The sequence below is a fragment of the Cannabis sativa genome, chromosome 3 (assembly GCF_029168945.1).
Source record: "Cannabis sativa cultivar Pink pepper isolate KNU-18-1 chromosome 3, ASM2916894v1, whole genome shotgun sequence".
In the NCBI taxonomy this organism is placed as follows: Eukaryota; Viridiplantae; Streptophyta; class Magnoliopsida; order Rosales; family Cannabaceae; genus Cannabis; species Cannabis sativa.
Genome location: NC_083603.1, coordinates 43,057,360 through 43,129,448, shown reverse-complemented (window position 1 = coordinate 43,129,448; position 72,089 = coordinate 43,057,360). Strand labels below are relative to the sequence as shown.

Below are 72,089 nucleotides of genomic sequence, written 5' to 3'. Positions count from 1 at the left end.
GCTTACCTAACCCAGGCTTTAGAGAGAGCGCCTCCGTGTGAGGTTGCTCCCTCTCTCTGGAACAAACTCTGGAATAGTAAGGTCCTTGAGAGACATAAGATGCTTTGGTGGTGTATTCTGTCTAAAGTCCTTCCTATTCGGGCTGAGATTAATAAAAGATTCCCTATTGAAGATTCTAGTTGTCCTCTATGCGGGAGAGGGGTAGAATCTTTTGATCACTTATTCCTCTCTTGTGAGGTGGCTTTCCACCTTTGGCGATCTTCCCCCTGGGGTATTTATCCAGTCTGCAATGCTGGTATTCAACCTTGGGACTGGGTAAAATTCATTTGGGACCTTAAGCACAAGAGTGTAAATGCGGATGATGTTTTTCTCTATGCTTCGATTACTGTTGACACCATCTGGAGGATACGTAATGATAATGTACACAATAATATATAGTCCAGTTGATGTTAGCAGATGTATTGATTCTATTTGTCACTATTTTGCAGATATGCATGCTACCATTTTCCCTCCCCCCCAGTCTGTCCCCGCAGCGGGACTGGAGGCCTCCCCCACCGGAGTGGATCAAGCTTAATTGTGATATCAAAGTGGGGATGGATAGTATGTGTTCGGCTGTGGTGGCCAGAGATCATCTTGGCAGGGTTCTTCGAATTACAACAGCCATGCTAGACTTTGTTGATGCGCTGTGCGGTGAAGCGGCAGCCAGCTGCTTGGCGGTTGAAACGGCTTTAGATCTTAAGGCTAATTTTATTATTGTGGAGAATGATTCGAGTGTGGTTATCAATGCTCTTATTGGGAAGGAGTCTCAATGGGCGCTTGAGAATTACATCTCCTTTTGTAATAGATCTTCTCCTTTATTTTCTAGTTGTGTATTTTCTTATGTTAGTCGAACCTGTAATTTTGCGGCCCATAACGTATCCAAGTAGGCGTTCACCCACAAGATATTTGGTGTTATTCCGGTTTCCTCTATACCGGTCGACTTTTTATGTAATGACCGCGAGGTCTAACTATTTTCATCATTAATATATATATTGCTTCACTATTCTTCAAAAAAAAAAAAAAGTATAATACATAAAATGGTGTTATATATTTTTATAGTTCTTAGGGTAATAATAGCACCCAATAGTAACTATACCTAATTATTCTTTCATTTTTACTTGGCACGGTGAGACCATTTATTAATTGCTATTTGGCTCATGACCTACTCAATATCAGAGATGAAGAAATTTATTATTTTTGGTTTCTAATTAAATTCTGAGTACTTATTTCAGGTACTTAATCAGTATTCAGTACTGTGTTTGGAAGCACTGAATTATACAGAACTTTTGTTTATGCACATAAATAGAAAAAACAAAATAAAAATGTCTTTCTCAATTTTATTACTTGTAATAGAATGCAAATTGACCCTTTTCTAAAAAATAATAATAAAAATAGAGATAGTTAATATATTGAATACACTATCTATGAGTGGTAGGTTGGGCCAATTCTTATGTCTCTTGAAATTTTGAGATTGATTTGATTATAGTGGGTCAAATGATCAAGATGAATCAAAGTTAGGCCCCAAAAGCATGATAACATTATTATTTTAATTTACTTATATATATATATATATTTTTAATTTAATTAGTGGAATAAGGTTTCAATCAATAATGTAAAAGTTAAATTTCAGGATAAAAATAATATTAAATGAATTAGTTAACTTCTGTTTGTAGAAAATGGTAACTTTAAAGTCAATAGACTATAGTGTAGTTTTATATAATTTAAACATTGTACACATTAAAAATATAAACTTAGAATGGTATCTTTAATTTGGTGTGAAAGATTAAGATATGTAACCAATAAAGAAAAATTATTATAATAACTATCTTATGCACTAATTATTAAAATATTATATTTGTATCCATAGTAATAATTAATCATAACATTTTATAGAAGAATATGCCATATTTTATTTAACTTTGTTCATTTTAGCTTAATTAATTAATAATTAAAAGAAGAACATTAATAAATGGATAGGAATTAGTAGAATGAATGGATGTAAAAAATTTAGATTAGATGGATGAAATCATGACAATTATAGGTAGGTCATCAACTTGATGTTAAATTAAATATTAATAAAGTTAGATTTGATCAGACGAAGAGGTTAAAAAACATTATAGTTAAACTAATTAATCCCATTTCAATCATAATCAACATGTCTTCTTCAAGTTTGGTCGAATATATATAAATATATATATATATATATATATATATATATATATAGGAATTATCTATAGTAGGGCATACAATTTTTACCCTATGTTATATTGAAGGAAATTTAGTCAATGAATAATTAAAAACAATAGATTGTACAAAAAATTTAGATATGCATTTGCAGGAGATTATTTCATAATTTTTTTTTATGATGATTTATTTTTTTGAAAAACTTGATGAATTTTTTTTATTTTATTCATTTTTATATTGGTCGCTCAAGCTAATTTATTGGTATTTTTTAGCAATTTTAATTAGGAAAATTCTAAAATGCATCCCTCTAAAACTAGTGCAGTGATGCACACTCTTATCTATTCCAATATTCGAGAGATTTTTTTAGTTTAATTTTTTTTATGACCGTGTACATTAAAGTTATTTAAGATATCTTATAAAATTTTAAGAAATTCAAAAAAATATAACACACCGAAAATAAGGTTATAAAATAATTGATAGCAATTTTAATTAGGAAAATTCTAAAATGCATCCCTCTAAAATTGGTCCACTGATGCACTCTTATCTGTTCCGATATTCGAGAAATTTTTTTAGTTTATTTTTTTTTCATGGCCATGTACATTACAGTTATTTAAGACATCTTGTAAAATTTTAAGAAATTCAGAAAAACATAACACGCCGAAAATAAGATTATAAAAAAATTGATAGCAAAATTCGTAAATAAAATTATTTTTTAAAAATAAAAAACTAAAATATTAAATAAAACTAACACTACGTGGCTTGGCACGTAACAATCACCTAGTATATATATACTTATGAAATAATTACAATGCTGAGAAATATATAAATTAAAATCAACTCAACTTATTTAAAAATCTGTATAAATCTACACAAAAATGAGTATGGATTATCATCAATATTAGCCCCTACGACTCAAAAAATTAATATTGAAGTTAGCTAGATTTTTGTAATTAATGGCAAATTAATAATTAGATCCATATGCAACAAAAAAATCCACGAATTAAATAAGTAACAAATTATTTTATTTTTTTAAAATAAATATATAATTATATATTATTATAAAATGTATAAAATTTTAATGTCTATTAAATATTTCAAATTAATTGATTAATACACTTTATATCATTAATTAAGGCACGACATGATCTAAAATCAATGGCCAAAATATAGCTTCCCTACAACTTGTAGGGAACTTATGCTAAGTCCTACCATAGTCTTGCCCTATATATATATAAATATATATTAAAATACCCAATCTAATTGACAAAATGTAATAAATATCCGCACTTCTACAAAATAGATTAAATTGGAAAATCTAAAATTCATATAAATTGACATGTAAAAGTAATTGATCCAATCGAGATCTAATTCACACATAATTATATATATTTAAAAATAAATTATACACGATTAGTATTTTAATGTAAAAAATATAGTAATTTAAAAATTTAATACATATGATACAAATATATTTCAAAAATTAGTAAATCAAATGTGTATATTCTATTCTTAATTATAAGAAAAATATATTTTTTATACATATAATTTCTTTTTTAAAATTTGTGATTGTTATTGTTATTTATTTTAATTTGTTGTTGAAAAAAATAAAACAACAATAACTTGCTTTATATTTTTGTTCGTTATGTGAAAAAAAATATCTTTTAACAAATATTCAAGTAATAAATTCAAAATAATCGATCCAATTTGTAATTTTGCGGTTTGGATTAGATTAGATTTGAATATCATACAGATTGAATTGAATTCAAAATATAAATTAATCTGCACATAATGTAAATTAGATGCATTATAAATAAAATAGTACAGATTGAATTAGATTAAGACTCCTATATAAATATTGAGTACTACATCATATCTATCTCTCGGTATATAGTACAATAGAATATTTATCTAAGAATATTCTATTCAAAATTAAATTTTAATTTATTATAAAAAAAATCAAGTCCTAATTTAGATCAAGTATAAATAAAAAATAATATTTAAATTATAATAAGTTATAAAAAATATACATTTACATAAGAATTATTATACATTGATAAAGTACATACAAGTATAATTATTATATTTAATCAAAATAATTTTATTTTGATATAGTGTTAAGGATTATTTATTGTCAGTAATTTTGATATTTTTTTTATTGTAACTCTATTAAAGTAGAATCTCTCAATTAAAATATAATTTGATTAGTTGGCACGTTTACTACATATTATTCAGAATCAGAATAAAATAATAAAAAAATGTAACGGAATAAATGAAGAATAATCGAAATTAATATTTGTAATATGTTGTTTACTAAAAGTGATTGGAAATAGAATGGTAGTGATTTATCTTATTTATTTTATCAGGAAAGTAATTAGAATACTTAAATTGATTAAATTATCCATTTGAGTTAAATTATAGTATATGGTAGTTATTATATAAGACATGCTTTAAAGGATAAAATTATCATTATAAATTTAATATTAAAAAATAAAATAAAAATAAATAAATTTCATTACCCTTAATGGGTAATGGCATTCCTTAAAAAATTAGTGGGAGAAATTTTCCCTCTCTTTTCTCTCTTATTTAATTAATTTCTTTTTTTTTTAATTTAATAAATTAAATAAACAAATATAAAGAATAATTCTCTTTTCATTGATTCTCATTATTTATTAGTAAATATGTGTATTCATAAAAAGGTTTTACTAAACATTTATTATATCAAAGAGAGAATTTCGTGTTTTCATATGATCATAACTGTACATGGCTTTTATTACATCAATGAATTTTCTTAACTAAAGTTTAGAGAAATATTAAAAGATACTAGTAGTGTCTAGCATTTTTTTGTGTATTAATATTGTTATTGGTCCAACTAAGTATTCGGTCCTATATAATTTAATGTAATAATTTTTAGAGAATATTACTAACTAATCACGATATCATGTCTAAAAATACTAAGTAACACTTATATCTAATAGGAATACTCTAAATTTTATGAGCTAGCTAGATGATTACATTCTTTGACTATTATTTAATAAAGGGTTATTTGCGGTAAAATCCCCTAAAGTAGGGAGGTTTTTACAACTAACCCCCAATTCTAAAATTTTTGCCGCAAAACTCCCTAAACTCAAGTTCTGTTAGCATTTAGCCATTTCCGTCCATTTTTATCTGTTAAATGCCATGGTGGAATGTCCACGTGTACACAGTGTACACGTGGCAAAATTTTATTAGTCCACGCAATAAATATTTAAAAAAATAAAAAAATTAATTATTTAAATATAAAAAAATAAAAATATCTTTAAAAATTAAAAAAAAAAATTAAATTTTATATTCTTTTTCTTTTTCTTTTTCTTTTTCTTTTTTCTTTTCTTTTCTTTCTCTTTTCTTTCTTCTTCTTCTTCTTCTTCTTCTTCTTCTTCTTCTTCTTCTATACCCGCCTCTTTCCTTCTAACCCTATCACAATCACACCCTCAGTCACACCCTCACCCTCCCTTCTCACACCTCCCCACAAACTCATACTTAGTCTCATCCACCTCCAACTTCAATCCTTTCCACTCATACACATCCCCTCACATTTTCAAAACCCCCCAACCCCACAAACTCCAAAACCCCAAACTCCTCTCTCACCCTCTTCAAGATCCTAGACTCGACGCACCCAAGCTTCCCCACCTCGGCAACACGACTGATCCCATCCACCAGAACCGCTTCGGCAAGACGAGAGCTCGGCGGCTACCCCGTCGAAGAAGCAGTTCTCCTGACGGTGAGTGGTGACGAGGAACGGAGTGAGGAGGTCGGTGACTCGGCGGTGAGCGGTGGCGTCTAGAAGTCGAAGCTTGACAGAGAGAGAAGAAGAAGAAGGCGGCAGTTCACAGAGAGAGAACGAGGAGAAGAGTGGGGTTAGGGTTATTAGGGTTTTTTTAATTTTTACTTTTTTAAAATTGTTTTTTTAATTTTTAAGATGATATTTTCTTGCAAGAAGAAGGCTTGTCTGACGATGGAGCTGGAGTCGGATTGAGGATGGGGAAGCTCGGATGTCTTGGGTTTGAGGTCACGAACCACGGCCATGGCGGGAGCCGTCTTACAACGGTGGAGATTGTGGGTTCGTCTGGGTGCAGAGGATGATTGAGGGTGGTCAAGTTGTTGGATTGGTATTCGGAAATCATTGTGAAGAGGGTTTGTTTGGGAGTGTAGCAAAGGCTGAGAGAGATGGGCATCATCATCCTCCATAGACATTGAGGAAAGATTTGAGTTTTGTTGTTAATTTGGGGGAAAAGGAGAGAAGCGAAGAGATGGTTGGAATGGTAGTTGGGTTAATTGTTTAATTTTTTTTTAATTGTTTTTTTAATTTTTTTAATTTTTTAATTTTTAATTTTTTAATTTGTAATGAAAATATTTTTTATTTTTTATTTTTAAAATAATTAATTTTTTTATTTTTTAAAAAATTTATTTACATGGACCAATAAAATTGTGCCACGTGTACAATGTGTACACGTGGACATTCCACCATGGCATTTAACAACTAAAAATGGACGGAAAGGGCTAAGTGCTAACAGAACTTGAGTTTAGGGAGTTTTGCGGCAAAATTTTAGAATTGGGGGTTGGTTGCAAAAACCTCCCTACTTTAGGGGGTTTTACCGCAAATAACCCTTTAATAAAATATATTTTCAAAATACTTTCAACATTTGTTGACCAAAAAAACATGAAAATAAAAAAAGTAGTGGTGAAGGGAGGCTGCCCGCAAATACAGTGTATGGGCATGTAAAAGTTAAGCAAAGACACATAATAATTATAATGGCTAGCTAGAACTAGAGAAACTTTCAATGTATTATGAAATATTAGTATTATGTAATATTATAATTTAGAGAAAGAAAATAGAGAAGAGATGAGAATTTTCTGAGTATTTTATTCCAATAGGTGATCTCCTATTTATACACATACAAGAGTCAAATATTAAGAAACTAAGAGAAAGGGAAACTAAGAAAAAGGGAATGTTGATTACATTAATGGTAATAAATAAAAGATTTGGACATCCACATAATTAATACTATTTATAACACTCCCCCTTGGATGTCCATAATAACTGCCTCATTAAAAACCTTGCCGAGAAAACCCAGTGGGACAAAACTCGGTCAAGGAAAAAAAGAGTGCAGTATGAAATTACTCCCCCTCATTTTGGCATTCATGGAGATCCTTTAATCGACGCATTCCAATCTTGTGAACCATCTTCTCAAAAGTTGATGTTGGTAATGACTTCGTGAATAAGTCTGCAAGATTATCGCTTGATCGAATTTGTTGAACATCGATATCACCATTTTCTTGAAGATTGTGTGTAAAGAAGAATTTTGGTGAAATATGTTTAGTTCTGTCTCCTTTAATGTACCCTCCTTTAAGTTGAGCGATGCAAGCAGCATTATCTTCATAGAGAATTGTTGGTACTTCTTTATTAGATGTTAATCCACATGTTCCTCGAATATGTTGTGTCATTGATCTTAACCAAACACATTCTCGACTTGCCTCGTGAATTGCAAGTATCTCAGCATGATTTGAGGAAGTAGCCACCAGAGTTTGCTTTGTTGATCGCCAGGATATAGCAGTGTCACCGCAAGTAAACAAATAGCCAGTTTGAGATCTGGCTTTATGTGGATTAGATAAATATCCTGCATCAGCGTAGCCAATAAGTTGTGACCCACAATTATTAGAATATAATAATCCTTTATCAATAGTACCCTGGAGATAGCGGAGTATGTGCTTAATCCCTTTCCAATGTCTATATGTTGGAGCAGAACTAAATCTTGCTAATAAATTGACAGAGAAAGCTATATCAGGTCTTGTACAATTAGCAAGATACATCAATGCTCCTATTGCACTAAGATATGGTACTTCTGGACCAAGGAGCTCTTCATGTTCTTCTCTAGGTCGAAAAGGATCTTTTTCTACATCAAGTGACCTAACTACCATTGGGCTACTCAATGGGTGTGATTTATCCATATAAAACCGTCTCAAAATCTTTTCAGTATAAGTTGACTGATGAATGAAAATTCCACATTTTAAATGCTCAATTTGTAGACAAAGAAAAAATTTTGTTTTTCCTAAATCTTTCATTTCGAACTCTTTCTTTAGATATTCCACAGCTTCTGAAAGTTTTTCAGGAGTTCCAATAATATTCAAATCATCAACATATACAGCAATGATAACAAACTCAGGACTTGAACTTTTTATAAAAACACATGGGCAAATAGGATCATTTTTATATCCTTCTTTTAATAAATATTCACTAAGTCGATTGTACCACATGCGTCCTGATTGTTTTAATCCATACAATGATCTTTGTAATTTAATTGAGCACATTTCTCGATTGCTTGAATTATATGCATCAGGCATCTTAAATCCTTCAGGGATCTTCATGTAAATATCACTATCTAGTGATCCATATAAATAAGCTGTGACTACATCCATTAATCGCATATCGAGTTTTTCACTCACAGCCAAGCTAACCAAATATCTTAATGTTATTGCATCCACCACAGGAGAATATGTCTCCTCATAATCAATACCTGGCCTTTGAGAAAAACCTTGAGCTACAAGTCTTGCTTTGTATCTCACAACTTCATTTTTCTCATTTCTTTTACGTAAACATACCCATTTGTATCCAACGGGTTTCGCACCTTCAAATGTTTGGACTATAGGTCCAAATACTTTGCGTTTAGCAAGTGAATTCAATTCTGCTTGAATTGCTTCTTTCCATTTTGGCCAATCTTTTCTATTTTGACATTCTTTGATAGATTTAGGTTCAAGATCCTCGTTTTCATTCATAATTTCTAGCGCTACATTATAAGCAAAAATATTGTCGACAATTACTTCGAGTCGGTTCCATTCTTTTCTTGTATTGACATAATTTATTGAGATCTCATTATTGCTAATATTTTCAGTACTGAATCTCTTCAAGAGATTTGTTTATGTCAACATCTTCCTCGAAATTTTCAGCCTCTTCATTAGGGCCATCTTGATTATTTGCTCCCTTTCTTTTTCGAGGATTTTTATCTTTGGAACCGACTGGTCTACCACGTTTCAAACGTGCTTTAGAATCATTAATTAATTGTCCTTCTGGGACTTCAATTCGAATTGGAGCATTTTCAGCTGGAATATGTGATTTTGTAATTTTCTTTGGGTCAGTGAATGCATTTGGTAATTGATTTGCAATATTTTGCAAATGAATTATTCTTTGAACTTCAAGTTCACATTGATTTGTACGAGGATCAAATTGAGATAAAGATTGTGCATTCCATATAATTTCTTTTTCCAAATTTGTTTCTTTTCCCCTCCCCCTAAAGCTGGGAAACTTGTCTCGTCATAATGACAATCAGCAAAACGTGCTGTACCAGGTTCGAGATATTTAATGATAAATGGAGATTCATACCCAACATATATTCCCAGCTTCCTTTGAGGACACATCTTTGTTCGTTGTGGTGGAGCAATCGGAACATATATTGTACAACCAAAGATTCTTAGATGGGAAATATTTGGCTCCTGACCAAAAGCCAATTGTAGTGGGGAGAATTTGTGATATGATGTTGGCCTAATGCGTACAAGTGCCGCAGCATGTAAAATAGCATGTCCCCAAGCTATAATTGGGAGTTTTGTTCTCATAAGTAATGGTCTTGCGATTAATTGGAGGCGCTTAATAAATGATTCTGCTAGACCATTTTGTGTATGTACATGAGCAACAGGATGTTCTACATTTATCTCTATTGACATACAATAATCATTAAAAGCCTGTGATGTAAATTTACCAGCATCATCAAGGCAGATTGTCTTGATTGCATAGTCTGGGAATTGTGCTCGTAATCGGATTATTTGAGCAAGCAATCTTGCAAATGCTACATTACGAGTAGATAATAAGCAAACATGTGACCATCTAGTTGATGCATCTATCAATACCATAAAATATCTAAATGGTCCACATGGTGGGCAAATAGGCCCACATATGTCGCCCTGAATTCGTTCAAGAAATCCAGGGGATTCAATTCCAACCTTTACCGGTGAGGGCTTAATGATTAACTTTCCTTGAGAACAAGCAGCACATGAGAACTCACTGGATAAAAGAATCTTTTGGTTCTTCAATGGATGACCATGTGAGTTCTCTATTATTCTACGCATCATAATTGAACCGGGATGGCCTAACCGGTCATGCCAAATAACAAATAAATTTTTACGGTTTGCGAACTTCTCGTTCACAATAACATGAGTTTCTATTGTACTTATACGTGTAACGTACAAACCTGAAGACAAACCAGGTAATTTTTCTATCATGCATTTTTTTCTTGAAACAATAGATGTAATGCAAAGATATTCAAAATTATTTTCATCTATTGTCTCAATATGATATCCATTACGACGTATATCTTTGAAACTCAACAGATTCCTTTTTGATTTGGTGGATAATAAGGCATCATCTATAATAATTTTTGTTCCTCTAGGCATCAATATAATGGCTCTTCCGGAGCCTTCAATTAAATTTGCAGTGCCTGATATTGTATTAACATTTGCCTTCATTCTTGATAAATTTGAAAAATATTTATCACTTCTGAGTATTGTATGAGTGGTTGCGCTATCCACCAAACACATATCATCACCATTATTTGTAGAATCATGTATATAATGACAAATGTCCATTACTTCATTAACAAAAAAAACATAATAAGTTCAAAATATAAATGCTTAAATAATAAAAGTTCATTACATAAATATGCCAAATAAAATAAACACCTTAAAGTAAATAAATGATAATAATAAAAAAAACATAACAAAGAAAAGTGACTAATTGTGGACATTCCCATCTCCATTATCGATATTCATGTTGTTATTAATGAGATCTTCATTAAAGAAATCTGCAACATCTAAGTGCGTAATATCCAAAGGCTCTTTAAGAAAACCATCATCTTGATAGGCAAAATTTGCTTCTATTTTCTCCTTTCCTTTCACAGATGCTTGATAAAGATCAGCAAGGTGTTTTGCCGTACGACAAGCACGTGCCCAGTGTCCTTTTATTCCACATCTGGAACATAAATTTTCAGAATTTCTATGATTATTATTTTGAGGACCTTTTCCCTTGTTCTCAGTAGTTGTGCTTTTCATTGGAGTATATGAATTTTTATTGTGACCATTACGATGCCAAACATTGCTTCGACCGCGATCGCGACCACGATCGCGACTTTGATTATGGTCACGACCACGTCTATTACTTCGATTATGATCACGACTACGACTATGATTATGATTGTCAGCAATTGTAGCATTCACTTCAGGGAATGGAGCAGACCCAGTTGGGTGAGATTCATGATTTTTCATCAAAAGTTCATTATTCTGCTCAGCTACTAGAAGACATGAAATCAATTCTGAATATTTTTTAAAATTTCGCTCTCTATATTGTTGCTGCAGGAGCACATTAGAGGCATGAAAAGTAGTATATGTTTTTTCTAACATTTCATAGTCAGTAACTTTTTCTCCACACAACATTAATTTAGAAGTGATATTAAACATTGCAGAGTTATAATCACTTACTGATTTAAAATCTTGCAACCTCAGGTGCAACCAATCATTCTTAGCCTTTGGCAATATAACAGTTTTTTGATGGTCATATCTTTCTTTCAAATTTTGCCAAAGCACAAGAGGATCTTTTACGGTTAAATATTCAGATTTTAACCCCTCATGGAGATGATGGCGAAGGAAAATCATAGCCTTGGCCTTATTTTGTTTTGTTTCAGTATTTTGATCTTTGATGGTGTCTCCAAGACCCATAGCATCTAAATAGATTTCAGCATCAAGAATCCATGACAAATAGTTTTTTCCAGAAATATCAAGTGCCACAAAATCAAGTTTTGCAAGGTTTGCCATGGATAAAACTATATCAATATAAAGTGTAAATTATTAGACATATACATAAACTTTGAAAAAAAAAATACAACAAAATATAGTACAATATAGAATAAGATAATAAGATTAAATAATATAATATGATAAACAAATCAACACACATATATAATATATAAGCATCTATATAGATATATATAAGCATAGACATATATTGTATAAATATTAATTCATTAGAAAAAAAAAATGGCTAACTCGAATGTGTTTCAGTCAGATGAGTATATATATATACATATATATATTTAGTGTATCATGACTTTGAAGCAATTCGAGATCACATAACAAAAACATTGTCATACCTTGGTTAGAGGCTCGTGCTGATAACGTATTATGAAATATTAGTATTATGTAATATTATAATTTAGAGAAAGAAAATAGAGAAGAGATGAGAATTTTCTGAGTATTTTATTCCAATAGGTGATCTCCTATTTATACACATACAAGAGTCAAATATTAAGAAACTAAGAGAAAGGGAAACTAAGAAAAAGGGAATGTTGATTACATTAATGGTAATAAATAAAAGATTTGGACATCCACATAATTAATACTATTTATAACACAATGTTATTTATTTACTTATTGTTTTTTTAAAAAATATTGTTGATTTGCCCTTCTTTTTCTTTTATTGGCATATTCTAATAAATAATGTAATAATTTTTTTATTCTATTTTATATTGTGTTTATGTTATTTTGAACTTTATATTTTGTAAAAAATTATTGATTAGACTCTGTATTTTTTTTTTTTTTAAATAATACAAATTAGATTAAAAACTCAAGTTTTTAATTTTTTTAATAAAACAAATTTGAAATAATTTCCAACACGAATAGATATAGAAAATGTAACCAATTTTGTTATAACACTTTTATATTTGATTATTTTTAGTTTTATTTTGATAAAAAATCAGTTTGAATTATTATTTAGTACTATTTTAAAAAATATAAGGTTTAATTTATAATTTTATAAAATAGAGAGTCCAATTAATTATTTTTACAAAACAAAGAGTCCAAAATATATTTTTTTTTGTCAAAAAGTAAAAATAAAGATAGAGGTGTTGTAAATGTACTGCATGTGAATTTAATTAGATTAATTTTTAATGTATTTTAAGCTAGATCTAATGTAGTTAAATTTTGAATCATTTCAGCGATTTAAGTTCGGTAGTAGCTTGGTCATGTTTATGTAGTTTTTCAACAGTAGTTTTTAGTTAGTACGTACCTTAGTTGTTAGTCTTTGTTAATGTTGGCTTTGTGTTGTTTTTGTGGGATTTATCCTTTTATTTTTGGGTTCTAATTCTCGTACTTTCGCTTTTTTCATAAACGGCGTAATTTGTTATTTGTTGGTCATCTCCTTGTGAGATTTGTTCGATCGCATGACTTTGAATGTACAATTAAGCGACGTGATTTGCCGTTTGTTGGTTATCTCCTTACGAGTTTTGTTCGCAGGGCTTTGAATGTACAAATTAAAATTGTAGGTATTTATCATTACTCGTTTATATACTAATAATGATATACACACTCTATTAGAGAACATAGTCCCACATGGATTAAATGTAAAAGTATTGAGCCATATATAAGAACATGGGCTACTCCACTCATTGCCAATTGGTTTTGAGATGGAATCCCATGATTCTCAACATGGTATCAGAGCCATATCCCTAGCGGGCTTTCGATCCACACCTGTCCAGATGATTAGCTAGCCGCACGAGATCCAGATGGTGCAAAAATAGCCACCATCGTCCCACATGGATTAAATGTAAAAGTATTGAGCCATATATAAGAACATGGACTACTCCACTCATTGCCAATTGGTTTTGAGATAGAACCTATTCTCGACAAACTCTAACACTCATATCCAAATTACACACTACTATATATATAATTATGTTATATTTAATAGTATGATTGAGTTTAGTTACAAATTAATTAATCAAGTGGATAGTGTTGTTGGGATTGTCAGTCTAAAATTTATAGTAGAGATCATTGATAGTTGGATGGAAATTAATTATATTCCAAAACCAAACACCTGAGTTAAAAAAAATGACGTAATAAGTTAAATCTTATGTATGGATTGGAGATTGAAGAAGTTACGTGCAAAAGAGTACTTATGGGAAAAAAGACACACAAGTTAGTTCTATTCCATTTACTCTTCTTTCCTGCCTTTTGTCTTTTACTACTTATTACCTATACAACGAAAACAATACTAAAAGACAAAACACCAATCATTTAATTTTAAACTACAAAAAAATGGCAACAAAAAAGAGATAGAGATCAAATATGAGGGTAAATTGAAAAATACCACTTTTATTAATTAATTAATTAAATTTACTTTTAATTTTATATTTAATTAAAACATACTTATTTTTATATGTATTGTACCCAAAATACCCTGACATAAGAGAATCACATGGAGAGTATCTTGAAATGACAGGGGCAAAATTAGTACAATGTTTAAAAAATGAGGTAAAAATAATAGATTTTAAAGAAAAGGTAAAAATAAAAAAGAACAATATAAAAAAAAAATATAGAGTGTAATTTCCTCTCAAAGACCCTTATTTTAGCAAATTAGATTTACATTTGGGCCTATTGAACCTATTCAATCCAATTGTAACTAAAATATGGGCTACTTTGTAATTTAGTATATTATTTGTTTTAAACTAAAATATTGTTGAATGAAATGTAGGAAAAAGTTTTTGTGATTTGATGAATACAATTGTTACAACTATAATTATGTTTATACAATCAAATTATGCATAAAATAATTAATTATGTTTATCTTAGTGATTGAAACGGTGTGTTTTGGGATCGCTTGGTTCGCCAAGATTGCCTCTCACAAATAATCATAGGGTCCATTTTCTAATAGCATATAGTATGATTTATCTTTGCGGTTTGGATTATTTCGATAATTTGTTATTGATTTTGGTTGAGATTTAAGTTGCTCTGTTTGTTGCTATGAAAGTTTCTATGTGAATTTCTATAAAAATACAAAAAGAAAAAAAAAACTGTTTTGAAGTATAAAAATAAAAAAAAATTTAATAATCAAGTATCTAATGACACTAATCTACAAGTGATCCCCTTTTGGTTAGAAAATGTCAAGAAAGAGAAGTAATCACTTAAAATAAAATATTTTTATATCTAATCCAAAACTATACAAATTAGATTTACACCACATTGTTCTATTTCTTTTTTTTGGTTACTCAAACGCAGACATTTTGTCCACTTTATCATAACTCGTTCCCTATATTTGGGCCTCATCAATATTTTTCAAAGCCCATCCTTTTCTAGTTAAGTTTGGATAAAGAACCCAATGGTTCAATAAATGCTACCAAGTAAGTCCACTCCTGTAAATGAAAGAGAGAAAACTTACAAAAATACTGGAATTTCGATTAGTTTTTATAAAAATACTGCCACACGATTTTTTTTCTTTCAAAAATATTGTATTTTTATAAAATAACAGTAGAATACAAAATAGAACAATTAAAAAAATTAGTCGAACAACTAAAAAATAACCGTAGAACAACAGTGAAAACTTAATATTGTACACAATATAAAACTTAAACAGTATTTTTAAAAAAAAAAATTCTACCCCACAATTAAAAAAAATTAAAAACTTTATGTGGTGTAAATAATCCACGAAAGAAAAAAAATTATACAAAGCCCACAATCATTTTCGACTAAAGGGGCTTACTTCACAAAATATCATTTAGAATTAAAGATTTATACCACATATATGAAGTGATTAATTGGTAAACCCACAAACCATTTACTAGTAAATCATATAAAACTGATATAAATCAATTACAAAAATACATAGTCAATATTAAAAGGCTACATCTAATCAACTCCAAGTAAACTACCTTTTTCAATTTATTTTTTTTAAGCCTAGCTATGTTGCTTTATTTTTGTTTATTTCAAAATTTCAGCATGTTTGTTAGGAATATTTGTTTTAAATGAATATAATGAAAACAAAAGAAGTTATAGAAAGTACCTAAAATGTGTTTAAGAAGCAACTCAATATCTAATATAGTAATTTTCTCTATATTTAATAATTCCAACAGTGTATTATGTATGTCAAAACATACAAGTCAAACATAATTAACTTCCTAATTTATATGGACTTGACTTCTTTTATTTTATTTACTACATTTGGGTTAATTTGACTAGAGTTTCCATTACAGATTACCAAAACAAAAGAAGTTAGAGTAGGTAAGTAAATCCTATCATTTTCCTCAAAATCTAAACAACTATGTTTGGAATGTCATTACATTAGCCATCACCATTCAAAAAAAAAAAATGTTGTAAATACAATCATCCAAACTAATTAAAATTATATTAAGTTTCTAACATGGAACTTAATTAATTGTTCTTCATTTTCGTGTAAGTAAGCAAAAAACAATAGAAGAAATCTCTCTTTCTTTTTTTTCTCACCCTTTAAAGTGGTTCAACTACATAAGCCACCATCTCTAACCAAAATAAAATTAATGTATAGTTTTATCTTGTAGTTACAACCACTAATGTATGACATTATTGTTTTTTTTTTGTAATTATTATAATTATTTTTCATTCAACAAAGCAACATGAGCTAGAAGTTTCATTAACCATATTTTTTCATCTTAAATTTATTTGGGTTATCTTTAATATCTAAGTATAAACCAATGTAACACTTTCTTAGTTTCTTTCACTTACCAATAATAATAATAATAATAATAATAAGACCAATGGCTTCAACAACAACAACATCATCAATCAGTGTTAGATTACAAATTCCAGGGAATTTGTACAAAGCAGAGAAGAAGAACAACAATGTAGGCTTGGCCATATCAAATTGTTATTACCACTCAAGAAATGGTGCATTAATCAAGTTGAAACGACGGCGTTTTAGGGCTATAGCAAGTGCTAGTAAAAGTCCTAAAAGTTTGGATGCAATTAATGGAAAAAATCTAAATGGGACATATGTTGTAGATAAAAAAAGTGAGATTTTGACAGATGTAAGTGTAGATAATTCTCCTCTTCATGCTTATTTACTTGGTAAATTTGTTGAGGACAGGTTTGTTTATAGACAAACTTTCATTATCCGATCATATGAAACTGGTCCTGATAAAACTGCCACTATGGAAACACTCATGAATTTACTTCAGGTTGGTATCTTTTTTATTTTTTCATTTTTTGACACTTATTAGTCAAATTATTAAGTGTTAAATAATAGCAAAATTATGCAGGAGACAGCTCTTAACCATGTCACATGCTCTGGACTTGCTGGAGATGGATTCGGAGCGACCCGCGAAATGAGTATCCGAAAGCTCATTTGGGTTGTCACTCGGATCCACATTCAAGTACAAAGATACAGTTGCTGGTATGTTGATTGAAACTACACTTCCAAAAACTTGACATAAAAATAAATGTTTTGTTATGTAAATTTCCTTTTTTTTTTGGGTAATTTTACTTTTTTGGCAAAGTTTAGTTTATAAAATTTGTTTTTTTCTTGAAAAAAAAAATATTATCTTAGGAGAAAATTTAAAAAAAAAATATAAGAAAACCGGTTCAAGATAATTAGTTACCTTAAGGCAACAAGAAGAGTAACCAGTTACCTCTTCAAGTAACCAATTACCATTTTAAGTAACAAGTTACCGTATACTATTTTTTTTTTCGAGCATTACTATAGTGGTGTCCAGCACCTTCTATAGGTGACTCTCTACGATTAGTTAGCGATATTGCTTAAAAATTATTTTTTAAAATTATATAAGACCCCATACTTAATTACACTAATTGCAGTATGACACCGAAGAGAGTGTTAAACACCAATAATGTCTTTTAGCAATTCTCTTTTTTTTCTCATATATTTTTTAATTTTTCCTTATAAATGAGTTTTTGAAATAAAGAAAGTTATATTTTATAAAAATCATAAAATGTGTAATTGCCTTTTTTCTTTTTTCAATATTTTTGTTTTAAGTACTAATAATGCAAGTGTGGCAGGGGAGATGTGGTTGAGATTGATACTTGGGTGGATGCAGAAGGCAAAAATGGAATGCGTAGGGATTGGATTATTAGAGACTACCATACAAGAGAGATCATAACTAGAGCAACAAGGTACTTTTTTTCTTTTTATGATTAAATCTAAAGTGTTTGATAATTTTTTATTCTCTAAGGAACTAAAACTTAAAAGCATGTGTGATCATTTTCTTTGGTTAGTATTTGGGTGATAATGAATAGAGAAACAAGAAGATTGTGTAAGATTCCTGAACAAGTGAGACATGAAGTTGCACCATTTTACTTCCATAGAGTAGCCATTGCCAAAGAAAAGAATGATAGTGACAAGATTGACAAGCTCATTGATCAAACTGCTCAGACAATCCGAACTGGTTTAGCTGTAAGAATTATAATTTTTTATTTTATTTTTACATTAATATGAGAAGATAATAAAATGTGTTGTGTTGTTAAACTCAGCCAAGGTGGAGTGATATGGATGCCAATCAACATGTAAACAATGTCAAATACATTGGTTGGATTCTAGAGGTACCAAAATTTAAAACTAAAAGACTTTAGTTAATCCAATTTCTTAAGACATTATATGATTAAATTTTTCTTGTGTGAATATGCAGAGTGTGCCAAGAAATGTTTTAGAAGAGTATTACTTAACAAGTATGACTCTGGAGTATAGAAGAGAATGTAGGCAATCAAATTTACTTGAGTCGATGACAAGTCCCACATCGAAAGTGGATGAAGATTCCAAGAGTAATTGTATAAAAAGGATGGCAGATATGAAATATACACACATGCTTAGGATGCAAGATGATAAGGCAGAGATAGTAAGAGCAAGAACACAATGGCATTACAAAGAGAGTCATGATCATCTATCAATATGATCTTTACACGTGGCAATTTTCATCACTATGATTATTTTTTATGAATATGTTTTTTTTTTTGGTTATTTAATGCTTTTGTTTGCTTGTTTGTTTTGTTTCTTGTACTAGTATATTTATTTATATGGCCATGTAAAAATATTCTAACTGCACTTTGTGTGTTTTCACAGTGCATTGATTATAAGGTTCAATAAGGATTAGCTTAATTATTGTCAACTGTTTTAATCAATTTTTTTTTCTTATTAAGAAAGTGAGAGCTGAGAATCATTGTCATTAAAGTACATGATGTGATGGAATTATAATTAAAATATGAGAAATTGTATGGTTTCATTGTTTGAAAACTTCATAAAATGGAAAGCAAGAGGGAAAATGGTACCAATAATTCGATTATTGATTAATACCAATAATTTCAAGTACAAAAATGTGATAATTTTTGTATACTCTCGTTGAATTTTCCGCTCAACTTAAAAAATAGAAAAAAAAAATAAAAAAATAAGAAGACAGATTGAAGATGATTAGTAGTTTGGATTTGTTAATGAAATCCTAGTGTACAAGCTATTGTATTATAACTAGAACTTTATATAGTGTTAGTTCTGTAAGGATTTTGAGAAGGTTTTTGGTTAAGAATCAAAATAAAACTATAGAGACTTTTTACTTGGGAAGTATTCCACATTAGGGAGTCTCCTTCTCCAAAAGATGGAGTGGCAAGATTATTATTGCATTTGAATTGAATTTTGAAGGACTTCTCATTTGGGTAGAGAGCTGCCTGTTCTAGGGAAGAAATTACACTCTATATCTTTTTATATTATCGTCTTTTATTTTTACCCTTTTTTTTAAAGTCTGGTATTTTTATCTTTTTTTTTTAAAATATTATACCAATTTCGCCCCAATCACTTCATGATACTCTCCATGTGACTCTCTTATGTCAGGGTATTTTGGGTACAATACATATAAAAAGAGATTATGTTTCAATTAAATACAAAATTAGAGATAAATTTGAATAATTAATTAATAAAAGTGGTATTTTTTAACTTACGGCCCTGATCTAGGAGTAGAGTGTTGGCCCAAAAAAAGGGCCCACTTGTGAAATGACAGTTTGTCTTAAGAATTTCTCTTTCCTAAATGAGTCTATGATAAAATTACAATTAAATTAATTTACAGTATAAATATTTAAGTTTAATTTTTTACGATAATAATACTTAATTATATTTATAAACTTTTATAAGGATGTTAAGTTTCAAGTTAACGACCACATAACATTCCTAATAGGTTAAGATCATTAAAATTTTATTTGTTATTTAGAAATTAATTTAATATACCATAAAAAATGAAAAATGATACGTAAATAATATGACTTAACACTTAACAGATAAATACTTACGGAAATTCTATATAAATATAATTTAAGTATTATTACCATCAAAAACTAAACTTAAAGTAATTATCTGTAACTAAAAATTAAATTTAAATATTTACGCCGCAAATTATTTCAGAAACAATTTAAATATTTTTGTTTAATTAATTTTAAGAGTTAGGCAGCTATCTATGTGGTAAAACCTCATAATATTAATTTTATTATATAGGATGGTACAATGTAAGAGTTAGGCAGCTTCAATAACTCCAACACTTAGTTAGTGTCGCAACTATAACAATTCAATTCTTTACAAAGTTACTTGTTTTGTTTTTTATTTTTATGATTGGATTTTTACAAAACAAATTAAATTTTAAGAGGGTCAAATCATTAGATTTGTGTACATGGAATATCTAAACAAGAGAATATGAATTGAAAGCGAATGGCAAATGGCAATTTCATGTTTGATAACACAAAAAAGCCATACACAAAGCCTGGACGGTCCAGTTAGAGATATCTAATTATCTAATAATGACAATTAAAGTGACACACTAATCACTATTTTGGTCCCATACATATCAAACAACATTATCCATTGTTGTAACTAATTTATATTAGGTAATTCCATCACTATAGACGTAAAACTTGGTACCCTCCATTGGGTGCCACGTGTGACCGACCTTCTTACACTAAAAAACATGAACACGTGGCTTGTGCATGGGGCAAGGCACCCAAGTTGCCACTAATGTGAAATTCATTAAACTCTAAATTAAGCTCAAGAAAATAGGTAGCCAGCGTAGAAAGCGGTCTGTTGCCTTGCTTTGGGCCTAGATCACTGCCTCTTGGGCGGTGATAATTTAGTTCGACACGCTTAAGGAAGAATCCTATACTCCCTCAGATCTTTGCCACGTGTCATTTCCCCTTCAATATATAAAGTTTGAGTCTTTGTCTTAAGTTCTAATTAAGCTTTGTCTTTTGAGTGTGTTTTTCTCTCTAATCAAAAAAACCCTGTTCTAACTCTAACCCAAATATCACTAAGATGGGAAAATTCAGTACTTTAGTTTCCCAAGCTCATTCACTTGCTGGGTATTACTACTACTACTACTACTCATTAACAAAAACACTACTTTCTATAGTCTTTATATTTTTGTAATTTCTTTTTTGATTAATTGTTTGATATTATCTTTTGCAGGCCAAGTTTGTCATTGATTTATCCCTTGTAAGTTTTCTTATTAAATCATTTTTTTTTCTTTAGTAAATTAATGATTTTGATATATGGGGTTTGTGTTTTGTACTTAAAATTATATAGGTATGCATCGGTTTTAGCATTGGAGAGTACATCAAAACTAGATGATGAACAATGGCTTGCTTATTGGATTTTATACTCTTTTCTCACTCTTGTTGAAATGGTCATGCAACCTGCTTTAGAGTTGTAAGTTTTTTCTTAAAAACAATTCACCATTATATATCTACAAAAAAATATAATATATAATATTGAATATTGAGTTAATTTGTTGTTTTGTAGTATACCTATTTGGTATGATGTGAAGTTGTTATTTGTGGGTTGGTTGGTTCTTCCCCAATTCAAAGGAGCAGCTTTCTTGTATGAGAGATTTGTAAGAGAACAACTCAAGAAGTATAGAGGCACATCATCATCTTCATCATCATCATCACAAACTCACAAGGGTAAAACTGCAAAGTTTGTGGATTTCATAATCCCAAGTAAAGTGAGTTTTTAATTAATTAGTTTTTGTTGATATTTTCAATTTATACATCTTTCTAGGACTTGAGTTAATTATTTATTAATTGTGTTCTTGGACAGGGAGAGCATGAGACTCATTAAAGAAAGGGAAGCAAAAGTGCATATAATCTTGCCATTGAAGTCTTTCATTCCACTACACTTAACTTTACTTTCTTTGTTTTTATTTTTTTTAGGTTTGTGTTAATTAAGTTGTCGGTTGTACTAAATCTTTAATCTTTGTACAAGTTATTACTCCTTATTATAAGGCTTTTGTTTTGTGACCTTTCTTTTGAAAACTTCCCCCATGTAGAAGGGCACAAATTGTCTTATTTTGTTGTAAAATCTTGTGGTTTGTGGTACAATGTATTATTCACTATCTAATTTAACTTTGATATTTCAAAAAAGGGTGTCTAAAAGTGTACAGATTTAATAACTTAGTTCACTTTAATTAATTAACCACCAAATTACCCGAATAAACTTTTGACTAGTTGCACTATTTTATAACTTTGTAGTGATAATCTATATCAGATAAGGGATGATATATAGTTACTTATTTTCTAAACTTACATTTTCTTTTGGACACAACTAAACTCAAAATCTTTCTATTCATAACGTCATTCTATAATATACTGTGTAAGATATCATCACAAAAATAAAATCCAGTAAAAACAGTACATAATAAAAGTTTTACATCCAGTTGATGAGCAAAAATATCAACAGCTTCGCTGATTTCTTCAGATGTGAGACTCAACTGAACCAGTTTTTTAATTCTAGGCACATTTAATAAATTTAATTCTAGGTTAATTACCAGTTTTTCACAAAATTAAATTAATATATTATAATACATAATTTTAAGAAAAACAAATTCTTATTAAAATACTTTGAGGTTTTTTCTTTTAATGAATGCTCCACTATTCTTTCATGATCACATACAATTTTTTTTTTTGGGGAGCCCATGCTCGTTTGAGTTGTTGGGTTTGGACTCTTCATTTTGTAAAAATACCACAATAGTTTATTTTTAAGAGAAACTTACAAAAATATTGAAATTTGAGTTAATTTTTATAAAAATACGGAAATCTTTTCAGAAATACTGTGTTTTTATAAAACACTAATAAAACACAAAACAGATCAACTCAACAATAATAGAACAACTAAAAAACACTAGTAGAACAACAATGAAAACTTAACACATTATAAAACTTATAAAAAAACACAGTAAAAAAATAAAAAATACCGTCTGGCAGTATTTTTATAAAAAAAATGACAAAAGTTAGTATACCATGTAAATGTCCCTTTTTTAAACCCAATATCCTCCATAAATCCCACTTTATAGTCCATGGTTTTGTTTTCTAGTGATTGATTTACATGCATCCCTCTAAACTTCATGTTGAGTAATTTTGTCCTAGATAAGTAGATATTTTAACAAAGATTATAATATTGACAAGATATTGAATAGAAATTGTCAACTAATATTTTGCAGTAATAGAATATTGAGCACTCTCTCCATGGTTGAAGAAAGAGTTGCTCTACCCCTAAATTTTCTCATTAGTAACATTTTAAACCTACCTTGAATTCCCTCAAACTAAAGGCATGGAGATTCAGATACTAACTTTTCTATGACTTTCTGAGTCACTAGCCTACCCAAACTTATAGGGTTGCCAAGATTTGGAAGGTGGCAATTTTTCAAGAAAGGGTTGGTTTAAGCTTATTTTAATTGTTTTCATTGAAGCCCTCAAACTTATTTTGAATTTGCTCAAATTAAACATACATAGACTTAATTAGGCGACTAGAGGATCCAACTCATAATAAGTGATTAGGGATGTCAATTAAGGGTGCATTCATCTTTTTTAAGATCCAACTCTCTGAATTTAAATGCACGTCCAAATAGTCTAAATAATAAGATATTATTTCTGAATTTGAATAATGAAATATTTAGACGGTATTTTTTCTATATGTGAATGTATTTTTTTAATATTTTTAATTATATAATATTAATATATTTATTAAATTATAAATATTAATATATTTATTTTAAAAAAAAATTACTCAAATATTTAAATATAAAATATAATTGATATATTCATTTTAAAAAAAAAATTCTGTTTTAAGTATTCTAAATACGTTTAATTTCATATAAATAGGGCAACGGAATAATTATTTATTAAAAAAATAAATTAATAATAATTAAATTACATATAAATATAAATAAATTGTTAATATTTATTTTTAATATTATACTGACACAATACTAATATAAATAAGGTAAATACTATTTTGGACCTTGTGTTTTGTAAAAGTTACCAATTAGTTTTGTTAAATAACAAAATAGACCTTGTATTTTCTAAAATGGTACAAATAGGACCCTGAATTGATTTTTGTCAAAATAAAATTTAATAATTATTCAATTTAAATCTGTTATAACAAAACTGTTTACATTTTCTGTATTTGTTCGCGTCAGGAATTATCTTCAAGTTGGTTACCTTAAAAAAAAATTATCAAAAATTAAGCTCAGGATCCAATTTTTACTATTTTAGAAAATCAGGGTACATTTAGTCATTTAACAGATGGTCTAATCTATAACTTTTAAAAAACACATGATCCAAAATAGTATTTACTTATATAAATATGGGATATTGGCGGCTAAACCACCTGAACTTTACGGTTTGTAACACTTAACCATAAAAACCGAATTTTTGGCAGCTAAACTACCTAAATCCTGGTTCCGTTTTGCTCTGCACACCTCCGTCCAAAAATCACCGTTAAGTGCCACGGTGGACTGTCCACGTGTACACACTTATACACGTGGTAAATTTTTAGTGGTCCACGTAATATTAATTTTAAAAAATAATTATAAATATTTTAAAAATTATATTTTTTTTTTACTTTTTTTTTTCTTTTTCCTTTTCTTTTCTTTTTTTTTTCTTTTTTTTCTTTTTTTTCTTCTTCTTTCTTCTTCGTTTTCCTACAGAACTCCCAACCCCCCTTAACCCGAACCACTACCCTCCACCTTCAACACCACCACCCTCCACCTTCAGCACCACCATTATCTCCGTTCACCTCGTCAGCACCCAAATTAGTAGCAAACTCGAGAGCCCAACCCATTGCATTAGGCGAACCCTTATATACCCCTCTTACAGACCCATATAACCCAAGAGTAACCCCTCTCATCGCTAGGGTTTCATTTTCTGAAGGAGAAACAGAGACGCGCCGTTTGGGAGCTCGGATCTCAAGGCTGAGCTCGCTCTCCTTCGAGTTGCCAAGGTCACCGGCGGTGCCCCCAACAAGCTTTCCAAGATGTATTTCTACTCACTTCTCTGTTTATGTTTTTGTTTTCTTTTTGATACTTTGAACTTGTGACACTAATTTGGGTGTGATTTGGGTGCTGACGAGGTGAGGGTCGCGTGATGACCAGAGTTTTATTGATCTGGGGCTGGGCAGAGATGGAGGGTCGGGTTAGGGGGGGTCGGAGATGGAGTCCTGTAGAAAAACGAAGAAGAAAGAGGAAGAAAAAAAAAAGAAATAAAAGAAAAGAAAAGGAAAAAGGAAAAAGGAAAAAAAAAATTCTGATTTTTTATTTTTCTTAAAATATTTATAATTATTTTTTAAAATTAATATTACGTGGACCACTAAAAATTTGCTACGTGTACAAGTGTGTACACGTGGACAGTCCACCGTGGCACTTAACGGTGATTTTTGGACGGAGGTGTGTAGAGCAAAACGGAACCAGGGTTTAGGTAGTTTAGCCGCCAAAAATTCGGTTTTTGTGGTTAAGTGTTACAAACCGTAAAGTTCAAGTGGTTTAGTCGCCAATATCCCTATAAATATAATATTATGCACTATTGTATATAATAGTTGGAGAAGCCTTGAGTTGGCTGAAGAGCAGGTTTTTTAAAAATTAATTGTCTAAGGGTGTTACAAACAATAAGCAGTCTTGCAAATATAATTTCTTTGTTTGGAATCGTTATCCGTGATTGTAAGTTTTTGGATCATGATTTGACAAATGTTTTTGTTACATGATTAGCAATTATGGTAGCACATAGTCTTGTTAGAGTTTTTATTTTATATACTGATTGCATTTTTAATTTGGAGAATATCTCAATTGAGTTGCTTCTTTCTTTGGTTAGAGAATTTAATATATAGTTAAATAAAGTTGATTATTTCACTAAAAAAAATGAAAGATTCTATGTCTTAATGAATCATTTATTAAGTGCTAACAAATAGGCTATAATAAAGATTGATGTATGATACCTCTATAAATAATATATTAGATTTGATAAATATTTAATATTAAAATATTTTTTTTGCTGGAGTAAAATATTCTTATTATATCAATAAAATATTATAATAATAAAAAAAATATTTTTTTAGTGTAATTTTTAGTATTGTGGTTAAAATTAAAAAAAAAAAGAAAGTTAATGTCGAAATAGTATTTTTTTAGCGTAAATTTAACATGAATTTTACCATTCTCATAAGAATGGTGATGGGACAAAAGTAGGGTTTCTTATGTCGACAATTGACAAACAAATACTCTTAAAAAGGAAAGAAAAAAGAAATTGGTTCCTCTTGCCATGATGGGATCCTGCCACGTGCCACGCGTTACTTCTCCTTTAATAAAAGTTGGGTTTGTACCTACCCAAAGGTCGAAGCTTTACCTTGTAAAAAACATGGGGTTCTAAATTCATCTTCTTCACTTCACTACCCACTCTCAATTCATTTTCTCTCTCCTTCTTTTCCATCTCAACAACCCACTAAGAAAGAAGAAGCACAATGGGAAAAATCATTTTTCTTGTTTCCCAACTTCATAAACTTGCTGGGTATACTTCAAAATTCCATCTTTTTCTTCTTAAGATTTATATTTTTTAATTTTGTTTTTGAGTCTTAAACCTGTTTGTTAATATATTTGCAGGCCTTGTTTGACATTACTTTATCCCTTGTAAGTTTTTTGCTCTTTCTCTTAGTTAATGTGACTGAATAATCTCTTTAACTTTCTTAAGTTGTTTGAATATTGATGAGTTTTGATTTATGGGTTTTCTTTTTATTTATAATTATTATTATTAATTCAATATATTAATATAGATATGCATCAGTTCTAGCCATGGAGAGCACAACAAAAAAAGATGATGAACAGTGGCTTTCTTATTGGATTCTATACTCATTTATTACTCTTGTTGAAATGGTTATGCAACCTGCTCTAGAATTGTAAGACTAAGCTTTAATTTCTTCATAGAAAAATGCTATACATTATTAATTGCATAATTGAGTTTGAAGTGTTTTTGTATAGATTTCCTGTTTGGTATGATGTGAAGTTGGTACTTATGGCTTGGTTGGTTCTTCCCAAATTCAAAGGAGCAAAATTCTTGTATAAGAGATTTGTGAGAGAACATATCAAGAAGTACACAGGGAAACATAGTCATTTCAAGGGAAAGCATTAAAAAAGTGAGTACTGATATTTCAATGGAAAGATTTTGATACATTTGTAGACTTGAATTTACTTGTTCTGATTTGTGTTAATTTTTGTTCTTTGAAGAGGGAGAGCTTCATTAAATATATAATGTGAAGAAGTGGTTGTATTGGTAAGGCTTTTTGTAAAGTGATCACCCTTAATCTGAGGCTGGCTTCATGTATGAATCATGTACTTAAAAGGGCACAAATATTGCCTTGTTTTGTTTAAGTGTCTTTTTTAGATTGTGGTGATTTATTAGTTAGGAGTAGGACTGTGATAATGGTACATTACCATGTATGTATTTGCCATCTAATTCTTACTAATGTTTACTTTGTTCCTACGAAAAAGGGTAACTCAAAAATATTAATAAATATCAAAGAGGAGCTTGTGTATGGATTACTTGGGAAAAATGAAGGTGGTGGTGGTAATGGTGGGGCAAGATTAATAATTGCTGTGTATGTAATTTGTTTGTTCTTTCTGAAGTGACATTTTAAATTTTAATTTACACACAAATATATTATAAAATAAATTAATTATAAACTGACTTTAATCATTTTCTTAAATTTTATTGCAAAACTAAGATTAGTTATTTTTCAATCTCAAAGGAAATTGAGAATTTTAGCTGATTTAATTTTATTAAAGTAAAAAGACAAACACAAGAAGAAAAATGAAGCAACCAAAGGACGAAGGGAAGTAAAGGGTCTTTGGTGGGTGGGGAGTTATGGTTCAATGTGAGTTTATGTAGTAGTGTTAGAATTTAAGGGTAAGATGAATGAAATTTTATTTTAAAAGCAATTGGTAATAGGGGAGTATTTCATTTATTTTATATATTTTATTATTTTTGTACACATTAACGATGTGAGACTATCTAACAGTCAAATAAGTTCTTAACAATGCGTGTGTGTGCAAAGGTTATTGTTGTTTCGTTTTCATATGCTCACCAAGATTGCCTCAGGTGACCTCACAAAAAGTTGACCCTCCCTCAGTTACCTTACCATTATTTAGTTTTACACTTTCAAGAACCATTGTGAACTACACACATTGGTGATGCCCTTAATGAACATTTGAGGTATTTTCAAAAAAAAAAATAAAATAAAAACTTGTGAAAGAATCGAGAGTTGGTTAGTTGGGAATCGGGATGCAAATATGCCCACACTTTATTGCAAAGATATTGAAGATAAAGAACATAATGTTGGTAAAACAAAAGTATATTATTGATTTTGTGTGTTCTATTATTATTATTATTATTATTATTATTATTAAATGTATAAATTTCTTATCAAAAATGCCTTAAATGATGTTCAATTAATTAGACTACAACACTTTGTTTTCTGTTTTGAAGATTGATAGTTTATGTGAAAAAAAAACCTAAAAGATTGACGGTTGAATTTAATTTTTTGTGCTTTGTACGAGATTATTTATTTGTTTTGAATTTATTAAGATCTTTGTTAGAGATTTTTACTAGTTTACTTAGTCCTTAATTTATGTTCTTATTTATAAATTAGCAGTGCATGTAATCAGGGTGGATAGTAAACTAATTTAGATGAATTCTCCATTTTTTTTCATGATGTATTACTCTCTTATAATTTTTTAATAAAATGGTTGTTCATCGTTAAAAGATAATTAGACTAAAGCACTCTTATAGCATATTTATTAGAGAATTATAAATAGATAATAAATATATGATAGTATAGAAGATGAAATCCCCTACTCAAATATACCAATCAATATATGATAGTATTGGGCATTAGTGGTTGTTAACTTGGTTAGGCACACGAACACATTTTGTGACATACTTTTGACACTTTATTAGATAATAAATTGAAATTATTAATTCGAACTATAAAAATAATATATTTTAGTGATGATTGAAAAAGTAGCCCAATAATACATGTAATAGATAATATTGTTAATGAATTGATGAGTTATTATGTTTGTTGGACAAGTGAAGCATTGGATATGACCTGCTGCACCACTTTTGTTTTTCGTATGGTATTTTCCATGTATTATTGGATAAGGTTTATTTGGGTTGTATTGGAAAATGCTACTTTATTTTAGTATCATTCTCATATTTTTGGTAATTTATTATAACTATAATTGTTATATTATTTATATTAAATAAGTGACAAATAACATACATGTTTATAAATGTTGAATGATGATCTAAAAGAAGATATAAATCATTTACATTGATGCTCATAAAAAGTTGTAACTCGTCTCCCACTACAATAAATTTAAGTTTTAGAGGCGAAAAATTTAGAGGCGGCATAAAGTCGATTCTAATAATAAGGGTATTAGGAGTGATAATACAACATCGCCCCTACAAGAATTTGATAATTTTTTTTTTAATTCGTACATAGTTAAGTCGCCTCTAATAATTTTAGGGACAATCTTTTAATTAATAGAGGCGACATTGTCACCCCTAATAAAATTAAAATTTAAACGTTGTGCTTTGGCAGGATTTTCCCGCTATTAAAATTAGGTGTTGCCCCTAAAAGTGTGATCTAACAAGAGATGTTTATTAGGGGCGACTTTTCGAGGCGAGAAAGTCACCCCCTAAAAGTCTGCTATAATTATAAAACCCTACTATCCCCTTTGACCTACATTATTCTCCTCTTTCCTTCTTTCTTTGTTTCAACCATCTATTTCACACCAAGAAAAAAAAATTGAAGAACCACGACCGACGGCCCCCCCATTCTGATCGGTCGTCATCCAACCCCACTCACAATTGTCCCATCCCCACCGGCCGAGCCCCATCCCCATCCTCTGTCGTCCTCTTTATTTTTTACACCCCAACCCCCTTTCTGGTGTTTATACAACCTCTCCAACCTGATCTCATTTTCAGACATTGTTCCTCTCCACCCCCTCTAAAATTTACAAGAACGTGTCTTCTTTTAGTGAGATTTATATATTTAAAAAAATAATTTGTGTATTTTTTTTTAATAAAAAAATCTTATTTGTTTTGTATTTTAACTATAGAATATTATTTGGTTTAAATTTTGAACAACATAAATGTATTTTTTTTTTCTTTTTGTAGAATAATTATTTTTGTGTTGTATATATTGAAATTTGTTTTGAAATAAAAGTGCATAGATAAAAAATTAAACTTCACGGTCATTACAAAAGATGTAAGCCGGGAAAGAAGAAACAAGCAAACAACCATACCGCTTGTGGGTACAGGCCTACTTTACCACATTATGGACTACAAAATTACAGGTTCTACTAACATAAGTAAAATTACAACTAACAAAATAAAGAGAGTGTCTATTACAAAAAAAAAAAAAGAAAAGCAGTTCACAAGCTCCTAATGAGAATCCTTTCCATTGAGCGTATTGATAACCACCCTTGAATCACTCTCCACAATAATAAAGTTGCAACCTTTGCCTTTAGCCACTTCCAAAGCCAAGCAGCAGGCAGACGCTTCCTCGCACAGAGCATCAGAAAACTCCAACCTTGCCGCGTGCACCCAAGTCACCTCACCATGGTGGTTTCTAGTCACAACTGCAATACACATACTTTCTATTCCTACTTTAATATCACAGTTTAGCTTAAACTAATCTTGAGGGGGTGGCCGCCAACTATCCAACAAGATTGGAGTAGGAGTAAGGAATAGATAAGCTTTATAATCTGTATTAGAGTAATGAATAGAGTCAATGTAATGTTTCACATTATTTAGAATATTATTGTGTACCTTGTCATTCCGAACCTGCCATATAATATCGACTGTTGGTTTTATGGTATTAAATCAGGTACACAACGAAAAAAGTCGTATTATTTGATTATCATTGTACCATATCCCAATAGAACTCTAAATGTGTGTACATTAAATCAAAATAATAAAATAGTAAGTTTAGAGTATATCTCTCGAAGCCTATGAGGGTATCCTCGAAACTTCTCGCAAATTGTATCATTAACCCAGTTGATAAGAAAATTACAATTGGACTCACACTAGTGTCTTCCAAATCGATTCACTACATACAAAAAATAGTGTGGGCTATTAGGATAAAATGTATAATGATGTTCTTGTTGAGTTCTCAATACATGAGCAAGACAGTTGAGAGAATTTTCTCTCCCTATTTTGAAAATAGTAACATAAAAGAGTGAATTTAATTTCTCAAATTATGCTCATATTTATAGTAGTTAAATTCTTTTATTTAAATAATATTTAATTTTTCAAATAAATAAATATCTATAACTGAATTCAGTTATTGATATTTATGAGAAAATTTCTTAACTACTGAGAGAATATCTCAACAACCTTGAAATATCTATAACCACTTTTCAAATTAGATATTTACCCCATTGAATTAATTAAATAATTAATTAACCAAAAAAGATAAACTCCATAGGGATAGGATATGCCATAGGCACCTACCATGTCTATTTAGGACAAGGTTGGTATTTTTTGTCCTAACAATTTCTGTCCTGACAAATCTTGTCTCGACAAATTTTGTCTTAACAATTTTTTATCTTTTTTTCCTATTTAATTAATTTGAAAAAATTATTTATTTATTACAAAAATAAATAATTACTATTTTTTCAATTCAAAATAAATTTTTCTAAACATCATTATACTACTCTTTATCTCGACCCTTGACAGTGTTTTAAGATGGCGATTCGGGGACCATGGACCTATAATTCTAAGCTCCAATAAACTAAATTATTTATTGAGTCTTGTTGACCGAGATTTTCGGCAACCAATAAAATATTATATGATTATAGAGCTGTAAGAAAATTAGAGAAGGATTTTTACGTGGTTGGGGCGTTAATGAGCCTTAGTCCACGAGTCTATCTTATTTATGGATGTATTTAATACAGAGAATGTATTTGGTGAGTGTTTCACTCTTATAAATACAGAGAATGTTCTTGGTGAGTATTTACTCTTCTTGCTCTTATTCAGCCCAAGATTCTCGACCCCATTTAATGAGTTTTGAAGGGTTATTTATAGTGTTTTTGGTGGGGTGATCCCCAGAACTTTTGTACAAGTATATCTGTAAGTATCCATAAAGTTGAGCATTCCCAATGAATATACCATGAGTAATGCATGGTCAAATCCCTAGGTGCTGTAGGGCTTTTATGTGGAATGTCCTTATTGTCTTTTGACTGATGTGACTCTTCACAGTGTAGCCGTCGATAGACTTAAATGATCATTACTTCGTAGCTGCAGGTTGGAGGTTGTGCCGTCAGACTTTATTGCGTGTAGCAGTCCCAACACGCTTCCTCCCATGCGGCATTAAATGCGACTTGATTGCTCAGGGGAAGCCTGACACCTCGCGGAGATGCCTTAGCGTTACTTGGGCTTCCGGGAGCATATGGGGTTCCATATGTCTACTCCGGGAGGCATGTCCCGGATGCTGCCTTATTACACAAAAACTTAGCAAATAGTTTGAATGATAAATTGTTTGATCCACGTGTCCTTGTTTAGTTGGTCCACGTATATTGGGCAAAATAAGGGGCAACAAGTCTCATCAACTAAATAATTCTTTGTTTATTAATTCCATGATTACTCCACTATAAATATGGAATCAAACTCTTAGTAATTATAGAATTATATTTATTGAGTTTGACTGCAATATCTATTAATATAATCAATTTCAGTGACTAGCCATCTATGTGTTGGTCCAAAATTAGTTTTGGTCAAATTGTCATTTTACCCTTCTAATTACTTCTTTATCCTTTAGTTCCATTAATTCACTAGTGGAAGTATAATTCAAGATCCTATCTAAATTTGCGTGCAACTTTTCAGTACCAGAATTAACACATAAAGGGAACCAACATTCGATCCGTTAGAAAAGTCAAGATTCTATAATTGTACATCATGTTTCTAGTCATTCACATTATTAGATTCCCAAAATAGAAGTTGTAAGAATCATCTTCTCTGTGAAACTTTAACGAGTGACTCAAATAAACTAATAACATGAACAAGAGTTCATGATAACTCAGGATTTAGACCGATCTACTATTGATCATCGTTATGATGTGAATTAGATCTTTATGATAAACGACGTGTTAATAAAGACAACTTTATTCATATTGATCCTTGTCATATATAATCTCTATTATATACAACACATTTGCTTTGATGTCTCATAACATCTGTAATCTGAACTGAGATTACTTGCACTAAAGAACGGGCATTAGTGAACTGTACTAGCAACCCTTGATTAAAGATATCATAACTTTAATATGAATTTGACTGTTTTATTTATAGCTAAGTGGTTTTAGTTCTCTGTACAACTACAAGCACAACCTTATATATGAATAATGAATTTTTTAATATTTAATATAAATGATTCAATAATAATATTAATAATTTAATATTCAATGTATATGTCAAAATATTCAACTCTTTATTAATAATTAAAAATATCTTATAAATTTTTCAGGACATAAACTCCAATATCGACAATAATCAATGCATAAAGAAAAACTTCATTTGCATCCCCAGATGAATTTAATCTAGTCCCACATGCGAATGACTGACCCAACGATAGGAAAGATACCCCACGGGAACGACCGCCACAAATGAAAAGCCAAATTACACAAGAGATGAAAAGATACTCCATAGATTCTTCCTCACCCCCACAAATAGGGGAAATCACATCATTAATATGGAATCTCTTATTAAGCACAACTTGAATTGGGAGGGCATTAGAAAGGATGCACCACCAAATGATCTTATGACGCTCTAAGATTTTTACTATTCCAAAGCTTGTTCTAGAGGGAGGGGGCGACCTTACAGTGAGGAGCCCATTACAAAGCTTGGATAAGATATGCAGATTTGCACGAGAAGCGTCCATTACTTTCCTTGGTCCAAATCCACTTATCCTTACCCTGACTAGAAGGTCTTCCCCTTTTAAAAATGGCAATAATAGCTTCATTGTCAAATTCAACTTCTTAGTATCACAATCACCATAATATGTCAGAAGATCAGCCACTTTGTCAAACCCAAAAGCATTAGATTTATTAAACTTTGGATAAAACTCTTTACTATGAGAAACCCAAGGATCATCCCAGATACTAGTATCCTTACCATTTACCACTACTATTTTACCATCACCTTTTTTTAAGATGGCTTTGGCTTTCACCATATTTTTTAAAACTAAAAATCTGAGTCTTTGTACTTGCAGTTAAAGAAATCCTTTCCTTTCAAGTACTTAGCTTCCAAGATTCGATAACAAAGAGGCTGGCTACCAATCAACAAGTTCCACCTCCACTATTAGCAAATAATAATAATAATCAAATTGGGTTGTTGTGTTTGTATCTTTGTAATTGTTTGGATGTGTATCTCTATTTTTTCTTTTCACCTATTTCTAATAAATGTTATTCTTTTTTTTTTCTTTTTTGCAGCGGCCTCAATGATGCATTTTGCATTAGTAATCCAGACAAACAAAAATCAAGAGATGAAGATTATTGTAAATTATTTGAAGAACAAGCTGCTTTCTAAATTGATGACACATTAAAATTTCTGATTATGATATAACACTGTATATTTTCTCTTTTTTGATTGAGAATTAGTCTATAAGTGAGAGAGTTTTGTAAATCTTTGAATTGAATTGGTTCTCAATAGAATATATATTTGGAATAAATGTGATAGTGCGTTTTGTAAATCTAACATTTCAATTTTCATATCAACATTATCACATCTATATTATGTTTCATATAAATAATTATATTATTGTACTAATTTAATTATATTTAAATATTTATGATATAATAATAATTTTATTTTTAAAAAAGTTAATTATTATGTTGGCCCTAAAAGTCAAAATAGATTCTGATAAATACTTGTAGGGGCGACATAATTATTTAATTTAATAATAAGTATTTAATTGTACACTAATTAATTGTAAAACAAAATTTATTCACATTAACACAATAATGGCATGTCTAAATGAAATCATGTAATTAATAACCAAATCATATTTTTTTTTCAATTTTAATTCATACCAAATAACATATAAATTCCAAATATATATTTTAAATAAAAATAAAAAATTAACTAAATAAATAAAAATAAAAAATTTAATTAATATTCCAATAAATAAAAAATTATAAACAAAATTTCGAAAATTTCTTTTTTTTTTCTTTTGAAAAATTGCCTACTAAAAACGACATGTTTTCTTCTTAAAGAAAAAAAATGATTTGTCGTTTGAGTAAGATTTCGAAAAGCAACATGTAGGAAATAACGCGCAGGGCCGGCCCTGAAATTTAGTGGACCATAGGAAAAAAAATATTTTTAGGCCCTCATTTAGAAAAAAATGTGGTATTTTTCAAAATTGATAAAAAAAAAATGTGTAATTTTAAAAAGGGATAAATTTTTTTGGGCCCCTGAACTAGGTGGGCCCTAGGCACAGGCCTAGTCCGCCTATGCTCAGGGCCGGCCCTGATGACGCGTTATTTTTTTTCTTCTATACGAAGAAAACAACTTGGAAGCCCGAGCTCACTACTCTTTTTGTGAAAAGATAGAAAATCTATCTAAAAAGAGTACAGAGAGTTTAGAAGTCTGATTACCCAACACTAATCAGTTTCCTTTTTCTTCTGCATATCCAAAGCTCGTGTGGGATTGAAACTCAAAGAATCAATAGCTGGAGGTATTTCGATCTTTTGTTCATAATGCATATATGTTCAATTTATTCTACATTTCATACATGATCATATATGTTTCATATCATTTGAAAGTTCTTGTACTAGTAATGTCTAAGATCGATTCACTTATTACCAATTTTGAGATTAATCCGTTATCAACTTCACTTTACCATAGAAATTTAAAAGCAAAAGCAGAAAAAAATTAACAACACCAATTTACAAGCTTCCTCGGACATTGAAAACAAATTCCAACTGATATTACTTGGGTTCCTTTGAACCAGGGTAATAATTCCACTATTTCCAATTGTAAATTTACAATCAGTTTGTACAATCTTACAATTCTAATATTAAATTAAGTGATTACCCAAAATAGCTAAATCCCTTAGCCTTACAAGCAAGATCCCCTTGCCTTATACATTGAATCCCTTCAATGTTCAATTCAATATGAAATCCTTCAGATCTAATGAAGAAGTTGCCTCTAAGATCCCCTCAGTCCAAGCTCATCTTCATCTAACCAAGAACACCTACCATGGATCATCAATCTTGATGAACTTGCAAAAACAAAGATAGAGAGAAAAATACAACGATGATAACAATATCAAAAAACTTTTTCGATCTAAGATGTTAGTTCTCTCTAGAGATGAGAGACAAGACCAAAAATTAACGACAGTTGTAACTAAAAATACCTACAACTTAACTAACGTGAACTAAGTACATACTTAAAATTCTAATTATACACACACTCTAGACAAGATTGAAACTAATTTGTCAAAAAAGAAAAAAAAAACAAAGATCTTACATCATTCATATAAATTTTTAACATTACTATAACTTGTTGCGTGCTTGTTTTTTATATTGTTAACTCTTATTTTAGTACTGTAAATCATTTAATTATTTTAAAAAATTAATTAATGTATGCTATAATTATAATATAAACTATCATATAAATAAAATTTAATTTATAATTATTTAAATGTTAGAAGTATAAGTAGGTGTACCAATATTTTTTTTAACAAACTAAAATAACAATTATAAAGTCGAGTTTAACAATTAGCCTTATACGGCCAAAGAGAAGCAAGACTGGAAAAGAAGTCATGTACTCTCATAATTAGCCAAATTTTCAAGATCTTGTGAAAAATGATGATTTTTATAAAGAAGTTTAGATTAGAATATCTAAAGAATAGTAATGAAGATATTATTGGAGTTTTTTGATGGAGATTGCTTCGAAAGGAGCACATTTTGGACTTGTTTGAAAAAGTAAAGTATGAAAGCTACATATGATCAACACATAATGATGTGCTTGTGATAAAAATATATATAGAATAAATAAATAAACAAAAATCATTGGCTCACTAATTTTACGGGTGAACAATATTCAATCCAATTAAATTCAACCGAAGCGATTCAGTTTAATTCAATTATAAAAAATTAGATATCCAATTACAATTAAAGTAGATTGGATGATAAAAGTTGGATTTTAATTAAATTGGATCACTTATTAGATGTTAATTTCAAAATCTATTTAAAAAATGATCAAATCCAGTTATATTTATATACATTAAAAAAAAATATTTATATTGATTTTATATAATAAAAAATTGATAAATATCCAATTACATTTATATATATTAAAAAATATTTATATTGATTTATATAATAAAAAAGTAATAAAAAAATAAAAATATATATTAATTATATTTTTAATGGCTTTTTATTTTTCTTGAATTTGTAAAACTTGGTTGTTCTATGTATTTATTTTCATGATGTTTTGTTCTATTTTATTACTTGGTAATGTTGTTGTTTTAGTTATTTCAAATTTTTAGTTACATTACACTTGTAACAATGATATTTTTATGAAATATTAAACTTAAATAAAAGGTGATATTTAGTTTTTAATTATTTTTCTCTTCATATTTTTAAGTTATATAATATTAAAAATTAGGTATGCAATTGGATATTCAATTGAAAAATCGATTTAATCCAATTAGTAATTGGATCGGATTGGATTGGATTTTGAGGTCTAATTGGATTGGATCGAATGATAATTTTTCAAATCTAATTACTAATTAGATTGGATCGGATAAGTAAAAAAAAGATAGATTTGATCAGATGTCCAGCCCTACTCAGTATTGATGGATGGATCATAGTGTCATACGAACTTGTACATAAGAGCATCTTTGGTCCCATACATTAAATTTGGTGTCACAATATAACCAAATTTGATGTCAAAAACTATTTTCACTCCAACCACAATACCAAAAATTACACTAAAAAAATAGACTAATTAAAAAAAAATTCCTAAACTTTGACATGTACAAAATCATATCCCCTGAATTTTTTTGACTGTTAAAATTCTCTTGGAATTATTGAGATCGTTGGATTTAAAGACTTTTGTTCGATTTCATGTAATTTTACTAATTCAGTGATTGTTTATGTACTAAATCATGCTCCCCAGACTTTGATATCTACTAAATCATACCTCTCGAACTTTGACAAGTACCAAATTATGCCCCATAAACTTTCATCCATAATAGACTTTTCTTACTAAAATTGGACAAAAGTCCTTAAATTCAACAATCTCAATAGTTCAGGGAGGATTTTTAACGACCTTAAAAGTTCATGGGACATGATTTGATACATTTTAAAATTTAGGAAGCAAAAATCATAATTAGCCAAAAAAAAAATATTCTTTATTATTATATTATTTTTTTAATGTAATAAAAAAGAGTCACGCATGCAACTGACAATTTGAACTTTATATTTTGTGTGTTAAATTTTTCTAAATTTCTCAAAATTTACAGGATGTCTTAAATAATTATAATGTACACGACCATAAAATTAGACTAATTTTTTTTTCGAGATATTGAAATAGACTAAAAAAAAATAAGACAACACACAATAAATTAAATGTCAATTTTATAAGAGAAATTTGACAATTCATGATTAAAAATTGCGCATGGTCTTTTAGTATGCCACATTAAAATACATAGAAATTTAATACTCTAAAGTTAATTAAATCTCAAAATACCCTCCTCATACCTTCCCTTTTTCTCTCAGCCCTCTTTTCCTCTCTCTGTAACTCTCACCAAACCCAACTGATACCCACAACCACAGAACAAGATTGAACCAGACCCAGACCAAACCCACGACCACCGCACCGCCTCTGGCGAAACCCACTCCGAAGACAAAACGTAGGACAAAATCAAAGAGGATATCGCAAAACCACAAAGAGAAACCGTGAAACCCAAAGCCCTAAAATCTCAACCACCCCGAAATCCCTACCCATCATTGGAATTCTCAACTCGATTATTTTCTATATTTTTTTTAGGTTTTTGACGATGTCGTGAAACATCACTAAATGTCACTATATCGCGAAACATCGCTAAATGTCTCTATATCGCGAAACATCACTAAATGTCGTGAAATTATACTCAAATTTTCACGATGATTAGCGATGTGCTGTGCATTTTTTAGTCTCATATTACAAATACTTCGCTAATATCATCGCTAAATACACAAAACATTGCCAAATATCGCTAAACTTCATCCCTAACATCAGATTTGTTCTATCATTACAAATACATCGCTAAATATCGCAAAATATTGCAAAAAACTAGAAAACTAGAAGAAAGAAACGCAAAAAATGAGAGAGGCCGTGAGAGAAGATGACGGCGAGGCCTTACGACGGGGGTTCTGGGTCTGTGTGTTCGACGGTAGGGGTTCTGGGTCGGGGTTAGTGCTATAGAGTAAGATAGTTAGAGAGAGAAGTTTTTTTTGAAATGGAAGGATATTTTTAGGAGGAAAAAATTATTAAAAGTATATATATATACTATTTCTAATTGGGTGGTATATTAAAACAACATGTTTTACATTTAAACATATTAGAAAAATGAATGTCGTTGCTACAGTGCCACGACATGTATGTCGTGCTGTGCACTGTAGTCACACAACATATTTGATGAGGTAATTGAAATCTCCTTGGAGACAAATCCAACTTCAAACCACCTAATTGCAATCTCCTTGGAGCTACTCTAAGTGCATGTCGGTCTGATCCAACTTGCATTTTGAAAAATTCATAAAAATATGTATCATGTTGTATCAGATAATAAAAAAATATATGTCGCAACAATTTATAGTTGGCCGGCCCGACACAGTTTTATCATTTTTCTTAAACACACCGATTCATTTTTTATACGGGCTAGAATTCGTATTCTATATTTTTATTATATTTAATAAGCGAATTACTAAACTATATGTATCTTTATTTCATAAATAATTTTAATTATTTTATACAAATTTTCAACCATAATTATAATCGTATAAAAAAATAATTATACTTATTAATCTATATATTTACTATCAATTTAATTGATTTATAATTAATAAAAAATATTTATAATTATCAGATTTTTTCATGGGCCATGCTTTCGGGTTAGTGTATTCATGCTTACTTGTTATGCTTTCGGGCTTATCGTGCCGTGTTGTACTTAAATTCATATTTTCGTGTCGTATCCTGTCAATTCTTATTATCATGTCAAAATATATATTTTTTCATGTTGCATCGCATTCATACCTTCCAAATTTATGCCAATTTATGTTGTGTCAAAAAGCTCAATCTGTATTTACAATTCTACTCGTGACTAATGATATACTGTAAAATTAAATCACTCGAAAATTATTTTTTTTTTCTTTGAAAGGTAAAAATAAATCTATCAAGATAAATAAATAGGAGTAAATATGTAATATCTCAAAAACTTAATTATAAAAAATTAGGGTTTATTATATATTATGGATAATTAGAGAGTACAAATGGGATTATGATGCTACTAGTCTAATTCAGCGTGAATTATGAATTTTGTCATAAGTGGATAAATAAGTGTAATTTATTAATTATAGAGATTTATTTAGAATATGTGGGTATAATGTGAGTTATTTGTGTAATTAAAATATTTTTCAAGTTTGGCGACTTTGGAGACCCGATTGGAGGCCAATAATGTCACAACAGGTTTTGTTGGCAGTTTTAATTGTTATTGAGGTAAGTTGGTTTTGGATTAACGGGGTATTTCAGGGTACTCGGGGTTGACCAAATACCCTAGGGATAAAAATTTCTTAGTAGCTAAAAATGGTAAAATATCTTTTGTTAAATTCTTTTATTATTATTATTATTATTATTATTATTATTATTATTATTATTATTATTATTATTATTAATTTTTTTAAAAGTTGATGATATATATAAGATAAGTATTAATCAAGAGAAAGAAAAATAAACCATGATCACTCTTCTCTCGAGCTAGCCAAAACCAAGCAAGAAGGGACCAATTTCTTTGATTCTCCTCTATCCAAATCTATCCCTCAACCCATTAGTAGCAACTAGAGATAAGCCACTTGAAGAGAAAGCTTGAGGTAAGAGTTTAGTTCATTTTCTTTCTTGGAAAGCTTAGGTTCTAAGGTTGAATTTCGGTTCTATTATTACTGGGATATGGATTAGCATTTGGTTTTGTTTCTGGGAAGTTTTGGGACTGGTTTCGAGGCTCCTTTGAAGGTTTTAATGTTGTAGAGAGGTGATAGCCAAGTTTTAGTTTTTAAGCTCAAAGCTTGAGCTCTCATGGCAACTTTTGTGTTTAAGGATGATTTTGATTTCTATCATGTAGAAAATGTTATATTGATGTCATAGAACTGTTCTGTGAAGTTTAGAAAAAATTGGTTAAGTTTTGAGACTTTGAAAACTTGAAATTTTTGAGTCCTTGCGGTTATAAACCAGAATTCCAGATGGTACAGCCCTGTACCAACCAAAATTTCGTTTGGCAGTAATCAAGAAATATCGATTTTTGTATTTTGGTCATAACTTTTCACTCAGGTGTCTATTTTAGCGTTCTATGTACCGTTTTGAAGCTTGTGAAGAGCTCTACAGTGTGAAGCATAAATTAGAGTTGAAATATGTATTTTATTTTAGGGTTTTCTTACCACGAGGTTTGGTAGAATACCCTAGATTATTTTATGCGAGTATTATGGAGTGTAATAGAATAAACACTAACTAATTTATTGTTGTTGTGACATAGGGTCAGGATTGTTGGGTGTCTCTCCACTTGGGTTGGCTGACATGCATGAATCTGGATTAAAGGTAAGAAAAATATATTTGTACAACATAGCATGTCAAGTTACGATTATTATCGTTATGACTCAATTATGATCAAGGCAATGGAACAGTGATTTCCGTTCAGTGATTGAAATCACGACGTCAAGTGAAATTTTTTTTAGGTTTCCTACTTGTTGATTGTCTTATTAGACGATCACAGAAATAGATCGATACCAGGTTAGGGCATCGAGTTGCCTTATTAGGCAATGTAATATATGGATGTTAGGTTAGGGCACCGACTTGCCTTATTAGGCAATGAGATATATGAATAACGGAGAAATGATATTTGAGTTTTCTGTTTGACAACGACAGTAACATTTGAATATCAGTTTTCAGTATGAGGGTTATTTTATTAAACAACGATAAAGACATTTGTATGTCAAGTGAGGCCTCAAAATTGTTTTGCTAGAAAAGTAGTGATAATTGTTACTTTATGAAGGAACAACTATATTTATTATTATTGGACTGGTAATTGTGGATAACTGTATTTCTTTATATTGACATTCATTGTGTTTGAATATGTATGCTGACCCAGATTTAAGTATACAAGTAATATACGATTGTTTGATTCTGATGATGTGAATTTACTTGTTGATATTTTTGTGATGAATTATATGATTGTTATTGTTTTTCTTACTGAGTCTTTGTGGCTCACAAATTCTTTGTGGTGCAGGTAAGGGCAAGGAATGACTAGGACAGCCATGAGATGACAATCTTTTCCGGTAAATGTACATATCGACTTATCCAGCTTGTATGGTCAAGTTGTTAGGAGTTGTTTTGGGTTGTACCTGATGTATATTTTGACTTACTGTTATATATAGCCCTTTTTGTAAAACTTTTGTAACAAGGGATTCTCGAAATAAATATTTTTAGCGATGTTATTTTGTTCATTGTTGTGATTTAATTTTAGTGAAGTTTTTAATATTATCATAGATTTAATCAAATAGTTAATCTATTAATACTAAACTATGTTCTAAAAGTATACACGTGGCATCTTTAGGAGTTAGGGCGTTACAAAGCACCTCTTTGACCATCTCTTCGACTCGCCACAAGAAGGTTCCTCAATTGTTGTTGCCTCCGTCAAGGTTCGTTAAGGTAACACCGATGATGCTTTGGACTTATCCTTAGATTGTTGCGGTTTGGGCAATTGCTAGAAATGAAAAAGGAGAAGCATTTGCATTTGCCTCTTGGTTCTTTGAAGGAGGCTTTTTGCCATAAATGGTTGAAGCTTTGGCTCTTAGATTTGCTTGCAATTAATGCCTTTTACTTGGTTTTTCAAATTTTATTTTTGAGTCTGATTGTCTTAGTTTGGTATCTAAATTTAATAATCATATTTTGTTGTAGTCTTATAGGATTGGTTTTGAATGATTTTGGTTCATCTTTCAAACTATTTAAATATGTAAAAATGATACAAATTTGTTAATATGACGGCTCACACTTTAGCTAAGTATGCTTTGTCGACTACTGTTAATAAAGTTTGGTGGCCCGACCATCCTATTTGTATTCAGTCTTTTATTTTATATAATGCAACTAATGAATGAATACAAGCTTGTCCCCTCCCCTTGGTGTAGAGTTTTTTTTCTTCCAAGGTGGAGTTTTCTTGGGACCTTTTTATCTGAAAAAAATAATAAAATTAATAGGAGTAACATATTTTTTACATATCTAAAATGTAAAATTACTTATTTAACCTCTATAATTAGTGCCTAGCCAATATATAAGAGGAGTGTTACCGTCAACCTCCTATTAAAATCTCTTAGTCAATCTTCATACCCGAAAACATATGTGGAATACTTTTTATTTATTTATTTTTTTCATGGCAGTGTTCGTTATACTTACAACATCACCCCTATAAATTTTTTAAAAATTTCGAATAGTTTACAGTGCCAAAAATACGTTTGAAGTTTTCTAAACACACGTGGTAAACTGGGATATCAGGAACTCTGTTATCGACATTGTAAGCTATTCAGAATTTTTCAAAGATTTACAGAAATGATACTGTAACTATAACGAATACCGTTGTAAAAAAAAATTAGAAAAAATATTTTTACATATAATTTTAGGTATGGAAACTGACTAAAAAATTATAATAGAAAATTGTAATTAGCACTCAATATATAATACAAGAATAGCTTTTATATTTTTCTATTAAATTATAATTTGGAGGTAAAATGAATCAAATTGATACTGAATTGACGTCAAACGATTTTTGAATTTGATGACTAAAATAGATAAGTCATCACTGTTAAAAACTTCAATTTGTTAACAAATTAATTAAAAATTGGTATTTTCTTGACAGAAAAATGGTATTGTAGTGAACATTCTTTGTCCTTAGGTCATCAAATTATTATTTAAATTTGTATTAATCAATACCCAAAAGAACAAAGATGATGTTCTTGTTGCTGCAAAGTTTTTCCTTTTTTTGTGAAAGGTGCAATAAAGTCTTACTCTGAGTACTTTCTGCTGAACATAAATAACACAGAAGAAGACAGACTGAATTTATATGGCAGTTTTTTCTTTATTTTATTAATTAATTAATATTGCTATTTATTTAGGAAAATTTACATAATATACTAACTTTTGCTATTTTTTTGCAAAAATACTGTCAGGCGGAATTTTGTACTTTTTTACTGTGTTTTTTATAAGTTTCATACTGCAGTATACTATGTTAAGTTTTCACTGGTGTTCTACTGGTGTTTTACTAGTGTTCTACTGTTGTTTTGAGTTGTTCTGATTTGTGTTTTACTGGTGTTTTATAAAAACACAGTATTTTTGAAAAAAATTCCGTGTGACAGTATTTTTGTAAAAATTAACCCAAATTCCAGTATTTTTTGTAAGTTTCCCTTTATTTAAACTAAGAGCACCTTCAACTCTTTTATGACCTTTTTCATTTAAAGATGCTTCAAAATCATGTAAAGAAAGAATGAAGCTTCATCAAAAATATTTTATTAAAATCTATGTTTTTTTTTATATAAAATAATTAAATTTAATTTGTCACTTCTATTATTTAAAATAATAAAATAGGTTTAAAATATTATATTTAAATAATGTAAAAATAAATAAAAAATCTATAGTGGTGTAATATAACAGTACGAAGTAAAATAGAGAAAGTAGAATTTTGAGAATCTATTTTGAAGAATAGAATAGAAAAACTAATGAGAATGTCCTAAGAGATTTTTTTGATCGGTATCCTGGGTATGTTTGATATTGTTTTTTGTTTTTAAAATTGTGTTTTCAAAAAGAAAAATAAAAAAAAAATTGTAGTTTTTTAAAAAACAAGACCAATTTGGTTAATAATTTTTTTTTTAAAAAAAATGTTTTTAGTTTTTTTAGCCAAAAAAAAATTACTTTAATACTCGACACCTTGATCCAAACCCAGACTCTGGATCCAGTTCTAGAACCGACCCCGACCCCTGGACCAGAACTCAAACCCGACCACAGTCTCAGATCTCGAATCCCAATCTCAAATCTAGCCCGACCTAGACCCTGGATCTTAGCACCGGCACCGACCCCAGCCCCAGCCCCGAAACCTTCCCAGCCCAGCTCGGCCCAAACTCCAGACCCACAATCGTAACAAAATAATAAGAAAAATAGATATTTGTGGCAATATACCCCAACTATACATTTAGTTACACTTAAGCCCAAAACTTATTTTTTATGGTAAAACCCTCTGAACCTCACTTCTATTTTACTCATTACACATCCGTCCAAAAATCCCAGTTAAGTGCCACAGTGGACTATCCATGTGACAGTCAGTAGTCCCGTGATCCGTAAGGGGAAACACCGGGTAAGCTGTGCAATCCCACATCGCTTGGGGAAGGTCAAGTGGGATGATTCTGAGGCTGTGTAGGTATGAGACTACACAGTTGAAGAGAGCTTAAATGGATTGATTGGTACTAACTATATCAACAAGGTGCATCTTGTTTTTCGGTAGCCCATCACGAAAGAACTCCACAGTTAAGTGTGCTTGACATGAGGTAATTTCAGGATGGGTGACCTCCTAGGAAGTTATCCTAGGAAGCGTGCGAGTGAGGACAAAGCACGCTGGAAACACTCGTGTTGGTATATAGGGCCAGTCATTAGTCCATGAAGTAGCCAGAGTGAAGTACTCGTGTATAAGAGCTACGATTCTGTGGGTGTAAGGGCTCAATGGAGGCTTGAAGTGGGGACATTACAAAACGGTATCAGAGCCTTGACCCAGCCGGAAGTGTGGTCGACGAGGACGTCAGACCCCATAAGGGGGGTGATTGTGATTGTGACAGTTAGTAGTCTCGTGATCCGTAAGGGAAAACACCGGGTAAGCTTTGCAATCCCACATCGCTTGGGGATCAAGTGGAATGATTTTGAGACTGTGTAGGTATATGACAGATCAAAGATAGAGAGAGAGAGAGAGAGTAGTCAAACTTGGTGTTCTCGTCACCTGGGGCTCACTGGGGTTGTTGGGTTCATCACGAGGAAGGATTTAGTTCCAGTCACAGGGGAAGAAGAAGAAGGAACTCGCGTGATGGTTCCAGAAGAAAGAAAGAAGAAAAAGAAAACAAGGAAAAAGAAGAATTTTTTTTTTAGAAAAAATAAATTGATTTATTTATTTTTTATAATTTTTAAATTATTTTATAATATTAAATAATTAAAATTATATTGACTGCTAAAATTTTGACACGTATACATTAGGATAGTCGACACTTAACATAAATTTTTGAACGGAAATGATAAATAATTTATAGAAGTGAGGTTTGGATTGTTTTAAAAAAAAAAAAAAAATCAATTTATGTTTTCAAGTATAACTAAATGTGTAATTTAAGTGTCTCCATCATGGCTCCTCTAATTGACTTGGAAAAGGAAGCTGAAATATCAGCCTCAATAAACACAGGCGCATCCAGAAATTTAGAGACCGCCCAAAAGAAAGGATCAACAATCATCAACTTGAAATGTGTGGATGCTCAGGTATTCATATAATATTATATATGTAATATCTGCTGTATTGACTTATTAAATCAACCTCAGTAGTGAACTTGATATCTTCTCTGATTACAAATACAATACTTTATAAATGTTCCTCTTTTGAGAGAGGCCCTTGCCAGTTGCCACGGCAAAAGAACAGATATACAGTAATATATAACCTTTCTATCCAATCAAATAAGCTTTATATAAATAAAATAAAATCAATATATAATACTATATGTTCAATCTCTCTCTATATTACTCTGTGAAAACAAAAGATAGATCAGATCTGAATGATATCTCAGATCCTCTTTTGGATTGGACTGAAAACTCGATTATGAGGTGAGTTTTTTTGTTTTGAATTAAATCTTTCATTCTTTTTAAATATTCATATGAGTTATGAATTTTAGAAATATCTTTTCGAACCCAAAATCTTTTATACCCTAAATTTTCTTGGCCCGTGAGACCCCAATTTCTCCATAGGAGACGGATTTCTAAAACATAGTAACACTATTCCTCTAGTTTATATTATTTCATTTTTCATTTTTGTGCCACAGATTGTATATACATACAGTATGTGGATCTAGATAACACTAGTCCTTTAGTTTTAGATTCATTAAGATTGTTTGTAGTTGGTTTGTTTGAGAATTTATGCTTGGTTCTTTTTGAGTTAGTGAAAGACCTATAGATTTTAGAATTTTTACTTAAATGTTTGCACAGTGTGATAAAGTTTTTGAGTTAAATTTTTTAAATTTAGTTTTGAGCCTGGGAGATCTCGGTCAGTGTCGTGTTGGGTTGAAGGCTGAAATGGTGGATAGTTGATTTCATCTTGTTGTTTGTTATTGATTTTGTTCTTTTTTGGGTGAGCTGATATAATAGGATATAGTGGTAATTTTGTTATAGGTTTGTTTATATTGATTTTGTTCTATTTTGTGCCATTATTTATGGCTTTGGCGCCTTACAAGGCTTTAGCACCTATTATATGGTTGGGCCCCTAATTATTTAGGGTATTTTGTTTAAATTTTCACGAATTCCGGTATTGAATGTATAAGAAAATTTTGACAGAATAATATTTTAAAGTTAAAGTTATGCACTATACAGATTTATTAGTCGGAATAAAAGGATTATTTGGGTTAAGGTATGAATTAAAGAATATTTTAAACTGAAATAAGGTTTAAGAGGGTTTACTTTAAATGCTAATTCCTATTATCTATATTTTGGTTTATATTTTTTTAGGAATTTTCGTGTTTGAAATTTTAGTATTCAGATTTTAATATTATAATTAATTAAATAAATTAAAGAATAAGAATCTTGAGGATCTTGTAATAAAGGGAGGTGGTAATACCAATGGTCTAATGAGAATATATTGCTTCAGATATACTTGGGAAGTCAAATTCTTATGGAATTTTGGTTTGTTATCAATATTATGGGAATGCACCAAAATTATTACATTATTTGTATTTTTAAATAATTTCTGGATGAGTGGTATTAGCTTTTTTTATGGAAGAAATAGAAGTACAAATTTGATGGATGAGCTGCGCCATTATTATGGTTTTGGTGCCTTTCAAGGTTTTCACCCTTGATTTATGGCTGGCCCGTAATTATTTAGGGTAATTTGGTTCAAATTACAAGATATCATTAATTATAAAAATATTATAAAATTTAATAGCTAACAATTATGGTATGTAATTATGAGATTATTGCCTTATTAGCTTATTATGGATAAAATAATATTAATTTTGGCTAGATAAATTATAAATATGAGTTTATTATAGATAACATAATATTATAAATAACATAATATTAATTTTGGTATATAAATTATAAATGTGGGATTTTGTAATTAATTGGAGGTAGGAACATTTATTGTGAATTGAGAATATTTTGTTTTATTTTATTTTTATTTTTGGAAAGATATTGAAATTAATGGAAAGTAAATGCTAATGAAGTATTGAGATTATTGCCTTATTAGTTGTATAGGAAGATACTAATATTAATGGTTTTTATAATAATTTGAATGGTATAATAATTAGGAGGTCATCTTTTTAAATAATAAATAAGGAAGCATTATGTCATAATACCGAATTGGATTAATTAATATTAATTTAATATTATTAATTAAATGTATGATTAAGAGGTATTAGGAAAAAGGTATTTTTGAATGTGAAGAGTACAAACTTAAGTTTTAAGGATATTAATACAATTTTGGTTTAATTTAGGTTGAATAAAGATTATAGATACCATGTTTTACGCTATAAATAAAACAATAAACAATTTGACTTATTAAGAATTTTGACATGTTTTAGTCTAAAAATAAGTAATACTTTTAAGAAATAAATGAAAGAATTAGTATATAATATTTTGAATATTTAAGGAATAATGGGTATTAAAAGGAAAATTTTATTTATGTTTGTTTTTAAAATGATAAAGGTAAGGAATAGGGATCCTAGGAAGGTTATGAAGTAGAATGCTATAATTTAGTTATTACTAGCCAAAGGGTACTCCCTTTGGCTAGTTTTAGTATTTTATAGGGAGATCTAGTTGCTTAGTCTTGGCGGTTAGCTGATTCTATTCAGTTTGAATAATTTTCTAATTAAAGTTTTATTCTATTTTTTTGATATTTTTTCAGGTGGAACTTCAGTTTTTATTGAGTTGAGAGCGTTGTTGGAAGATGTTATAGCTTTATTGTCTAAATTTCCGGGGGCAGTTTTGTCCCATAGGGCTCGCTCTAAGTTTTTAGCGGCCTATGGTTGGCAAAGCATGCTCTGCGGTTAGACGATGAGCTATCCTGGTTCGAGGAGGTTCCAGCGCCGGTGGCAGACGTGGGCGTCGTAAATTCATGAGTGATTTTAATCACTTTGTCAAAAAAAAAAAAAAATAATAATGTGTAATTTAAGTAATTTTGGGTCTATTCCTAATAAAAAAGACATATGAAAGAAATTGTAAGATAAAAAAAAATTAATACTAAAACTGAAGTTATGTACGTAATTCATGAACTTCATTGTAGTAGAAATTAATACTTTCCTAATATACATATATCTCTTACAAAAATGGCAACTTGTGCAGAGAAAAAGACAAAAAGCAACTGAGACAAGTCTACTCTAGCTGGTGAAAGTGTAACTGTGCAAGTCTATTCAATATATACTGACTAGGATAAGGACATGGGCTTTAATATGGATCCAAATTTGAGACTTTTTTTATAATTTTGCACTTATTTAATTTTTTCAATTATTTTTTCGAACTCTTTATTATTTCATTTTAGTCTTGGTGTACATGTCAATTTTCAATGGATCAATAACCACCACAAAATTAAAGCATTTATAGATTAGGTGAGGTTAAATCAATTTGCACTAAATATTTATTGTTTTTGTCATCATGTCTTCAAAATTTTCTTCTTCTCAGTTCTTCATTATTAGTTCCTTTGAAAAAGTTTAACCTAATCACTGTTTAATTTTTAAATACACCTCACCTCAACACACTACACACTTTCTTTTGTTTAAATAATATTGGGTAATTTATTTAAAATCTAAACCAAACTAGTTCCATTTAATAAAATAAAAAAAAACCTAGTCAAAAATTCATGGTTTTTTTTTGGGATGCACATTTATCTTATGGGAATGGTTTCGTAGGGACCCGCCCCTAGTGAGGTGGAGATTCTTCGTCTAAATGGAGAACGCGACGAGGATTGAGATTATGTTTTGTCTCTGAATGTTAAATGGAGCGAGGACGTAGACCACATTTCCTGCCTCGACGGGAACCTATTTAGTATTTTATTTTATATTTCTAATAATATTTTATATTTTATAATTTATGTTTGTATTTTTTAAGTATATTAGTATCTTTTTTGTGACAAATTAGTTTATTAAATAATATTAATGTATAATATTTAATTTTTATGTAGTTTAATATTTTTATATATTTAAATTTTTATTATAAATTTTATTTTTTTATTAAGGGATTTCCCGTCCCATACCTGATAGGAAATAAGCGGAGATAGAAATTAAAATTTCTAATAGGGACGGGGACGGAGAGAGCACTCCTCGCCAATTCTCCGCCCTGTGTACATTCATAATTTTTCTATTGGACAATGTTCTGCTAAAAACAATGTTGGAAAAATTATTATATCCCCTAAAAGGATTATTATGGTATACTCATTAATTATTTGTTTTAGTATTTAGGATAAATTTTTAATTTTTTTTTTTATAATTGTACATGTTAAAATTTGTTATAAAGTTTTTATAACATTTTAAATAATTGATAGTGTTGAAAAATAAAATTCAAATAGTTAAGATAATTAGATGAGTAATAAATTATTAAAATTTTATTTTTGTAAATAGAAATAGTTGTTTGATTATAGTAATTCTTATCACAAAAATAAATCTATTATGTAATTTTTCCAAACAAATATTCATCCTTAAAATATAAAGAGAATATTAATATAGTCTAGTTTCTAAATTTGAACTTTATTATTTGAATACAATCAAAATTAATAATTATAAGTTTTATGAATATTATTATTAGGGTTATACTATATTATTGTGTTGGGCACTGATCAAATGATAAGGATTCAAATATGTTCAATACTTGGGATGTCTGAAGCAGATGATCATAGTATGTATCTTGGCCTTCCTAACACAATTGGTAGGAAAAAGACTACAATACTTGAATTCTTAAAAATAAGGTGGTTAATCAGATTAATAGTTGGAATGGTCGCTTTCTATCCCGTGCTGGCAAGGAGATACTTCTTAAGACGGTCATTCAATCTCTTCCTACCTATGCTATGAGTGTCTTCCTTATTCCTCTCAAAATCTATACTGAGATTGAAAAATTAATGGCTAACTTCTGGTAGAAGACCACACGGCAAAGGCAATGGGATCATTTAGATGTCTTGGGATAGGATGGAGTTCATAAAGATTCTGGGGATATTGGCTTTCGTCGATTACATGATTTTAACCTTACAATGCTTGCCAAGCAAGGCTGGCGGGTTCTTGTCTCGCCAAATTCTCTTGTAAGCCAAATTTACAAAGGAAAGTACTTCCCTCGGTCCGATTTTCTTATTGCTAATTTTGGTAATAATCCAAATTTTGTCTGGCGAAGCATATGGCAAGTAAGAGACATTGTTAAACTTGGTGACAAACGTATCATAGGATCAGGGACCACTACCAGCATACTGTCTCAACCTTGGTTACCTGACCACTCCAATGTGTTTGTCACAACCACTCATCTTGGGCTTCACAACAAGATGGTTAACTCTCTCTTTGAGCACAACAATTTATCATGGGATCGTTAGATTGTTCATGACATGTTTAATGCGCGTGATGCATCTCTGATTCTTGGACTGTCGTTATGTATTTCTGCTGGTGATGATTACTGGTCTTGGATAAGGGAGAGCACTGGTAATTTCTTGGTTTAAAGTGCATACAACTTGCTGCAGAAATCAACAAATCAACATGCTGGTGCGAATAACTCTGGCTTTTGGCACAAACTTTAACAGCTCAAGATCCCCCCAAAGGTCAAGAACTTCATGTGGAGAGCAGTTTCGAATGCCCTCCCCACCTGCTTACAGCTTGTCACTAGGCATGTAAATATCTCTCCAACTTGTCCCATTTTCAAGAGCCAACCAAAATCCATCACTCATGCTCTTATTAGTTGCTCTTTTGCCCAAGCATGTTGGCATCATGCTCAACCTTCTGTCAATGCTACTGCTAACACTACTGTTGGTATGTGGTTAAGCAATGTGTTTACTGCTTCTGATATGGAAACAAACTATCGCACACTCATGCTGTGTTGGGCAATCTAGAAAGCACGAAACAATCTTATTTGGAATAAAAAAAGACCTTCTCCACAGCAGGTTGCTTCATCAGCATTAGTTACTCTTGATCAATGGCGCAAAGCTCGGGATAAACAAAATTTATTATCATTGGCTCTTGGAACCGATGGCTCTAAAGCTGAGCAATGGACTGAACCTGGACCTAATACAATCAAGATTAACATTGATGCCACTTTGTTTGAGAGAGAAGGCTCCTATGGCTTCAAAATTGTTGCTCGAGACTCCTTAGTCACCTTGTTGGATACTTTTGCAGTATGTAACATGGGCTCTTTTGCTGCTGAAGTTGTCGAAGCTATAAGGGTTAAGGAGGCTCTTAGTTGGATCAAAACTAAGGGTTGAGATAAAGTGGAGATTGAAACTAACAACATGCTCACTGTTTAGGCCATTCGTACCTCTCATTGTATGTACTCTGTTTTTAGGTTGGTTGTTAATAATTGTAAACTTCTACTTTCTAATCTCCCACATGTTTCTTTGCATTTTGTTCAACGATCAGCTAATCGAGTTGCCCACTATATGGCTAGGCACTCTCGATTTTTATCTGGTTGTAGCATTCATGTTCAGAATTTACCGCCTGATTCATAAGGTTTTTTGTACTCTGTATGCTAAATTTCAATGAAGTTGCTATTTCATTTCAAAAGAAAAATATTATTGTGTTGGGCGTGCTAGTTATTGTTCTCATAACTGTATTATCTAATTTTTTGGAGGACAGTAATTTGTTAAATAATGGTAATCTTTTATTGTGGCCTTGATATAATTAACACATGCATTTTGATTAGACAATAAGTTATCATGTTTGAAGAGAGTTTAAATTTCGTGAGTTTATTAGTGATTTTAATTATTTTGTGAAAAAATTAATAATTATAAAATATAAATAATTAATGAGTACTAGACTTTGTTATTGCCTTAAATATGATACATATAAGGCTCAAATTCTAAATCATGAGATTTGGACAAAAACATATACTATTAGTCACTTACAAATACTTTTAATAAATTTAAAATTGAATTTGTTTTGACGAAATTGAAAAAAAATATGATAATTTTTACAAATATTAATTACTTATGCCACTAATAAAATTATTAAATTATTGAAATAATTACATAAGACACTATTTTTTGTAAAATATTTACATTTTTACGTTCAAAGAATGTTTTTTTTTACATTTTTACAGTTTTCCAAAAAAATAACACGAAACTACATAAAATCAACAAAAAAATTATATAAAAGTAACATGAAAATAACATCAAAATAACAATAAAAAATAACATACATATTGTAAAAAATCAACAACAAATTAACAAGATTATAACATAAAAGACTGTATTTTCTGTAAATAAAATAAAAAAAATCGTAAAAATATTTAAAATTTCGTGAAACTGTATTTTTGTAATTTTTTTTGTTGTTTTTATGTTTTTGTGAAATAATCCCTAAATTATTTATACTGTATACAAACTCAAAGAAATTTAAGAACTTATGTCTTTATTTACCAAATTTTATTTTTGTTGGAATATAAAAAAATTGGTTCACTTTTGATTTTGCCGTGAGAATTAAAATCTTGGCTCACCTTAGTCCTTACACAAAGTTAGTGAGGTGAGAGTGTCAAACAATTGTTGGAACAATTATTATATTTTTTCATGTTTGGTTTGTTCGTCATGCCACGTGTCAGGACTCACATTCACGTGTCGTTTTATTGATTCATTCATTGGATCCAATCCTATCAACTCATCCGTTTTTCTTCTTCAATAATTCATACCTTTGTAATTTGTTCCTTCTATAAAGTTTCAACCTTTGTCCTCTCTCTCTCTTAACCCTGAAAAATATCTTGCTCACCACCCATTTTTATTTTTATTTTTAATTTCTCTCACTCAAAAAAAAAAAACCCCCACTAAGAAGAAGAAGAAGAAGAAGAAGAAGAAGAAGAAGCAAGATCAGATATGGGGGAAGCAGTTGTTACCATTTTTAGTCAAATTCGTTTAATTGCTGGGTACTAAACTAAAACATATTAAACATTTATCTACTCTCAATCTTTTTTTCCTATGTTGTTTTTTTTTTTTTGAGTTATTTAATGATACAATTAATTTCTTGCAGGCCCATCTTGACATTGCTCTATCCCTTGTAAGTTTACTCATTTTTAATATTTGTAACTCATGAATATTTAACTATATATACATATTTATTTATTTGGGTGTATATATATATTTAGGTATGCATCTATTGTAGCTATGGAGAGCATAACAAAACATGATGATGAACAGTGGCTTGCTTATTGGATTATATACTCATTCCTTGCTCTTATTGAAATCATCATTCAACCAGCTCTAGAGACGTAATATATTTCTTTTTTTATAATTTATAAATAATAATAATTTCATATCATATTTATTGAGTCAAGTAAGTAATTTTGTGTTGTATAGGGTGTCTATTTGGTATGATGTGAAGCTAGTTTTTGTGGGTTGGTTGGTTCTTCCCCAATTTAAAGGTGCAGCAGTTTTGTATAAGAGATTTGTGAGAGAACAAATCAAGAAATATAATAGCCATGGTCATCATCACATTTTTCAGGGAAGGAACAAGTTTCTAGATTTCTTGCGTTACAAAAGTGTGAGTTTTTCCTTACTATATCTAGATCTATAATAATATTTATGAACAGAACATGTTTTTGGGTATTGTTATTATGATTTTTCTTCTTCTAATTTGGGTGACTATTATTAATTAATTATTAATTGTTGTGTTTGGCAGGATGAGCATCATGACCATCATTACTAATTAAAGAAGGCAAATTAAAAAATTGCATGGCTAGTCTTCTTTTAATTATTAGGTTTTTATATGGTATCAACTATCAACATATTGTTGGGTTGTTTTAAATCTCTTCAACCTTGTACAACTTACTCCTTATTGCAAGGCTTTTAAATTTCAGCTGGTTTCTTTTGAATCATCCATATATGTAAAATCATCCGTACATACATATTCATATTAGACTTATTTTGTTTAATCTTGTGAAATGTATTTGTGATGCTTTCTCAGGCCCCATCTCCAATAATTGTCCTTTATTAACCTTTTGTATAAAAAAAAAAATATATGTGAAAAGTGCCTTTCAAAAATAACTTCTTAAGTTCATGAATTTGAAGTAGTGGATTGGATATGTTGAAGGGGATAAAACAAAGTTAAATATATATGCGTTATTGGCTTATTCAGTGGAAACTTTTAATTTCTAATTTTACTATGATCTTAATCGTGTCTATTAATTTGACATGATTGTCCCTGCAAGAATATATATTGAGCTATGTAAAATAAGAAGCTGAGTTTCTTACCATTTAGTTTTGACAAAGAGCTATTTTTCTTGGGGGTAGTCATAATAAAGTGGTATAAAAATGTTTAAAAGTAGTCTTATTTTTTTTTATTTTCTTTTGAAAAATTTATGCCAGCAAGTGTTAAATTTATTTACAGAAATGGCTGACAATATATTTAATGTGGTTTAATACCGTTTATAACTTCAAATTTTGAGTACCACGTATACCATTTTAGCTATATATATAGCATTTTCACTCTAACTCTAAGTCACGTTCGATCATATCAACTGATTTTTTTTCTATTTGTTGATTTCTTTCTCATAATTCATTGACAGTTCATTTTTGGGCAACTGATTTTTTTTCTATTTGTTGATTTCTTTCTCATAATTCATTGACAGTTCATTTTTGGGTCAGTAGAGAAGTGAGTTTCTCTCTATATATATATTTTGCGAGTATTTGCCTCTTCTCTCTCTCTTTTTTTTTTTTTTTTTCATTTTTCATTTAAATCAACTTTCGGAGTGTATATTTTGGGTTAGAGGTAATTTTAGGGTTTGTCATTTGTGACAAGGTGTTGAATGTGTTTCTATGGCAATTAAGCTTGATTTCTCCATCGCCTTCTGGTTTGAAGAGAAAAGGTGGTGGTGGAGAAGAAGAAGAAAATGTGAGGAAAATGTGTTTGGGTGTTAAGAAGAGTGATGATTCCATGGATAGAGCTGTTGTGACTGAAAGGAGAAGTAAGAAGAGCAACGATTTAATGGGTAAGGATGTTGAGAGTGCAAGGAGTTATAAGAAAATGAATGACAAAGGTGTTGATAATGTGAAAAAATGTTCGGTGAGTTTTGTATTGAAGAAAAAAAATTCGTGTTCTTGATGTATCTCCTGATGTCGTAAAGAAGCTAAAGACGAAGAGTTTGATAGAGGACATTTAGAATTCGAGGATGAAAATAAGGTTGTGATGCCTTCTAAGGTTAAGGTCAATGATTTTTTATTTTATTTTTTCATTTTGATTGTCAATATGTGTTGTTGTTTTGATTTTATTTGTTGATAAGTTACTTTTTAGTTATATTTTTTTTTATTATCCTGTGTTTGTGGGTTTTTGATTTGTTTTGATTTGGTTCTTTTTAAGATTCATGACATTTTATTGTTTTAGTTTCTTACCTTGTATTCGAGGTTCATTTTTGTATATTGGTTGTTAGAATGTATTCGCCAAGCATATTGCCATAACTCCCTAGAGAAAAATTCAATTCTTTTAACTCAACAACTTTCTTAGGACCCCAAAACAGTGCAGTAACTCTAGATGCCTGAGTTGAACTCCCAATAACTTCTCTGAATTGTGATATTCCTTACATTTAAGCAATCCTCTTACCAATAAATAAACATAAAACTTGGAAATTTGGAAACTAAAATGAAAGTATAGTACCCTAAATGGATGCAAATATATAAGACACATTATATTATAGGAAATGTAGAGTGAGAGAGCGTACAGAATGAAAAGGGGTTCGGAATTTGCCGAAAAATGGCGAAGGATTGCAGCAGCTCATTGCCACTTCTTGGCCCTCCTCTCACTCTGTGTGTGGTAGACTGGTAGTGGGACTGAATGAGAACTTCGAACCCACAAATACCAGCTTAGCATCACACCAAATAAACATCCTACATGTTTGTTGTTCTTCATGATTCCTATGACCTATATAGTTTTATTGGAAATACCAATACTCGAATCGATTGTGAATAGCTTCCTGAATTTTAGTATTACACGTTTTGGGGTTCAATCATATCGTTGTAAAATACCATGATGTTGTTTCTCTGTTGTTCTATCTTATATGCATTCATATTAGGGTACTGTACTTTCATTTTAGTTTCCAAATTTCCAAGTTTCGTGTTTATTTATTGGTAAGAGGATTACTTAAATGTAGGGGATATCACAATTCAGAGAAGTTATTGGGAGTTCAACTCAAGCAGCTAGAGTTACTGCACTGTTTTAGGGCCCTAAGAAGGTTAATGAGCCAAAAGAATTGAATTTTTCTCCAAAAATTCCTAAAATAATTTTTGCCGAACTTGATCGAAAACACCACAGGTTAACAATATGTCAACCTGGGCGCTTTTCCAACCCTAAGTGTCAACCTGCGGGCTGGGTCCCTATTCTGCCCCTCTAAAAATTCTGTTTGGTCCTTGAAAATAATTGAATCTCAATATTTTCTGAAGACGAAGAAGATGCTCGAAAGAATTCTTGAAAAACTCTACTTTAAATGGTCCAAGTTGACAAAATGTTAACCTGGGCGCAGGGCCAGCCCCAAGTGTCAACTTGGGTGCTAGGCCCTGTTATTTGTACCCAAGAATTGTTGTTTTTCCTCTGAAAGGACCTATTTCTCCGTTTTTGATGAAGATGAAGAAGATGCATAATTATATATCTGATTTGATACTTGGAAGGTGCCTAGATTGACAGATTGTCAACCTGGGCGCTAGGTGTTAGTGGCCCCGCGCCCCTAGTGCTCAAAAGTCAACTTACTCCGATTCTAATTCTGATGCCTCAAATATATTTGTGGTCATGTTTTGACCATTTTTCACCAAGACGGTCTCAGAAACTGAAACCCTAGTTGAGGATGTCAACTTGGGCGTTGAGTGAAACCCTAGGTGCCCATGTTGGCTTTTGGGTTGCAGATTTGTGTAATTTCAGCTCCTGAGGCTTGGATTAGGTTGCTCTATATCTTCATGATTCAAAGTACTAAAAACTAGTGAGCTGAATTCAAGTTATCGAAGTCCGAACTTTCATCCTAGAGATCCTGAAGTCTACTTAGGCGCAAGGTTAGGGTCCCCTCCCAAATCGACTGCTATGACTCGGGTCTAATCAACTCCGTGATATCATCCTTCATGCCACGTGTCAAATATTGATGTCCACGTCACCGAAAAAATTTCCAGGTTAACACTTTCCAAAATATAATAATAATAATAATAATAATAATAATAATAATAATAATAATAATAATAATAATAATAATAATAATAATAATAATAATAATAATTCACAGCTAATTTTTTTTAATTTTTACTTAAAATTAAAGTATTAGAATGAAATAAAATGACCATTTTAATTTTTTTAGCTTATCGATTGTATTTTAATATTGAGAAATGCTAAAAGGCATCAGTGGTACCTAGTACCTTTTTTTTTGAGAAAAAGCGTTTTTTAAATATATAAAGAAGATATTAGACCTCTCGGTCATTACATAAAATGTTCTCTGGGACAGAGTTAACCGGAATAGATCCGTACATGTTGTTGGTAAAAGCCCAAAAAGCCACATTATGGGCCATAAAATTACATGATCTACTAATGTTCGAAAAATTACAACAAATAAAAGAAGGAGAAGACTTAGTGCAAAAGGAGGCATAGTTCTCTAGAGCCCAATGGGAATCCTTCCCATTAAGGGCATCGATCACTAGCCTCGAGTCACTCTCCACTATAATATACTTTTGCTGAAGATCCAATGCAACAGACACCGCCAAGCAGCAGGCCGCAGCTTCTCCACAAAGAGCATCAGAGTAGTCCAGCCGGGATGTGTAAATACTCATCACCCTTCCCAGATGGTTCCTACCAACCGCAGCTATACACATACTCTCTAAACCCACTCGAACATCACAGTTAAATTTGATCCACTCCAGAGGTGGTGGATTCCAGTTGTCCCTCCTCACCGGCGAAGGAGAAGGCAAAAGAGTAGTGTGTAGCTCTGCAAAAGAAGAACAAATAATGTCAATACATTTTAAAACATGAGGGGGGCTATTGTTGTGAACCGCTTCATTTCGCATTCTCCAGATATTGTCAACAACAATGGATGCATAGAGAAAGACATCCTCAACCCTAACACCATTATTATTAAGACTCCAGATAAATTTCACCCAATCCCACACACGAATACCGTTGTCAGTGACTGGAAAAATTCCCCAAGGTGAAGAGCGCCACAAGTGCATCGCCACATCACATGTTAGAAACAAGTGTTCCACAGTTTCCTCTCCCCTTCCACAAAAAGGACAATTAGTATCTTCAATCGGAAATCTCTTACAGATGATTGCTCTAACCGGCAGGGCATTGGAAAGGATGCACCACCAAAGAACCTTTTGGCGCTCCATAATGTTACTATTCCAAAGTTTATTCCAAAGAGCAGGCGCAACATCACAGTGGGGCGCTCTCTCCAAAGCTTGGGAAAGATAAGCTGATTTGCAAGAGAAACGCCCATTACTTTCCAATGTCCACACCCAGCTATCCTTGCCACTGCCTAGGGGGGTTCCATCCTTGAGGATAGCCGAAATGGTCTCCCGGTCAAAAAGGCTATGAAGTTTCCCCATATCCCACCCACCCGTGGGAGTTATGAGCTCAGCAACACACTGGTCATCCTTTACCACACCTTCCTTTGGTTTCGGTACGAAACCTTTTAAGTGGGGGATCCAAGGATCCCACCAGATTCTAGTATCCCTCCCATTGGCCACCCTTTTACAAGCCCCTTTCCGAAGGATTGAGCTTGCTTTAACTACATTTTTCCAAAACCAGGAGTCCGAGCCTTTATAATTGCAGTTGAGAAACTCTTTCCCTCTAAGGTACTTAGACTCCAGAATCTTTGAGCATAACGACTGTTTGCCCGTTAAAAGGTTCCAACCCCACTTAGCCAAAAAAGCTAGGTTCATTTCCTTTGTTTTTCGAAACCCCAGGCCTCCCAATGATTTGGGAAGGCAAAGCTTTTCCCAGGCTCTAAGGTGCAGGCCATGGTTTCCTTTCTCGAATCCCCACCAGAAATCACGAGCTAGACCATCAATCCGATTCACAAGGCGATTAGACAATTTGGTAGTCTGCATAGCATAAATAGGCATAGACAAGCCTACCGACTTAATAAGAGTAGCCCGGCCAGCTTTTGATAAAGTTTTGGCCTTCCAGCCTTGCAACTTGGATGTGAGGTTGTCAAGAATGAAGTGGAAGTCAGCATCTTTCTGTCTGGATCGGAACAGGGGTAACCCCAGGTACTTAGTAACCCCTTCAGGGGAGGCAATACCCAGAGCTTCTTTGATTGCTCTCCTCATACCATCTGGGGTATTCTTGCTGAAAAATATAGAAGTCTTAGTTTTATTGATCTGCTGCCCTGACCACTCACAAAAGTTTTCCAGACAGCTCCAAAAGCCCTTAGCCTCAATTAAGTTGGCACGACCAACCAAAATTAGGTCATCAGCAAAGAAAACATGGGATATCACCGGACCCCCTCTACTTAATTTAATACCATGAATAGATCCTTTTCGTATCTCTTCCTCCAAAAGTCTGGAAAGTACTTCCGCGGCACAGATGAAAAGGTAGGGAGATAACGGGTCTCCCTGACGCAGGCCACAAGAAGGAATAATTCTACCAACAGGACCACCGTTAAGGCATATATTGAGAGAGGAGGTGGAAACACACTGGGAAACCCACCTGCAGAATTGAGGGGGAAATCCGAAATTCCCAAGAACATGATCGATGAACCTCCAACTCAGCCTATCATAAGCTTTAACAAGGTCAATCTTGATCGCAAAGAATCCCTCCTTCCCTTTCTTCCTGTTGAAGGAATGAATAATTTCTTGCACCACTACATTGTTATCTTGGATGTTCCTTCCAGGGACAAACGCAGCTTGGGTAGGGCAGATAAGAGAAGGAAGAATAGGTTTTAATCTATTTGCAATGATCTTCGAAATAACCTTATACATCACATTGCAGAGAGAGATTGGTCTGAAATGGTTCGGCTTTTTCGGGTTCTGCATTTTTGGGATGAGAACAACATTCGTCGAATTTACCCCCTTATGCATTCTTCCATTTACAAAGAAATCTTCAACTGCGTCACAAAAATCATCTCCCACAGACTCCCAGTAATGCTTGAAGAACAGAACAGACATTCCATCAGGGCCAGGGGCCTTATGGTTATTCATGGCAAACAGGGTTCTTCTGATCTCATCACGGGACGGGCAGCTAACAACATCAGCTTGATTTTGAGGAGAAATCTTCTCATTAAATAAATGATCACTATCCACCTGTCGATTATTCTCAGAGCCAGAGAAAATGCTTTTGAAAAAGTCTAGGAATTCCTGGCCTATCAGCACTCGCTCATTAATCCATTCATTGTTTTTATTCAAAATGCATTCAATGGCATTCCTTCTACCTCTTATAGCAGCAGAAAGGAAGAAAAATTTGGAGCATTTATCCCCGTCCTTGAGCCACGATATTCTGGCCCTTTGTTTCCAATAAATCGCTTTTTTGGCTCGGGCTTCATTCAAGCTTCGTCTAATTTCAATCTCCGAGTTCCAGTCTCTGGAGCCTGCTGGCAGTTGTTGCATTTGGTCCAGTTTAATTTCCAGCTCCTGAATGATACAGTCAATCTTACCGAATTGGGTTCTCTTCCATTGCAGTAGCGCTACCCTAGTCGCACCAATCTTCTTAAAAACGCGAGCAGGGGCCCACGGATGGGCCACCGAATCCCAGGCACTGGCTACTACAAGTTTGCTTCTACTATCCCGCGTCCAACTTTCCTCAAATTTGAAACATCTGGAAAATTTAGGACCAATCCCCCCCGTGTCCAAGCACAAAGGTCTATGGTCAGAAGTACTCGTCTGAACGGAGCAGAGAACAGATTTTGGGAACAGTTGCATCCAAGCTCCATTCACTATGCCTTTATCCAGGGCAGATTTCACATGATTATTTCCAGACCGGTGATTATCCCAAGTCATCATATCTCCTTGAATATGCATATTTATTAGGCCACGAGTCTCCACAAGGTGAGAGATGAAAGGGATGAAAGGGTCCCGGCCCCTTGAACCTTCCCGCTCAGAGGAGCTCAGGACAAAATTAGTATCACCAAATATCAGCCAAGGGCCGCCAAATCTATCTCCAAGAGCCATGATCTCTGACCAGAATTGTTTTTTAGCATGGTTATACGGCGGACCATACACACACGAGAGGAGCCACGGGTTGGAAGGGGGGTCCGAATAGACAAGCCCCGAAATATGGTTACGAGAGCAAGAAATACACTCAAAACTAAACCCAGATTTCCAAGCTAATATAATACCTCCCGCAGTGCCAACAGGCGGCACAAAAATATTAAAGTAAAAGTGAGAAGCTTTTAGTATACGTACCAGATGGTTAGGATCCACTTTGAGCTCAGTCAAAAAAACAAAATCAGGAGAGCGCGATCTGAGCAGGGACTTCAGTTCACGAACTGTAGAGGTCTGCCCCAACCCTCTACAGTTCCATGCTACACCTCTCATGGCGCCTGTGGAGGAGATATGACGTTCTCCTCCACAGGGTTGATCGAGTGCACAGAAAGACTGGATCCAGATTCTTCAATTACAAACGAGCCAATCAGATGACTCCTTTTAACACCATTGTTACAGCTCGAAGAGCTCGACCCCTCAGAAGGTTCTTCAGAACGGTCATCAAAATCCACCTTAGACTCGCAGTCCTTTTCCTTTGGGTCCCAAGGAAAGTCCCTAACAACATCCGGATGACGTCTAACAATTTTGTTAGGGCGGGTGCAGAGAGAAGCGGAGCCTTCAAATTTCCTCTTCTTGAACGGGGTGGTACGTTCATTAGTTTCCGACGTAGGCTTCACTCCAATGTCACCACCTATTTTTTTAATTTCATACAAGTCCAAATTACCAAAGTGCTTAAGGTCATAGAGTAGCTCTTCTTGGGCTCTAAAAAAATGAGATAAAGCCCTTTCCTCTTCACCTTGAGGCTCGGCCTCACTAGCATCATTCACATGGGCCATATTTTTCCCCACCATATCACAATCAATTCCACACGGCCCACCAAAAGCCTCCCCCTTCTCTTTGCCCTTTAGATCAACAACCACTTTCGGCCTCTCTAAAGATTTGGGCCCAATAGCCCAACTTTTATCTATTAAATCATCACAACCAGGCCCACCACTCCCAAACATCCCACCTTTTAACCCATCAGGCTCATTACACAAAGAGTTTACACAACCCGGCCCCACCAAATTTTCTAGCCTAGCCTTAACACCATTCGGCCCACCCCCTTTTAAATTATTATTATTTGAAAAACCCATAACCAAACCCGGCCCACTACCCACAAATCCCACATCTCCACCATTTCCTTCCCACTCCTTCGTCCCAGCCCCACCAACAGAACCCACCAAACCCCCAGGCCCACCAGAGGAGACCAAGCCCAAGCCCAAATTCGGCCCAACACCCACTTCTAAGTTCCCACTTCCCAAACCCAACAAAACCACCTGGTTTTCCTTCTCTCTCTCCAGCTGCACACTCCCCACTTTAGGAATTAAATCAGAGATCTTTTCCCAATTATTCAAATTTCCTTCAACCTCATTACCATTAACAGCAAACCTTCTTGCACCCTCGCCTGGCACTTTCTTGGGCATCCACACCTTTTGCCTTCCATGATCTTTCTCATGCATGGCCCGAGAAACAACAGCCTTCGTACGCTTCGAGCCGCGCGCCACAGTTGACGACGACCTAACCACACCGCCGTCCACATCAGCTACGGCAATCGGCCCACCAAGCTGGAGCTTCCCAGACGGCCTTCCAGTCGAAGAACCCACCAGCGGCTTCGAAGTCGCACCAGAAAAGACGTCACGATATAGTGAAGTCGTTGACATCCACGGCCCATACATAGGAAACGGGGTTCCATCTAGATTTGCCACCGTGACCGGAGAAGATAGAGAGCACCCTTTACGTTGGTGACCGACACTTCCACAAAAGTAACAAAAAATGCCTATCTTTTCATATTTGAATTGGATCCAACGTTTAACCCCAGAGGCTAAGTCAAAAAAACAACCTGAACATAGAGGCTTTCCAATGTTTATGTCAATCTGCACCCTTATGAACAGCTTCCAACTCATAGGTTTCTCCTCATCCAACTCCACTCTAACAACCTTCCCAATCATATTTCCTAACAGGGTACCATTTGCTATTGAAAAATACTCATGAGGCAGGTTGTGAACCTGCACCCACAGCCGCATATTATCAATGGTAACCGAACCATGAATATCAGGGGCCCAAGCTCGTAGTACAAAGGTATAACCTTTAAACGACCAGGGGCTGTTATCCAAAGCCCACTCCCTATCCTCTGCACTCTCAAAACCGAGCTTGAACCGGTTGCACTTTGGCTCCGTATCAGGTAGAGAAGACACTGAGACCTTTTTTAGCCATTTTTTTGTCACAGTCTCAGCAATGTCACCAGCATTCACCACCATAGGCGCCACCACCTTACCAAGCAAACACAGAGAAGTGAGTTTTTCCATCGACGAAGCACTCGGGGATAATGAGATGGAAGCTTCCGCACAAGAGACACATTTGCCTTTAAGAGGGGCACCAGCAACTTTGACAATCTCCATAACCGCCGACAGTAAGAGACAAAAGGAATAAATAACTTAAGGCCAACCTACCAACCAAAACCCAATCAATAACACACACACGACAAAGGAAGTGAACCACTTCACAACACTCAAAAGACAGACACACACGCACACGAGAAGAAGTCAAACACAAACACACACAAAGTAGCAAAAGAAGGATTCGAGAGTAACCACTACACCAGAAAGACTACACTCGATCCAACATCAGTGAATAGTAGAAGACTATTCACACCACACACTCTCTCTCTCTCTCTCTCTCTTTTTTTTTTTTTTAAATCTTATTCAAAAAATAAATAAAAATCTTTACTAACCCATTTATTTGTGTATATGATATTATTGGAAAATCTCCAACCTTGTGAAAATTCTCCATCCCATAAGTTTATTCACCCATCCCTACTGCTGTCTTATTTTATAACTCTCCACCCCCACCATCACCCAGGCCCAATCTTAAACATATACGTGTCAATATCGTTATTGGTGTAATTAAATATCGGGTCCTATTGTGACAGTCAGTAGTCCCGTGATCCGTAAGGGGAAATACCGAGTAAGCTGTGCAATCTCACATCGCCTGAGGAAGGTCAAGTGGGATGATTCTGAGACTGTGTAGGTATGGGACTACACAGTTGAAGAGAGCTTAAATGGATTGATTGATACTACCTATATCAACAAGGTGCATCTTGTTTTTCAGTAGCCCATCACGAAAGAACTCCACAATTAAGCGTGCTTTTGGCCTAGGGCAATTTCAGGATGGGTAACCTCCTGGGAAGTTTTCCTAGGAAGCGTGCGAGTGAGGACAAAACACGCTGGAAACACTCGTGTTGGTCTGTAGGGTCAGTCGTCATTCTATGAAGCAGTCAGAGTGGCGTACTCGTGTATAAGAGTCATGATTTCGTGGGTGTAAGGACCAAATAAAGACTTGAAGCGGGAATCTTACACTTATATAATTTAATTTAATAATAATAATAATAATAATAATAATAATAATAATAATAATAATAATAATAATAATAATAATAATAATTCACAGCTAATTTTTTGATTTTTACTTAAAATTAAAGTATTAGAATGAAATAAAATGACCATTTTAATTTTTTTAGCTTATCGATTGTATTTTAATATTGAGAAATGTTAAAAGACATCAGCAGTGTCTAGTACCTTCCTACGTGTCAATATCGTTATTGGTGCAATTAAATATCAAATCTTATATAGTTTAATTCAATAACTTTTAAAAAATATGGCTAGTCATTTATAAAATGATACGTCTAGAAAGTGCTAAGTACTACTGGTATCTAATAAGAATGCTCTTTAATATTCTAATAATAGACTCTTTACCCTATTTGGTTAGGTTACTTTCACTTTCCTTTTTGTCCACCAATAATCAAAGTGAGTTTCCTTGCCATAATGGGAATGGGCACATGCCACGTGTCAGGTGTCGTTTTATATCATCATCAAAGATGTGTTGGTTCCATAATAAAGTTTCAAGCTTTGTCGTCTCTGTCCAACGTGTCATGCTCTCAACCCTCAAAAATATCTTGCTCACATTAATTAACTTCTACCGACATCAAACTTAATTTATATCTTCACTCCCCCACTCCTTTTCTCTTACACTCTTTTCTCACTCCCAATAAAGTCACTGAAAAAAAAAAGAAGAGAAGGGAATAAAAACTATAGGAAAACTCACTAAGAAGAAGAAGAAGAAGAAATGGGAGAAGCATTGTATACCATTATTTCTCAAGTTCGTACAGTTGCTGGGTATACACTCATCTTTCTTAAATCTTGTTCTTTGATTTTTTTTTTACTATGTATTATAATGTTTTTTTTAACTGTTTGATGGTATAATTAATCTCTTGCAGGCCTTGTTTGACATTGCTTTATCCCTTGTAAGTTTTGTCATTATTATTATTTTTATTTGTTAAGTAGTTTTTGATGAGTTTAATTATTATTATATAATTTAGGTTTTAATTTTATTAATTAATAAATGTAGGTATGCATCTATTGAAGCAATGGAGAGCATAACAAAACATGATAATGAACAATGGCTTGCTTATTGGATTATATACTCATTCCTTGCTCTTATTGAAATCATCATCCAACCAGCTCTAGAGACGTAAGATTATTACTATACTTACCAATTTGATGTGACTAAAGTAATGTGCTTTTATTTACCTACTAAATTACTACTATTTAGTAACAACTAACAAGTAATTTTTTGTGATATTTTTTTAAAAAAATCTATATTTTAACTAAAAGATAGTTTTTTTTTTTTTCTTTCCCTTTAGTGCATATAACCATCCACTAGATGATGTCTCTTTCATATTATTCTCCTCCACTCCTTTCAATAACTTTGCTCTCCATTTTTTATTTAGTGGCTACAAAATTGTTTAGATATTTGAAATAAACAATGTGACATATAGATTTGATAATATACACAACATGTTGCGTGGTGTAGTGGTAGGAATCACTTTTATTGACATTCTTCTTTGCTTGAGTCAAGAGTTCAAAACCCACTACAATCTCTCTTAAAAAGGGTTTGGCCTCTATAAGGTTAGCTGTTGTAGGTAGTGTCATCTGTGTGATAAAAACTCTTGAGGTGATTACTGATGACCCGATTGTGGGAGGCTAAGTTATCAGGCACCTATAGTACTTGACACGTAATTCAGGATTGTCAAAATGAAGGGGTGGAGAAGGAATTTGCACCACGTGATGCCCTTCTAGTTATATAAAAAAAATAATATACAAAAAAAAAATTCAAAAAGAAAAAAAATGTGTATTTGAATAGAACTGAAAAATTATATTAGTTTTTAGGCATGAGTTTGATTTTATTGTGTTGATATTAGGATGTCTATTTGGTATGATGCTAAGCTGGTATTTGTGGGTTGGTTGGTTCTTCCCCAATTCAAAGGAGCTGCTGTGTTGTACAAGAAATTTGTGAGAGAACAAATCAAAAAGTATAATAGCAAACATGGTGGCCGTAACTTATTCCAAGGAAGGAGCAAGTTTATGGATTTCATGCACCACAAGAAAGTCAGTTGTTATTGTTTTGTATTACACCTTTTCAATACTTGATCATCATGAGTTGAGTTGATCATTATGTTATTCTAATTTGTGTGACCCTTTCATCTGTCATTTTCAGGAAGAGGTGCAGGATTATTATGATTAAAAAAGAAGGCAAAACTAAATGCATGGCTTGGATTAATATTCCACTACTCTTGTTTTTAGGTCTATGTTATAACTATTATTGTTGGTTATGTTAATTAAATGATCTATCTTTAACTTTGTGCAACTTACTCAATATTGTAAGGCTTTTGTGACCCTTAATCCTCCTAAAATATTGTAATGTTACAAATATTAGTCTTGTTTTGATGTAAGAAATCTTGTGAGATATTTGTGTTGCTTTTTTATGCAAATGTGATCTCATTTTCTAATTTGACTAAGATCTTACCACAAAGGGTGTCTATACTTTTATTTTGAAATTGTATAACTATATTTCAAAATATATTTCAAATTAGATTTTTTTTTTTTTTTTTTGCAGCATAAAATGGAATGGGCTTTTGACTACTTGTGCAATTATTTATTTGAGGAAATTATAGTACTACATATAATTTTTTTTGGGGATTTTTTTATTTTTACACTTCAAAACAGTTTTTTTTTTACATTTTTACGGAATTGTACATAGAAACCCCAATTGCAACTAGCGCTGCAACTTAAATTGCAACAAAAAATCGTATAAAAACCTTTATTGCAACTAGTGTTGCAACCACTTTAGAAACCCAAACTGTAAATTTGAAAAAAATAATATATTAGGTAATTCTCCTATTTTTTTTTTTAAATTGATTATTTTACAAGATAAGGTAAAAATTAGAATTAAATCCTATCTCTCCACATTTTATTTATCCCCAGTCCCCACCATCTCCCTTAAAACTAGAAACATCATTTAAAATGAGATTTTTTTTATTTAGTTTTACTCGTATTAATTTTAATTGATATGGCAAGAGAGACATGAAAATGGAGACTATGGGCTCGTTTGGAACGTCGTATTAGGTTGTATTGTATTTTATTATATTGAATTGGATTATACATCATATTTTTATATAATACTATATTAAACTTTAATTTATACTAAAATATTATATATTTAAGTGTCCATAAAAGTTAATACCGCATAGAGTTTTACAAAAAAATATTACATACAATACAATTCAATATAATACTATAGAATACTATACGGTGTAATACGATGTACCAAACGAACCCTATAATTTCAAGGGATAATTACACCACATACTGAAATTTTTTAATTTTTTTCCTTTTATACTGTGGGGTGGAATTTTTTTCAAAAATACTGTGTACTGTATTAAATTTTCACTGATATTCTACTATTATGTTTTAGTTGTTCGACTACTCTTATTTTTAGTTATTTTGTTTTGTATTCTACTGTTGTTTTATAAAAACACAGTACTTTTGAAAAGATTTCCGTGTGATAGTATTTTTGTAAAAGTTATCCCAAAATATTCATATTCCCATATTACATCTTACCTATAGCGAAGTGAGCTGATGTCTTTGGGCCGGACTAGATTATTGGGTGGCTATGTCCCATCCTAGAGGCCCACTCAAAAGAGACCCAACATTTAAAAATATAAGCCCAAAATAATCATTTAATATGAAACTCAAATATTATAAATATTAAAAATTTGATGTTACCCAGAATCGACCCTCATTGCTGCTAATAATTGTTTTTATAATCATATTGCTTGCTGTACAATGACAATTGACGACTCATGACTTTAGTTATTACAATCACACATTTTTATAATAAGAATTTTATTATTGATCAATACATAATAAATGATTTATATTAGCTTGTATTGCAATATTTATGAATTTAGATTATTATTATAAATTTAAAGTTAGGATCTAGGTCATTGTTCGAGTTAAGGTTGTGGTTAGGGGTTCTAGTCCCGATTTAGGGTGATGGTCTGAGATTAAAAGGTTGGGGTCTCGGGTCGAGGTTGAGGTCAAGATTGGGGTTCCGGTTCAGGTATAGGTTTGGGTCCGGGTCCTGAGTCCATACATATAGTTAGCGACAAGACTAAGGTCGTAGTCAAATTGGGATGAGGATTTCGACTTTGCTTGGGGTTAAAATTGGAGTCCAGGGTCTAGGGTTGGAGTTTGAGATTAGGGTCTGAGTCCTAGGTTAAGGTCAAGGTTTAGGTCCAGGGAAGGGGTTTGAGGTCAGGGTCGAAGCCTGTGGCTATACAATCCGAGTCGGGGTCGGGGTCTAGGTCCGTGGCTACTATTGGGGCTGGGGACTGGGTCTTGTGTTTCTATCCCACGTTTGGTTAGGGTCAGGCTTTGAGGTCCGAGCCCAAGGTCAAAGTTGGGGTTAGGGCCAGGGTCTGGGTTAGGGTTAGGAGTAGGGGTTGGAGGTTAGGGTTGGAGTTTGGGGTTGAGGTGAAGGTCAATGTCTGGGTCGAGGTGAGGTTGTGGTCAAGATTGAGGTCTGGGTCACAGTTGAGGTTTAGGTACATGGTTTGGGTCTAAGATCAAGGTTGGGGTCTCGGTCTTGGATCCCAATCTAGGTTCAGGTATCAGGGTCAGGTTTAGGATCCGTGTCACGAGGTCGGGGTTGTTAGGGTCTATGGGCTTAGGACTCGAGTTTAGGGTAAGGATTAAGAATCAGAGCCATGGTCAAGATCGAGTGGTGTAGTGAGGTTAGTATCACATATGATACAATTAAAAGTATATATTTTAATTTATTTTTTATAAATTAATAGAGGACATTAGAATGCAATAGCATCACAAACTAAATATAATATAATTTAATGCAATATAATACGAGAAAAGGCTAATCATCAAAATAGATTGGCCCAATTACTTCCTGCCCAATGAGTCCATATTTTCCCTAAATAAATGAAGGCCCTTAACTAAAATTAAGCTTAACAAAAATAACTTGCCAAACTTAATATAAAAGAGAATTGCTAAACGTGGGTGACTAAGTTATAATAATATTATTAGTGCAATTTAATATTGAATTCCATTTATTTTACTTTAATAAAGATTATAAAAAATCATAACTAATTATAAAGTGTCACCTTATAGTGGTGCTAGATACCTTAGTACCCCATAACAATTAGGAATGGAAATTGAGTGGGTAATAAAAGGGTAATGCACCTCTTAACCCGTCCCCGTTTTCCATTTATGTACCCCATCCCCCCTCGCCCCGCTTAATTCTCTATGGATTCGGGGTAGGGAAATCTGTATTGGGTATAGGGATCTAGGATACCCATTAAGATTTAAACAATAATAATAAGAAGAAAATAATGTAATATCTAGCACCTTATAGTGGTGCTAGATACCTTAGTACCCCATAACAATTA

At 31.7% G+C, this 72,089-nt stretch overlaps 6 protein-coding genes and 1 long non-coding RNA gene across 7 annotated transcripts; all 7 read left to right on the top strand.

Annotated features, from left to right (window-relative positions):
- The first annotated feature begins 16,482 nt into the window (after positions 1–16,482).
- On the top strand, positions 16,483–19,220 carry LOC115708944 (palmitoyl-acyl carrier protein thioesterase, chloroplastic). The gene is made up of 6 exons (XM_030636973.2): positions 16,483–17,282; positions 17,364–17,497; positions 18,118–18,231; positions 18,334–18,511; positions 18,589–18,657; positions 18,744–19,220. The coding sequence occupies exons 1-6, from the start codon at positions 16,863–16,865 to the stop codon at positions 19,005–19,007; spliced, it is 1,179 nt and encodes a 392-aa protein (XP_030492833.2). The 5' UTR covers positions 16,483–16,862; the 3' UTR covers positions 19,008–19,220.
- Positions 19,221–21,286: 2,066 nt separating this feature from the next.
- LOC115709870 (HVA22-like protein e) lies at positions 21,287–22,379 on the top strand. The gene is made up of 5 exons (XM_030638109.2): positions 21,287–21,441; positions 21,548–21,574; positions 21,665–21,787; positions 21,881–22,082; positions 22,178–22,379. The coding sequence occupies exons 1-5, from the start codon at positions 21,395–21,397 to the stop codon at positions 22,196–22,198; spliced, it is 420 nt and encodes a 139-aa protein (XP_030493969.1). The 5' UTR covers positions 21,287–21,394; the 3' UTR covers positions 22,199–22,379.
- Positions 22,380–26,723: 4,344 nt separating this feature from the next.
- LOC133035376 (protein HVA22-like) lies at positions 26,724–27,931 on the top strand. Its single transcript, XM_061111214.1, has 5 exons — positions 26,724–26,910; positions 27,003–27,029; positions 27,173–27,295; positions 27,378–27,532; positions 27,624–27,931. The coding sequence occupies exons 1-4, from the start codon at positions 26,864–26,866 to the stop codon at positions 27,526–27,528; spliced, it is 348 nt and encodes a 115-aa protein (XP_060967197.1). The 5' UTR covers positions 26,724–26,863; the 3' UTR covers positions 27,529–27,532; positions 27,624–27,931.
- A 19,076-nt stretch (positions 27,932–47,007) lies between these two features.
- On the top strand, positions 47,008–50,090 carry LOC133035375 (uncharacterized). The gene is made up of 2 exons (XR_009686617.1): positions 47,008–47,208; positions 49,835–50,090. It is a non-coding gene; the product is annotated as an uncharacterized LOC133035375 (long non-coding RNA).
- A 2,075-nt stretch (positions 50,091–52,165) lies between these two features.
- On the top strand, positions 52,166–53,374 carry LOC133036086 (uncharacterized). The gene is made up of 4 exons (XM_061112564.1): positions 52,166–52,450; positions 52,496–52,612; positions 52,700–52,996; positions 53,057–53,374. The coding sequence occupies exons 1-4, from the start codon at positions 52,166–52,168 to the stop codon at positions 53,372–53,374; spliced, it is 1,017 nt and encodes a 338-aa protein (XP_060968547.1).
- Positions 53,375–54,580: 1,206 nt separating this feature from the next.
- On the top strand, positions 54,581–56,025 carry LOC133035374 (HVA22-like protein e). The gene is made up of 5 exons (XM_061111212.1): positions 54,581–55,020; positions 55,125–55,151; positions 55,240–55,362; positions 55,451–55,634; positions 55,773–56,025. Exons 1-5 carry the CDS (start codon positions 54,971–54,973, stop codon positions 55,797–55,799), a joined length of 411 nt encoding a protein of 136 aa, XP_060967195.1. The 5' UTR covers positions 54,581–54,970; the 3' UTR covers positions 55,800–56,025.
- Positions 56,026–67,122: 11,097 nt separating this feature from the next.
- Positions 67,123–69,094, top strand: LOC133035373 (HVA22-like protein e). Its single transcript, XM_061111211.1, has 5 exons — positions 67,123–67,464; positions 67,566–67,592; positions 67,697–67,819; positions 68,550–68,736; positions 68,846–69,094. Exons 1-5 carry the CDS (start codon positions 67,415–67,417, stop codon positions 68,870–68,872), a joined length of 414 nt encoding a protein of 137 aa, XP_060967194.1. The 5' UTR covers positions 67,123–67,414; the 3' UTR covers positions 68,873–69,094.
- Positions 69,095–72,089: the final 2,995 nt, after the last annotated feature.

Bases quoted from the DNA above. Each gene is read 5' to 3' on its own strand.
- LOC133035376 (XM_061111214.1), top strand. From the start codon at position 26,864: ATGGGAAAAATCATTTTTCTTGTTTCCCAACTTCATAAACTTGCTGG. The intron at 26,911-27,002 runs GTATACTTCAAA...ATATATTTGCAG, and splicing joins CAACTTCATAAACTTGCTGG to GCCTTGTTTGACATTACTTT. The intron at 27,296-27,377 runs GTAAGACTAAGC...GTTTTTGTATAG, and splicing joins ATGCAACCTGCTCTAGAATT to ATTTCCTGTTTGGTATGATG.
- LOC133036086 (XM_061112564.1), top strand. From the start codon at position 52,166: ATGCTTGCCAAGCAAGGCTGGCGGGTTCTTGTCTCGCCAAATTCTCTT. The intron at 52,451-52,495 runs GTTAACTCTCTC...TGGGATCGTTAG, and splicing joins TTGGGCTTCACAACAAGATG to ATTGTTCATGACATGTTTAA. The intron at 52,997-53,056 runs GCAATCTAGAAA...TCTCCACAGCAG, and splicing joins GCACACTCATGCTGTGTTGG to GTTGCTTCATCAGCATTAGT.
- LOC115709870 (XM_030638109.2), top strand. From the start codon at position 21,395: ATGGGAAAATTCAGTACTTTAGTTTCCCAAGCTCATTCACTTGCTGG. The intron at 21,442-21,547 runs GTATTACTACTA...TATCTTTTGCAG, and splicing joins CAAGCTCATTCACTTGCTGG to GCCAAGTTTGTCATTGATTT. The intron at 21,575-21,664 runs GTAAGTTTTCTT...AAAATTATATAG, and splicing joins TTGTCATTGATTTATCCCTT to GTATGCATCGGTTTTAGCAT.
- LOC115708944 (XM_030636973.2), top strand. From the start codon at position 16,863: ATGGCTTCAACAACAACAACATCATCAATCAGTGTTAGATTACAAATT. The intron at 18,512-18,588 runs GTAAGAATTATA...TGTTAAACTCAG, and splicing joins CAATCCGAACTGGTTTAGCT to CCAAGGTGGAGTGATATGGA. The intron at 18,658-18,743 runs GTACCAAAATTT...GTGAATATGCAG, and splicing joins ACATTGGTTGGATTCTAGAG to AGTGTGCCAAGAAATGTTTT.
- LOC133035373 (XM_061111211.1), top strand. From the start codon at position 67,415: ATGGGAGAAGCATTGTATACCATTATTTCTCAAGTTCGTACAGTTGCT. The intron at 67,465-67,565 runs GTATACACTCAT...AATCTCTTGCAG, and splicing joins CAAGTTCGTACAGTTGCTGG to GCCTTGTTTGACATTGCTTT. The intron at 67,593-67,696 runs GTAAGTTTTGTC...TAATAAATGTAG, and splicing joins TTGACATTGCTTTATCCCTT to GTATGCATCTATTGAAGCAA.
- LOC133035374 (XM_061111212.1), top strand. From the start codon at position 54,971: ATGGGGGAAGCAGTTGTTACCATTTTTAGTCAAATTCGTTTAATTGCT. The intron at 55,021-55,124 runs GTACTAAACTAA...AATTTCTTGCAG, and splicing joins CAAATTCGTTTAATTGCTGG to GCCCATCTTGACATTGCTCT. The intron at 55,635-55,772 runs GTGAGTTTTTCC...TGTGTTTGGCAG, and splicing joins ATTTCTTGCGTTACAAAAGT to GATGAGCATCATGACCATCA.